General features: G+C 40.7%; 1 protein-coding gene across 3 annotated transcripts; it reads right to left on the bottom strand.

The window, feature by feature from the left end:
* Window positions 1-57,508: 57,508 nt before the first annotated feature.
* On the bottom strand, window positions 57,509-67,984 carry TMEM100 (transmembrane protein 100). Of its 3 annotated transcripts, none has more exons than XR_016022884.1 (3): window positions 64,880-65,264; window positions 58,838-63,393; window positions 57,509-57,868 (listed from the first exon to the last, which is right to left on the bottom strand). XR_016022884.1 is itself a non-coding variant. In XM_088802171.1 (3 exons), the coding sequence occupies exon 3, from the start codon at window positions 63,325-63,327 to the stop codon at window positions 62,923-62,925; it is 405 nt and encodes a 134-aa protein (XP_088658297.1). In that variant the 5' UTR covers window positions 63,328-63,393; window positions 64,880-65,029; window positions 67,846-67,984; the 3' UTR covers window positions 62,344-62,922. The 3 variants fall into 3 exon arrangements, 2 of the variants coding, with proteins under 2 accessions (XP_088658297.1, XP_088658296.1); XM_088802171.1 differs by lacking the exon at window positions 57,509-57,868 and adding an exon at window positions 67,846-67,984 and having other exon boundaries at window positions 62,344-63,393; window positions 64,880-65,029; XM_088802170.1 differs by lacking the exon at window positions 57,509-57,868 and having other exon boundaries at window positions 62,344-63,393; window positions 64,880-65,143.
* Between the last annotated feature and the right edge of the window lie 1,666 nt (window positions 67,985-69,650).

Genomic DNA, 69,650 nt, shown 5'->3' with positions numbered 1-69,650 from the left:
CTGCGGGGATGGGACCTGGATGCATACAGCAGAGAGCTTTGTCCCGGTATTCAAGCCACCGAGGTTTAGAAGGAACACAGAAGTTCTGACCTGCTACATTCAGAAGGTAGAAGTACAAGGAAAGACTAGTAGACAAAAGAATTCAAATTTAGGATGTTGAGCATCTTAGGGTCCTAGTTGGCTGTGAAACATTCGTGAAATCTTTTCTAATTTGCTTGTAGTTAAAAAGGATTAAGTAACACTACATTTGCTAGGTGGCAAGTCAGCTGGTGGAATTTTTATTGTTTATGGCCAGTTAAGGTTGTGATACATAAAGGGAAAGCTACTATCATCTCTGATCACTCAGTGATTCATTTTAATTTCTCAAAAACCAAGACATGTTGTAGCGGCCTATGGAATCTCATAAAATTCCTGTGGGCCTAGGAAGAAAACAGTGCAGACTTATAAAAAGGGGAGCTCAAAAGCATGGCATCTGTAGTCTCTTTTCTTGAATTATAAGTGAGGAATTTTCTGGTGGTATAAAGGAAGCTCTCGAGTGAGTAGAAAAAAATGCTGAAGTCTTTGAAGAACAAAGATAGGTATGATAAACAGAGGAAAAGAAAGGGGAAGAGGGTGAAGAGCTCTAAGGCTAAATATTGAAAATCAGAAATTCAATGAAACATATCTCTTGACAAGTTCAAGGTGACGAGGGAAGAGAACTATCAGGCAAGACAAAAGGTTCTGCCCTAAAGACACATTCCAGAGTGTCCAAGAGGTGACAAGGAGAAAGGGTGATGCTCTACTTTAAAAGAATGGAGAAAAATCGTGCCAAGAAATAATCTGATAACCTAGAGTCTTTCTTCTTGCCAGAATAGTCTGAGGCAATAAAGGGGGCAAATGGAAGGATAAGGAGGAGTCATCAAAGACTAAACTTGATTAAGGGCAGAGTTCACAGTTGCAGATGTGAAATCCATGACCTGATTGTCGATGAAGAGACTCCCTGGGAATGGTGCCCTTCGGAGGATGGTTAGAACAGATTTTGACTGCAGAATTCAATGGTCTAAAGCAGGAGAGCTTGACAAGCTCGATGTCACAGGAAGATGAAGGATGATATTTAAAGGGAAAGGGGGATATGCTCGTATATTGTTATCAGCTTCCTACTGCTGTAAGAAATGATCACACACTTAGTAGCTTAAAACAACACAAATTTATCTTACAGTTTCAGAGGGCGGAAATCCAAAATGGGTCTCACTGGGATAAACTCAAAGTGCTATCCAGAGAGGAGAATCTGCTTTCCTGCCCTTTCCAGCTTATTGGAGGCTTCCACATTCTTTGGCGCTTTACCCTTTACCACTCTGGTCTCTGCTTCAATCACCCTATCTGTTTCTCTGACTCTGACCTTCCTGCTTTCCTTTTATAAGGATCATTGTTATTACCGTCCAATGGAGTAATTACAGTCCAATCCAGAGTAATCTCCCCATCTCAAGATCCTTAATCACGCCTGCAAAGTCCCCTTTGCCATCTAAGGTATTATATTCACAGGCTCAGGGATTAAGATGTGCACATCTTTGGGAGAAGCTCATTATTCTGTCTACCCCAGTTTCTTACTGCTGCTGCACCAAATTGCCACACATGTCCTGATTCAAAACAATACAAATTTAATGTATTACAGTTCTCAAGGTCAGAAATACAAAATGGGCCTCCCTGGGCTAAAATCAGCGTGTTGGCAGGGATGCATTCCCTTCTGGAGACTCCAGGGGAGAATCGGTTTCCTTGCCTTCTCCAGCTACTAGAGGCCGCCTGCACTCCTTGGCTTGTAGCCCCCTTTTATCTGGAAAGCCAGCAATGTTTGGTCCAGTCTTTCTCACATCACATCTCTGACACGGACTCGTCTATATCCCTCTTCCATGTAGAAGGACACTTGTGATTACATTGGGTCCACCCAGATAATCCAGGATGATCTCCCATCTCAGAGTCAACTGATTAGCAGCCTTAATTCTGTGAGCAACTTTAATTTTCCCTTGCCATGTAACCTAACATGTTCACAGGGTCTGGGGATTAGGGCAGGGACGTATTTGGGGGAAGGGAGTGGGCATTATTCTGTCAAGCACCTATACTATCCCACCTGGATGTCAAACCAAGCCAATAGACTCCATCACCTCCATTTTAAAGGTAAGGCAGCAGCTTCAGCACAAAGACCTTACCCAAGGGCACAGCTATTCTCACAAGCAAACCTGGAATTGAACTCAGTCTCTGTGACTCCAAAGCATGGCTCTTTCCACTGCAATACCAAGAACAGTGAATCCTGGATCTGACTGAAAATGTGTAGCATCTACCTGAGGCTGAAAGACTGGTTTAAAGAAGATGCATCCTAAGGAACAACGCAGGAATATTCCCAAAAGATCAAGACAAGACTGTTTGACTGAGGAATTTCTGAGAAACCAAGGAGCATGTCAAAGGAGACAGGGGAAAGAAATAATAAGGAAAAAAAATTGTTTTCATGGATAAAATTTAAAACCAGGCAGAGGACTTGGTATTTCATGGACTATTGAGATTTTCTTGCTTTTTTTTTTTTTTTAATTAAAATAGCTTTTTTATTTTTCAATTACAGTTGACATATAAATTATATTAGTTTCAGATGTACAACATAGTGGTTACATGTTTATATAATTTATGAAGTAATCCACTTGATTAGTCTAGTACTATACATAGTAATTACAATATTATTGACTATATTCCCTATGCTGTACTTTACATGCCCATGACTCTTTTGTAACTACCCATTTGTATGTCTTACTTCCTTCACCTTTTTCACCCATCCTCCCAACGCCCTCCTATCTGGTAACCATTAAAATGTTCTCTGTATCTATGAGTCTGTTCCTGTTATGTTTAGTCGTTTATTTTTTAGATTCCCCATATCCAAAGAAAACCAAAACACTACTTGTAAGGGACATGTGTATCCATATATTCACTGCAGCATTATTTACAGTAGCCAAGATATGGAGGCAACCTGGTTGTCCATCAATGGATGAATGGATAAAGAAGAAATGGTACATATATACAATGGGATATTGCTCAGCCAAAGAAGAATGATATCTTGCCATCTGCAACAACATAGATGGATATAGAGATTTTATTTTGATGATGTCATAAGCTAATGTGAATTCAGAGAAAAATTTTGTGATCTATATCTGTAAAATTCCTAAGCTTTGGGTTTCCTTGCTTTGGTAGTGACTGGCTGCTGTGTTTTATTTGATGTTCATGGTTTAAACATATTTTATTATGTCTACAAGAAGTCCCAATTCCTTTTTGAAACAAAGGTATGAATGGATAAACCAACCAAGATATAATTTGGAGAGAGACTATGAATATAAATTGAAATTCTGTCACTAGTGCTTCTGTGCTTGATAACCAGGAAAAGAAACTGAAGCCACAAAGGACAAGAGAGAAAGTTTGCCAGTAATCTTTAGATATATCAGACCACAAAGAAGTGGTTTGTAAATAAAGGACAGGGATGAAAGATACACCGGTTTTTCTCAGCGACTGCATATGTAGTCTGACAGTTAAGTTTGCGAACTTATTGCAATGATGTTGCTAACCTTTTATGATATCAGGGATTATTCATTATGAATTTGTACCAACTGGACAAACAGTTCACCAAGTTGACTATTTGGAAGGGCTGAAAAGGCTGCGTGAAAAAGTTAGACGACCTGAACTTTTTGCCGACAATTCATGGCTCTTGCATCACGACAATGCACCAGCTCACATGACACTGTCTGTGAGGGAGTTTTTAGCCAGTAAACAAATAAGTGTATTGGAACACCCTCCATACTCACCTGATCTAGCTCCCAATGACTTCTTTCTTTACCCGAAGATAAAGGAAATATTGAAAGAAAGACATTTTGATGACATTCAGGACACCAAGGGTAATATGACAGCTCTGATGGCCATTCCAGAAAAAGAGTTCCAGAATTGCTTTGAAGAGTGGAGTAGGCCCTGGCATCAATGCATAGCTTCCCAAGGGGAGTACTTTGAAGGTGACCATAGTGATATTTAGCAAGGAGGTGTGTAGCACTTTTCCTAGGATGAGTTCACGAACTTAATTGTCAGACTTTGTATGTGCATGTAACCTTTCTGGTAGAATCCAGAGAACTTAGGATGTAAACTCTATGAGGACAAAGTTATTGCCCATTTTGTTCATCCCTGAGTGCTCAAGGTCTAAAGAACAAACATTAATTGGATGGACAAAGGTGATTTAAAAATGCAAACAATCAGAGAAATGCAAATAAAAACCACAATGAGATACCACCTCACCCCAGTTAGAATGGCTATCATCAACAAGACAAATAGTAACAAGTGTTGGAGAGGCTGTGGAGAAAACGGAACATTCACACACTCTCCGTGGCAGACTGGCGCAGCCGTTATGGAAGGCAGTGTGGAGGTTCCTCAGAAAATTAAGAATAGAATTGCCATATGACCCAGCAATCCCTCTCCTGGGTATTTACCAAAAAAATCTGAAAACATTTATTCATAAAGATATATGTGCTCCAATGTTCATTGCAGCTTTATTTATGGTGGCCAAGACGTGGAAACCAAAATGTCCTTCGATAGATGATTGGATAAAGAAGATGTGGTATATATACACAACATAATATTATTCTGCCATGAGAAAAGATGAAATAGTACCATTTGCGACAACATGGATGATCTTGAGATCATTATGCCGACTGAAATAAGTCAGACAGAAAAACAGTCGAGAACCATATTATTTCACTGATATGTGGTATATAAAACTGAAAACAACAAAAGAACAAGACAAGCAAATGAAGAAACAAAAACTCATAGACACAGACAGTAGTTTAATGGTTACCTGAGGGTAAGGAGGGAGCGGGGTGGTAGATGAGGGTAAAGGGGATTCAATACATGGTGATAGAAAGAGAACTGACTCTGGGTAGTGAACATACAATGTGATATAAAAATAATGTATTACAGAATTGTACGTCTGAAATCTATATAACTTTACTAACAATTGTCACCCCAATAAACTTTAATTAAAAAATAAAAATGCGGGGGGGGGATAAAAAAATAAAAATGCAAACACACAAGGAATTATAAAAAGAGAAAGACAATAGAAATAAACTTTAAGAGTATAGATGCAAAAAAAAAAAATGTTTTAATTGGGGAGAAAGACAATAAAGGAAGCAGAAGAAAACCAGCTGCTCAGAGGTTTAAAAATTATTGCTGGAGAAAAGATCAAGTTTGATTATATTGTTCTGTTGCCACATTCTTGGGTGGGATCTTTCCTTAGGGCCCTAACTGACAGGAACATAGCCTGGTGTGCTGTCAACACATGGTCATGTTCACTCCAACAAGGGCATGGAAAATAGACAAATTTGAAGTTTGACATCACTATAAAAAGACTTGGAATATTTCCTGCAGGGGCAGTTGGGAGCTCTGTGCTGCAAAGGAGGGGCCATACTTCCGAGGTGGGAATGCCTGTGGGAAAGGAGACTTCCTCTGAAGAATGAAGGCTTTTCAAGGGTAAAGCTAGCAGGTGGAGAGAAATATGGAGGGAGCCGAGCAGAGAGTGCCCCAAGAGCAAGTACCAAACGTTGTCTTCACTTGTATATTTGAGATGTGTGTCCCCGCGTCAAAACTTTGATAAGAAACAACCAGAGAGGATCAAATGGGAGGATGTCTAAATACAGCATGTCCTCGAATAGCATCGTTTTGTTGCAACGTTGACAAGATGCCATAGGAACTTAACTCTTGTTTATGTCAATTAGCTTATGGGAAAATTGATTTTGTTTGACATCGTTTCGCTCCAAGTGGCAGGGCATATTGATGCCATTAAGTGAGGACTTGCTGTAAATGCTGTGGAAACCATGAGTTTTACATGAATATAAATCACTTCCACTTGTGGGCTCTCAATCAGTATTTGCTGATTGGAGATGGGCTGACACAAAATTTGGGGATGTACAGCAAAGCCCTAGGCAGTGGCATTGATAATATCTAAGAATCTGTGTGTGTGTGTGTGTGTGTGTGTGTGTGTGTGTGTGTGTGTGTGTGAATTTTGTGTGTGAGTTTTAAGGCTACCAAAAAAAACCTAAAAGGAAACCAAGCATGAAAAGCACAATGAAAACAATATTAAGCTTCTAATAGACTGAGAAAGGGAGGGAATTCAATGTTAAGATCGTTACCGTTGTGTAAGATTGTCCAGGTTGTATGACCTGTGGCAAGTCATTTATTCTTTAAAGCCTCAGTTTCTTTCTCTGTAAAATGATGCAAAAAGGACCTACCTCACAAAGTAGAGTGCTGTAGCAAGTGCCCTGGCTGGCACATTTCACGTGCTCACCAAACCACAGCTGGCACTGTTGTTCACCCATGGCTAACCCAAGCATTGTGGAGGCTGGCTTGCCAACCAGCGAAGAGTCTTGGGGCCAGTTTTTATGGCCACATTTTATAGGAACTCTTGGAAACCATTGTTAAAGTTGTTCAGTTGGAAAATTATATATTTTTGGAGTCTCAAAAATGAAAGGTCCTGTTGGATAGTAGCAGCTAGTGGAAACCCGAAGCTGACACTGGGTGGTTTTTCACAAATTCACTCGGGTGACTTTCTTCTCTGTCCTGCCTGTTTTGTTGTTGCTGCTGCATCAAGAGAAAGGCTTGGAGGACATCTGAGATGCACGCAAGATTTAACCCTGTGAAATTTTATGCAAATTGCTATCCAAAATGCATTCTTCTGAGAAGGTTTCTAACTGAGAGAAGTTTCTGGTTTTCCTAAAATATTAAGAAACACTTATTCAGAGAATGAGTCAACACAGATGGATCCTGGGATTCAAATGATGTTTTAAAAATTTACTTCTTGTTGATTTTTTTCTTACAAACCTAGGTAAGAAACAAAATGAATGATGCCGCATCAGTCTTTTGGCATCCATTGGCCTCTATGTTCTTTATTCATCAAAATTATTTAAGGATTTGATCATGCAATTTACATTAGCAAGAGTAACTAATTTCCAGTAATGGCAAATATAATTTTGTTCTCCTGAGAGAATAAAAGAGAAAATAGAAATATGATATCGCAAAGGACTACAAGACCAAGCTGGTGGTTTTTCATGCCTATGGTCACTGCTGTGGGTTTATACGCCATCACTGAAAGTATTAACAGTACGAGTTGTTTACCTATAACATGTTCGGCTTGGTAAATTATCCATGCTGCTCAAGCACTAAATTCTTAGCTGTATACTTTGCTATTTTTCTACCTAGTGGTTATGCATATAATACTTACGAGTATGCTATGGTGAATATGCTTCGAAGAAATGAATTATTGTCACTGCCTATTATCTAAAAAGCAGGAATTTAAAAAACAAAACAAGAATTCATCAATTTTTGAAACATTCTGCATAAAAAAACATGATCATTATTTTTATTTTTGTAGATATTTTTATGAAATATAGAAAGTCAATTTCCAAATGGGTAATTTGAGTAATTTAAGTAAAATAAGCTGAGTCATAGTATTTCCCTAACCTAATTTAGTCACACATTTATTCAATTTGTTTTATTTGTATTGAGGGCTCCTATGTCCTGGACCAAAGATAAAATAGTGAACAAACAGGAGAGGGAAGAGAATCTGCTCTAGTTATTTCCCTTCACCTGCCATTGAACGCAATTGCCACGCCAAAAAAATTATTATTCAGAGTTGTTAAACTTCATGTAACTAGAATGTAATTAGAAACATTGATGCATAACTCAGGACTGATTTTCAAAGAAAGTGTCCCTGAGTTTATACTAAAAAGAAACGGCACAAAAAAACTGAAGTCTTCTATGGGAATTGTAAAATTTATGGCTTGTTTTTAAGCCAAGGGCTGGGAGAACATTTCTAAATAAACACTTCTTTCATCTAGATGAAGAGAAGTAACAGAAAATGAAGTCAACAAACTTCCCATGACTTCACTGCACCCCATTATGTGAACTTCTGCGACCAAGTCGGACACACCTTCACATTTCCTCCCCAGCAATCTAGAAAGCCTACAACACGTTACCTTGAGGAACTCTTTAGAGTATTGATAGAAATATTACTCTCAGGCTGAGGTCAAGAAATTTCTGGGCACCACTATGGAGAATGACCTGGGCTGGACCTCACCCTTTGTATTTTATCCAGATTAAAAAATAATGACTATCCATGACTAATTTGCTTTCCCTCCTTCCCTCCCTGCCTTACTCTTTCCTTCCTTCACTATAAGCTCCTTGTAGGGACAATCCAGTCTACGTTTTTCATCATAATATCTTAGCACCTAGAACGCCTCACATGTTGACATTCAATATGATTGAGTGAATGAATGAGTACATGAATTCAGGAATTGTGTGTGGAGAGCTTACCATGCATAAAGGATGGTGCTAGGCCCTAGGGTTGGGGTGAAAAGGAAAGTGAATTCAAAGATAAAGTAACAGTCCTGTGTTAGTGCATGTTGGTGTGCTTAGGTTTAGCTAGCATTTGATCTGGGCACACGGCCTCTATGAATCAGAAGTGCCAGGTTTGCCCTCCCTTCTACCATGTTCTACTTGTGTGCGCTTAAGGAAATTATTGAAATCTACTTGAGCCTCACTTCCTTGTTTCTAAAATGGAATAACACCTTCCTGTCCTATCAGGGTTGCTGTAAGGATCGATTGAATGTGTGTGAATCCCTCTGTAAACATTAAGCAATTAAGCTATTTTCTCCTAAATAGGAAATACTACATAATAAAAACACAAATAATTATAAAAGCAAAATAATTATAGTCTGAGAGAAGTTCAGCTAAGATGTCATACATGGCTCACCCTGTAAAAATTAGAATAGCACTGTAAACTCACTTCACAATGTTCACTTTTATAGATGAGAAAACGGATTCAGAAAAGTTAAGTGACTTGCCCAAGGTCATACAGCTAATAAGTAGCTAAGATTGCCTCTTTCCTTGAAGTCTGTCTATTCCACATTCAGGTCAGTCAATTAGCATAGAAACATTCTTCTTGCCAAACATCGCCTTCTTGCCATTTTCCTACCATTTCATTTTTCTGATATCCCTCTGAGTTCAAACTTAGATCGCACATAAAAGTATATCTTTTCTACATTTACTTAAATGATCTCAAGAGGGTCATCAGGCATAAGGCAGAAGAGACATAATCTTTTTTGTCTATTAGTAAAATAATGGTCACATTGTAGAAAAGCTTGGCATCATTGGTTCATAGGGGAAAGGTGTGGACTTTTTGTTCAAACAAATAGGCAGACAGTCAGGTTCAAATAAATGGCAGCAAGGGGGCTGTCCTCTGTCTTTAGCTCCCACTCAGGACATTTTGTCAGAACAAAGATGTCGGGTTCCCTCACGAGCAATACATCCTTGGAGGAGGAAAGCAAAGATGAAGCATGTCCATCAATGTAAGTTCAGCACATTGTCAACAAGTAATACGGCTTGTTTTCCAACGTTACGCTTATGACCTGGACCAGGGTCCACCCCCCGGAGTGTGGATGATGCAGCTGGAAGGATAGGACACGGCCCCTGAAGACTGTTGGCTACTTTCTGGAGCCTCTCAAGTTTAAAAGAGAACATGTACGTGTGCCTAAGGAGGGTGGGGGACGGAGTCCTGGAAATGACAGCGGAAACGTATTGGCACTTGCTCCCGGTGGTTCTAGCTTAGTGCCTTTGCATGCGTGTTCCATACATCCTACAGCTATAGTCTCTCTTCCTTTTCTTTCAAATTCTCTGAAGTCCTGACATGCCTCTGACAATTGGTTCTTTCAGCTACTGTTTGTTGGTTTGTCTCCTCATCCCCTCAGGCTTCAGGAAGGTTTATGATGACCTTTTTCTAAGGGGACTCACCCACCCCCAGTTGACTGTGTGCTGTCATCTTGTCTTTCCTCAGCCATTTCCTAGGCAGACAGTCCTCCAGCCTGGATACAATGTGTGCATTTTATCACCCTACTTGATGCTCCTTTTTTTTTTCCTTTTTTTTCCCCCTCCTCTCCTCCTCCCCCCATACTTCCTCTCCCCCCTCCCTTCTCTTTCCACCCCCTTCATGCTCCTTCTTGATGTCTTAGCTGCAGCTCCGGAATATTCCAGAACAGAGACTACCTATTGCCAGTCTTCACCATGTAACCTTGGGAAACTTATTACTCTTTCAGTGCTGCTGTTTCCTCATGAGTAACACAGTGAGAGTCATAGCACTGACCTCATAGAGGCAGTGGGGAGAGGGAAAGGGATTGGGAGTATGAATCTGAAACCAGACTGGGGGTTCAAATCCCAGCTCTGTCATTTCCTGCTACAGGGTCTCAAGGAAGATACTTCATCTCTGCAAGTCTTCGTTAGTTTTTTTCTCTTATTCAAATGGAGATCATCACAGTGTTACAGGAAAAGAGGGTCCCTGGCTTCATGTAGGAAAGAATGCAAATGTGAGCCGATATAGAGTTCAAAGTAAGTTTATTTAGCAGAGAATAAGTAAGAAAACAAAGGCCAGCCCACAGACAGAGTAGTGGTCTCTAATCACCAGTGGAAGAGACTCTCTCCATCGCCCAGGCTAGGGTTTATATGGGTTTTCTGATTCTGTGGAAAATATTTTGGTATGGGGGAGGGGGAAGGAGGATAGAGGAACAATGGTAAGTTTATCTTTAACTTCTGTAAGATGTGAGAAGAGGGGCAGGTTGGTTTTTAATGCTTGTAAAGCACAACCTGTGTTTACTTTGCTGTGGGCTTAACCACAGGGTGGTCCTAATGGAATCTCTAGTCTTTCAATAGTTCCCTCTGTGTGACAGATTAACAACGGCCTGAGTTCTGTGCAGTGGGGCACGTAGGCAGCAGGCTTGGAATCCAACCTCCTAGTTCCTTCTTCTGTAAAAAATAGTCCTCACGCCCCTTCCCTATATTAATAGTACCTACCTCCTAGAACTAAGGTGATGATTAAATGAGATATCGACCAAATGCTTAGCACAGCGCTTGGCAGCCAGTATGAAGTGATCAGTAAGTGATGATGATGATGATGATGATGATGATGATGATGAAAATGAAAAGCAGCCCCCACCTCATGTTGGTTCTGTTGGTTCGCCATTCTCCTCCCTGTCCTTTTACCTAAAAGAAGCCACTGTCCTTTTACCTAAAAAGAAGGGAAGGAGAATAACAATACTTTCCCCAGTAACAAGAATGATGAAGAACAGTGATGAGTAGGAATGCACTTGATGACAAGAAGAAACACACAAACCCATGGAAATTTTAGTCTCAATATGTCCTCCTGAGAGGAGAATCAGTGCTGCTCTAGGGTCCATGGGGTTCAGAGCAGAAGTTGGCCTTCGATTCTTCAATCAATTTTTCAAGTTACACAATTCAAGCACAACACACCTCCCCCCAGAGACCAATCACTGTCATCTGACACATTTATAACACACTTCCTTCAAACAAAATGCTCATTGAATGTTGTACAATAAACCATTTCCTAATCCTGGGGCTAAACAACAGAGACCCACAGGCTCCATCTCCATTTCAATGAGCTGAATGCTATTTTTTTTCACAGCCTAACCAACTCAGCTTCCCATCTCATTCCCAAAGGATTAACTCTTTCTGCTCAAAGGAACACAAATTCTTTTTGAACTAGCAGAAGTACCACGTTTCCCCGAAAATAAGACCTAGCCGGACCATCAGCTCTAATGCGTTTTTTGGAGCAAAAATTAATATAAGACCCGGTATTATATATTATATTACATTTATATTATATTATATTATATTATATTATATTATATTATATTATACTATACTATACTATATTATATTACATTTACATTACATTACATTACATTACATTATATTATATTACATTGCATTATATTTATTATATTATACTGGGTCTTATAGTAAAATAAGATGGGCTATTATATTGTATTATATAAGAGGCGGTCTTACAGTAAAATAAGACCAGGTCTTATGTTAATTTTTGCTCCAAAAAATGCATTCGAGTGGATGGTCTGGCTAGGTCTTATTTTCGGGGAAACACGGTATCCTCATTCTAAGTCTGCAAACAGTAGGGTAACACAGATCATTTGAGTTCTCTTTGGAGCTTGGTTCCTCTTTATTCTCGAATCAAATCATCTACATCTGGACTCACCGTTTGTTCAGAAGCAGGGTGACCAGGACTCCAGAGGGTATACCCACCTCAACATTTTCCCAGGACTGTGGCATCTCTGCCCTGCTGGTGTTCAGGGTTTTGGGTTTACCTAAAAGCTTCAAGGATGTAATATCCATGAGTCCTGAATATTACTCTCTTCAGAAGTTCTTTTAACAAGCTCCCCTTGGTGCTTGTTGCCAGTGAGGCTGGTCCTGCTGACTCCGGAGTCTCAATATTGACACCAGGGAACTAACTGCCTTCTCCTCCCTGCCTTGTCTGCTTGACAGTATTGGTCAGGAGTCACAAGACCTAGGCTTGAATCCTGATGAAGAGATGTGCTCGCTGTACGTGCGTGGGCAGGTAAGCCTAGGCTCTTTGAGCTTCCATTCCCTTATGTGCAGAATGGGGTCTCATTTCCCTACATGGCTGTTGTGAAGGTTAAATGGGATAATGAAGGCAGAAGTTGCTTTTTTCAACAAATGGTACGTGAGATGGTCTCAAGCAATATTAATTGAAATTAGGTGCTTATCTATTCCTCAAAATATGACTTGCATACCCTCCAGTTCCTTCTAGTCTTGGCCTTGGCTACCTAACCCTTCTTGGTTGTTATTTGGACCCCTTTCAAGTGGATACACCAACCTTTGCATTTGTTGCCTGGAAAATAATTTTTAGAATGTCTTTAACATTCTAAGTCTGTGACAATTAAAATAAGTGTGATGCATTTCTCAAAACTTCAAAGTTCTACTGGAAAAATCCAAATGTAAATGACACATCTGGTTCTCATGGCCCATGCAGTATTTGCATCATTGTCAAATAAAGATAATGGGGAGCCTCATGTAGACACAGCCCACTTGTCTTCTGTTCTCTTGTTGTTAGAAATTAGAGAATAGGATGAATAAAATGACAAGAGTATAATGAAAATCTTTTCTGAAGTCATACTAAGTTTTGTTTCACTGTAAGTTGAATCATTAGACTGTTTTGAGCAAATGCTTTTTAATTTTTCCCATGTGCATGGCACTGTTTTCAATTCTATAGGAAGTTAAAAAAACAAAAAACAACAACAACAACAACAACAAAAAAAATGTTGTAAATTCTGCTCAGAAAGGTAAAATAAATCCTGTCTCAAACCTTATCTTTTTATACAGCTTCTTAACTATGGATGGCAAATCCCGAGGCTGGATTTTCTAACTAGAATTATGATTACCAAACTCTTGGTCTGAGTATTAATTTAAAATCAATTAAAATTCAATGAATATTTGTTAAATGCGTTCTACTACTAGCCATGGATTATCAATGATAAAGTGCAGTCCCAGCCCTTTAGAAGCTTTTAGTTTAATTGGGGGAGGCAGACAAGCAACTGGATAATTATAATGCAATGTGATCAGTGCAAATGTCAGTCCTATAAAGAAGGAATTGAAAACACACACATACACGCACGCGCGCGCACACACACACACACACAAGCTTAGGTGGATTTTTCAGTCTTAGCTCTAATGCCAGCTTCCTACTCTGAACTCCCCCAGCATCTGACCTTCTAGGATGGCCCTTTTCCATTTTGCATCCTCTACAAGTATTTGTAGAATGAATGAACAATTTCCTTACCGTTTCCAAACACAGGAAGCCCGTGTCTATAGCTGAATAGTTACTGCTGGATATCTGATCCTGCATACTATTAGCCAAGCTGCTAGCTGAGTGATAAAGTCCCTGGGAACCCCACCCCTGAGAACTCATATCTTTGCATGACCCTGAAAGGGATAGGAATTTAATCAAATGAGTAAATAATCAAAAAAAGAAAAAAGAACCCACCACCAGAACTTTAAATATGGCTGACCTGGCCACACATTATAGGGCAGGGAGGGTTATTACAGGAAAGCCAACTGTGGCTAAAGGATCTTTGCAAATATCCATCTAAGAACACCCTGCTGCTCCTTCCCTTGGCCCTGGTCCCCTGTGCTTCTCCAACCACTGTGTTTATTCTGGTTTCTCTCTGCTTCTGACCCTTCTCTGGTTTGGAGACCTGTCCTATCATCCTCTCTGATCTTCGCTTCCACCTTTATTCTCTGTTCTTTGTATCCCATTGATGTCAGTTTTACCTATAGCTTCAAGTAAAGGTCCCCCCTACAAGGTGACATCTTCTCTGAGATACATTCACAGGCTAGGTGGAGCTCCCTGTTTCCGATTAGGGAGGAAGAATTTGGACAAGTAAATGAGAATGGGATTGAGATGTCTGAGACCCAGCTGTGCCATTTACCAACTATGTAATCTTAGATAAGTGACATTACCTTTCTGTGTCTATATCCCCATCTGTAAAAATAGAAGTAATACCTACCTCAGGTGGTTATGAAGATCAAAATTGAATGTATGTATAAGTGCCTGGGACAAAGACGATATTTAACAAATCACAGTTCTTTGCCCTGTCACCTCTCCCAGCTGTGGCCTCTGTTTCCTCCCAGGCACTGATGTCAATGTGACATTCCTCCTACTGCAGAAGGATTAGGGAGGACCCTTCCTCAGGAATTCCAGACTCACCTAACTTTGGTGCTTCTTCCTGCTGTTCAAATATTGTTTCCTGTTTGCTCTCTTGGTTCATCTCAGGAACACTGGACTATATTTCTAAATCTAACACATGCAATTATTTTGCAGCTAACTCATTGATAGCTGAACAGGACACAAGTTCATGTGTTGATAATACCCGTAATACCAAATGAATCAGGATATTCAGCAAAAATGGACTTGTGATGTGTCATGTTATTTCCAATGGTATAAAACAGGGGTATCCTGGCTATCTTATTTTTAACATGTACCTTAAGGATTTTATATTGCCTTTGTGTATACATAAGACTACTTACATGAACTAAGCTGTGAGATTATTTTTGCCTCAGTAACCTGGAGCTAAGTGGCTCCTTATCCAGAGCCTCACTCTGTTGCCCTCTTGAAGAGGGAATGTTAACCCCTTGCCCTTGTTGACATGTCAGCAGTATAGGTGCACCAAAAAAGAGGAATAATTTAACAGATTCCTAAAGACCAAGAATGCATCCCAACACATGGGATTGAAAGAATACGCCAAAGGTAGCCCAAGTTTTCAACAGTTTGACTTTTACCCTCTACCCTCCAGAATGGGGGATAAATAAATATCCTTGCTCCTTACCTATTCTGGAGGATTGAGAAGGCAAATGGGACACTTGTCACCTCATGTATAAGGGTTCTCCAGAGAAAGAAAACCAGTAGAATTTTTGTGTATACACATCCTGTGTATGTACATACATGGATTGGAGTATTGAAGGATCAGGTTCTTAGGGGGAATAAATCTATTTGGAGAATTGTAAGGTTGAGATTCCTCCAAAAAGGCAGTGAATATAGGAGTTCAGAATGCTAGGGGAGGATCAAGACAGCTAGCTTATCTTGGATGGTAGACCAGGAAGTTGCATGTATGTAAAGTTACATATTCTACAGGTGGTCTTTTGGGGAGTTTTATGATTAAAGTGGGTGTTTGATTTCACCTGATTAAAACCTTTTTCATCCTAAAGTGATTGTAGTCATGCTGTGTCGCTTAGAGTGCGGGATTAGGATTTTCCATCTGCTTGTAACTCCCAGATTACTCTTTTAGTATGCCTGTGAGTATTCCTTCAACTCACTTCCTAGGAAGGGAGGGAAGGGGGGCCTTCTCTTTCACAGGATCCTCACCAAGTACAAAGAGATGTCAGTCTTACTCTAAAATCAGCTGGTTATTAAGATAAATAATTCTGCCCTTAACTGGTCTAATGAGCTGTCATGAAACACAGTCCTAAACTAAGCTCAGAAATTCTGTATTTATTATTTATCATGAAGTGTTTTTTTCATATTCTTCTGTGCATCACATCTTTCCCGAACATGCTGTCAACCTCCAATTCAAGTGATTCCTAATTTCCCTGAAAGACATCACTTCCCAAAATAGAGGGTGCCTGTTTCCCTTTGTACCATCTGGTGAGGAAAGAGCATGGGGATCAAACTCCTGGAGTTTTTAGCTAAAGAAATCCATGCTCATCATGCCATCCATCTTCACCATTATTTGTCTTTCCTCTATACCTCCAGCTCCTATTTTCTGACTATCTCCTCACTCATTGAATTTAGGCATCTGGCTCACTTTCTTTCTGCCCAAAGTGCTGCCATCATTCTGCATGATCCCAATATCTTACTTAGCCTCCTTATTTGCATATTTCCCTAAGACACTCGGTGGTGTGTCAGGGCTTACCTAAAGCTGCTAGGAAAAAAGAGGAAAAAAATATATACCTGGAATGGAAATTTTATTTGAACATTTTGGATGCAGAGTATACCCATTATACTAAACACAGGCAGAGTATGAAGTAGAATGCAACTATACGGAGATTTTAAAGGCAGAATAATAGAGATGGGCCACTTAAAAGACTATGCTCTCTGACCCCCAAGGCTGAGTATTTATTGCTCTTTGTCTTTAAGTTTTCTTTGGTGGAAAAGTGCTACCCTAGATTCTCAGTTCCTTGAATGCCACCAGTGCCCATGTCCACACTCTGTGACTCACGTTGTCATCCAGAACTTGTTCATCTGTAAAGTTTCATGTCCAAATGTCATAGTCTCTCATGTAAACTTTGCCAATTTGATTGCAGGAAAAAAAGAAAAGGTATCTTGTTTAAATTCACATTTGTTTTGATTCCTAATGTGATGGACTTTTTTTCTTTCATGTTTGTTGGTCATTTTTATTTTTTCTTGCTTATTTTCCTACTGAGGTGTCCATTTCTTGTTTATCAGGACTTTCAGCAGAAAACAGTTTTATTTACCTTTTTATTAGTTTGTTTTCATGTCATTTAAAAAATTATCAGATTGTTTTAAATTCAGCTTGCTAAACTTCAAAACAGTATTTTAAAAATTACTCAATCTAATTGAGTTTAGATTCAGGAGCATTTTTTAAAAACCCGTTACTTTAACAGTGAACTGTGTTTTATTTTGTAAGTAAGTAGGTCTTGTCTGGCAGTTTACCTGTGGCTAGTTCTGAACCATTTTCCTGTCTCTGATAGTTGTAAACATTATCTAGTGGCTCATTAAGAATGTTTTAGTTATTTTCATTAATATTTATGTTGAAAATCTCACATCCCTGAGAGAAGTTTTTTTCCTGAGGACAGATTCTTTTTGTACATGACTAACAAAATGAAATATCTAGTTAATAATATATATAGTTTCACTCCAAACCTTGTTGGAACTAGCAGGAACTTGGGGGGAAAAAAACCCAAGTAAATAACTCCAAAATAGACCCTCAGACCCAAAACACATAGGCAGCAACTACTGCCGATTTTACCAGATGTCAAGGTAGCATGTCGCGTTGGACTTTAATTTTTAGGTCTACTATCTAGGACCTCAATACTAGGGCCCTATCTGTGTTCTCACTGAGGAGGGAATGCTTAACTCCTCTTGTGCTTTACAGTTTATTTGAGGCTTACAAAAGCAGTTCTTAATATAAACAGTTCTTTCAGTTTTGTTTTGTTTTACTACTCATAGAATCCCTCTTCACGGGGAAAGCATCCAAATTACAGGCATGGAGCTGTACTCATAAACCCCAGTCCCCATTGGACACTGGGACTTTGTTTCTGGTACAGCCCATCTGTCTGCCTCCCTCCATGCTTTCCCAGGGGTCATGTCAGGCCCTCAAGCAAATAGATCCATGGTGGGCCCCACCGAGGGAGTCTGCCCACCATTCACAGATGTGTCAGAATCCAGAGGTGGTCAGTGGCTTGGGCAGGCATTCCTGCTCACCGGTATTGTATATTCAAGAACCAGTGGGCAATGTGGTAAGAATCAGGAAGAATAGCCGTGACTTAGTCTCTAGAGCTATTTTTTGCTCATGCAGCCCCAGGCATTTCTGGTTGAATGCTGCCACTCACAGCACTCACACAAGATCTGGAAGCCATTTAGAGTTCAAAAGCACCCACAGATTTCAGCAAAGCAAACCTGGGGCATCCTCTCTGGATACACAAAGGACATTAACCTTCACATCTGTTGAAGAGGCGTGGAGGCCTTTTGGTGAAGTTTCTGGCTGAAAAGTCACTGAAGAAAATCCATGCCTGTCATGTTTTCTCCAAGCTCAAACCCAGCTGGGTTTGGGTCAGGACCGGGAAGCGCCCTGAGTACCATTTATAGTGTCCAGAAATGGGTCTTTCGAAGGTCAACAAATAAGGGTACCATCTCCACCTTCTTTTCAGCGTTCAGATGGCAAAGTCTTGGCCCTCATGAATGCTCAGCACGCAAATGGGATCCCGGGATGCAATGAACCCAGAGGCTGTTTTTGCTCCTTGGAGCACACAGCCGATTTCATGTGATGCTCAGATTTGGAGTTCCTGAACCAAGGATAAAAAAGAACCACTCAGTTGTAGCTCTAGTACTAGTAATGCTCCTTCCATCACTTCCTTCCCTTTGTTTTTCTCCTCTGTGTGCCATCTCCTCCCTTCCTCTTACCCTTTTTCCTTCCCCACTTCCCATCTGCGGCTCCTCCCATCCCCCTTTCCTCTCCTTTCCTTTCCCTTTTCTCTCACTCTTGCTCTTGATCCTCTTAGAGCTGAACTTTAGCTGAGGTTGGCACAAGCCAATTGAATCTAGACTCTCTCCTCCTTCTTGATCAGGGTCCAGTGGTGCTCGTGACTGGAGGATTCATGAGTCTGAGCCCTAAGACATTTCTTCTAGCAACCTCGCTAACAACTCATCTCTCCATAGAGAAGCTGAGCACAAACCACTGGGAGACCCACTAGGGGTCACTGGAGTGGGCATGAGAAGAGGGAGGGCGTGGAGCCTGTAGAGAGTCAGGCAGCCTGGGATCTAATTCTTACTTTCTACTGCTGAGTCCTTGGGCAGGCCACCTGCCCTCTCTGTGCCTCAGAGTTCTAGCTGCAAAAATGAAGGTACTGGACTCAAAGGGCTTTTCCAGTTCCTTCACTTTTTGGTCTCCTTTGTTATAGCATCGCCATAAAACTGTAGGCATTATCCCCTCACAACAAATGTTATCCTCCTTGATTAATGAAAAGGTTTATAATGCAAGTAGCTCTTGAAAAAAATTTCCGAGGAGAGAGCGGGGAGCAATTTTTGTTCGAGTCTCACCCTGGGACCATGGATGGCTGGTCCCACTCAGTCCTCTTCCCAGCCTCCCACAGTCTCTGGCTCCCACCTCAGTAGCCCGTTTCTCACTGACACCACCCACCGGCTCGGGGAAACAGTGAGCTCCTTCTGTCTCCAGTGTGTGCGTAAGGGGGAAGAAAAAAATCTTCTTTTAGAAACGCAGATTTGGGGGTTAAAAACTGAATGTTCACTGGAAAACAAACAACACCAAAAGCAAGTATTTCTGAATACAGGCTTCTGAATGTCCCTGGGAGCCAAGTTTGGATAAGCTAAACTCTCGATCTAGGTTGTTTTGGGGGCTAGATTTAATGAGATCTTCAAACGCTCTCAGAAGTCTCCAACAATTTTTATAGAACTAAATTCCAGTGTTACCGCAAGAGTTCTGAAAGTCCCCAAAGCTGGCTGTGAGAGGGAATTTGACTGACCTGTGTTTACTGAAAGGGATTCATCCATGGGGGAGGGGCAACCAGAGCAGATCAAAGATAATCCTCATTCTGCTGAAAATATTCTTTTACTACCTACTGTTTCCCCCAGGCCACAGCTCTGGTCCCCATCCCTGAGTTCCCTGTAGGAGAGAAATGAACATCAGCCTCTGTTCTGTGACCAGTGGAGCCTCTGGAAATGGAAAACCAAATTCAGTAATTTATGTGGGGGGAAGAATCACTGGTCGGTTGATTTATTTTCTTGTCATCAGACTTGATTTTTGTGCTTGTTCCCACTGCCCTGGCACAAGCCAGACCTACATGAGGGGGGTCGGTGACAGCCTTGGCCTTCACTCCACTTCCGTGGTGAGGGGCTGGCAAGAGCTGTGGGGACAGAGGCAGGGCTCAGAGATGAAACAAGAGGAAAAAACTACATACCTGGAATGGAAATTTTATTTGAAGATTTTGGATGCAAAAGTATACCCATTAAAGTAAACACAGGCAGAGTATGAAGTAGAATGCAACTATATGGTGATTTTAAAGGCAAAATAGTAGAGATGGGCCACTTAAAAGACTATACTCTCTGACCCCCAAGGCTGAGTGTCCAGAAATGTGTCTTTCAAAGGTCAAGAAATAAAGGCACCATCTCCACCTTCTCAGCATTCGGATGGTAAAGGCTTGGCCCTCCTAATGCTCAGCACGCAAATGGGTCCCCGGGATGCAATGAACCCAGAGTCTGTTTTTGCTCCTTGGAGCACACAGCCGATTTCATGTGATGCTCAGATTTGGAGTTCCTGAACCACTCGGAGAAAAGAGAATAAAAAGTTAAGGTGAATGACTTGTACTAGAAAACGCATTGTTGTTTCTAGCGAGGAAGGCTTTCTCTGAAGGAGTGAATGAGGCTAGAAAATAGATTCCTTTTTCTCTCAGTGGTGAAATGAGCCAGTCTAGTCTTTTCATTCTAAAGTATTTCAATTTCAAATTCTTTAGTTGGTTATGCCTAGAGAGCATTGGTGACAGACACCTCTGAGATTCATACCCCTTTACAAATTCTACTCTTCATAAATTACTATATGAGAGGATTCACGGAGATAGCCTTTATCTTTGTCATTCTGCCTGGAAATCCTTGGGAAGCAACAGGGTTGTCTCCCTGTTTCTCTTTGAAAGCTTTGTAATAATCATGACCCCTCCCCAAACCACTGGAGTTATGTCAGTCAACCCTGCTTTCCTTTCATTAGTGGGGAGAAAAAGGCGAAGGGACTTTTTATGACTGGAAGCTCTAGAACAGTGTTAGAAATGAGACACCGTCAAAAGCTGTGACATTCTGGTACTAGCCTGACTTTGAACCTCAGGAATGTGGAAGAGTGCTAGACATAAATGTTCTAATTTCGGCATTCCATTTGGAAATTCCCATGAACAGCCCACAGTGCATAATTTCTAGTATAAAATGGAAACTAAAGTGACGGTGTAGAAAGTCCTTGGGTGCTAGTGTGTACAAGGATGCCAACTATTATTAGGAAAACCAATGCTGGGAACATTAGGGATGCAACAAGGTCCCCTCATGTCACATTTCTTTGATCACCTTTGCTGCTATTTGAGTAACTTCCTGCCGTTGCTGTCACCCAGCCCATGAAGGGTTCATTCTTCAAAGGTGATGCTTCTGGGAACATTGCAGTGGCCCTGAGTGACTCCTCCCTGGTGTGTTCTGGGCCAGATGGTCAGATGGCCACTTTACTACAGTGTGTGGAAATACCAGGCTATAACTACTCCATGAGTAATGACATGCCTGGACATATTGCTCACCTCAGCTCCGGTTGCTGGAGCAATAGTTTCACCATCACCATCCATTTCAACTTCCTATTTCACACTGTCAATCACCTCCTCCAGTAACCTTCCTTTCCTCTCAAGCTAGAAATTTCTCTCATGCTCTTCCCCCACCCTCAGCTGTCACAGACAAACAAGAGTCTTTCTAGATTCCTCTCCACTTCTGAATGCTGTGTCCCCTAAACACAGGTCTCCCCTAAATGCAATTATTCTTGACTTGGTGGCCTCTCTGGGTTATGCCTCCCAAATTCCCAGACCTAGATGTTTCCTTTTGAGGTATAGAACCCAGGGGAGAATGTCTAAGAAATACACCCCAAGCTTTTCTTTCTTTCAACTATCACGCTTCTCTATCAGAGACTTTTGTACGTTTTTGCCCACAATTTTTCCAAATCTTCATATTTTTTTTTTTACCTATCACACAAGTCACCAGCCTATATGAATGACAGAGTTCATATTTCCATAGATAAGAATACAAATATGTATATATATAAAACCTAATCCCATTCCAATTAAAATAGGTACAGCCATATATATACACTCATACACACACACATATATATGATATATGTGTAAGAGCACGGTGGAAAGTTCACTAACTTAATTGTCCGACCTTGTGTGTGTGTGTGTGAGTGTGTATACCATATATACACATACATAATACACACACACACACACACACACACACACACACATACACACACGGTGCCAAAAATGTATACAGACTTTAAGAAAGGAAAAAAAATCTATTAAAATTGTAATACTCAATATATACTGATACCAAAGATGAACACAAGTCACATTTGACTTCTGCAATTACAAGAGGTGCTCAAAGTGGTTACCATCAGTGTTATTTTAATACATTTTTTTCCTTTCCGGAAATGTGTATACTTTTTTTGGCACCCTCTGTATATATGCTACAAACCACCTGCCGCTGATAAAATAGTGTTATGACAGCTCAGAACTGGAAAGAGCCATGGCCACTACAAGTCCAGAGGACTGTAACCTTTTTGCAATTCACTGACCCAGTTGAAGCTGTTGAAAACTACAACCCATCTTGTTAGAAAAGTAAACATATATGTGTTTGCATATAATGCCAGAGGCCCACAGATGTCCTGAAGCCCGGCCACAGCCTCTAGGTTAAGGACACCTAATCAGGCCCCATCTCTGGCCCCATCTCTTCCCTTCTCTCACACTTCATTTTACAGAGAGGAAACCAAGGTGCAAGTGGAGAAATGTCACAGCAAGCATGAGACAGAGCTGTAACTGGGACTAAGGTCTCCTGACACTTAGTCCATTGCTTGCTTTAGATGGCATGGCCATGGGGACACCCTTTGTTTAATATTACTCTATACTTAATAAAGAAGTGAGATCGTTGTGCAAATAAGCAGGGTAGTGAATCTTCTTGCACAGTATTCTAGGGGAAATTGGGCCACAGGATTGTTGGATGATATATGCCTATTAATCTGTGTATTAGTCAGGGATCACCAGAGAACCAGAACCAATAGAATGTGCATATAGAGAGAGATTTATGTTGAGGGTTGGCTCACACTATTATGGAGTCCAGCAAATCCCAAATCGACAGAGTGGACAGGCTGGAGATCCAGGGAAGAGCCAGTGTTGCAGTTCAAGGCTGAAAGCTGTGTGCTGCAGAATTCCTTCTTGCTCAGAGAAGGTCAGTTCTTGTTATATTATGGCCTTCAACTGATTGGACGTGGCCCACCCATATTATGGCGGGAGCTCAATCTGCTTTATTCAAAGTTCACTGATTTAAATGTTTATTTCATCCAAAAGAAAAAAAAAAAAAAAACACCCTCAAAGTTGACACACAAAATTAACCATTACAGTCAGTCTTGTCTAGCTCTTTCTATCAGCTTCTTCAGATTTAAGTCACAACCCATTGGAAAGTGAACCTAAAAGAGAGAATTTTCTGGAATGAGAAGATACATTATTATTGTCCTTGGATGATAGAACCAGAAATGTGTAATTTCTGATACCATCAACTAACTCACTAATAAACTCTGTGTATGTTGTAGCAAGGTTATACTAGAACCAGCAATTTAAAACACAAATGACATTAAATTTGAAAAGTGTCCAGAATTTTAGTGTCCTAAACTTCTTCTCTTTAAGAGTCATTCATTCTTTAGATAACATATATGGGCACCTACTATTGACCAGGAATTTTATTAGCAATTGAGGAAATGTAACAGTTCTTATGTCAAAGAAACTTACGATTTAATGGGAAGAAAAGACAAGAAAAATTCTCTCCAGCTTTCCCTCCAGTTAATGCTCTAAAAAGGTTTGCACAGTGGGCTAAAAGAAGCACATTCTCGAGGATAACTCCCCTATGACAATCCATTCCCTCTTCATGTTTATTGCCAAGCCTTGTTTCCAAGATAGGGAGGCAAGCATCCCACTGGCTGCCTTGCTCAACTTTCCTTAGCTCACTTCATCACAAGTTCTCTAACTCCAGAATCCAGTTTCCCTACAGTTGTTTTACCAGAATAAAATTATTTCAGTATTTTCCAGGTGCAATGTAGACTGGGGAATGAGGAGTTTGGGTCCAGAGTATAATTTATCACTTTATCTGGGGAGGGAAGCCACATGGACTGATTTGGGTCCCAAGAAGCATAGCCTTTGCTATCTGCATAAATAGAAGCTCCTCTAAGGCAGGCAGCTGGGTATGTGATGGATTTTTAAAATAAAAGTCACTGTGTTGTACTGTTATGTTAGCAATTATCACAGAGGAAGTTAGTCTGGGATTAGGACCAGATTTTCCAAAGCTAGACTTGTAAACACGTTGGAAGTAGACTTTCCGGTTGGTGATAGAAAGATTGACATTTAACAGCAGCCTTTTGTGCAGCAACAACAGGTCTGATTATTCTAAAGGTTGACCATGCGTGCAGGTTGATTAGATTATCGTTTCATGGGTGTTTCAATTTCTGGTTCACTGAGAGCTAGCTTTGAATCAGGGGTCCAGAATTTTCACTTCTGATATCTCTGTGCTATGCTGGCCCTGTGGTCACTGTCGCTGCTGAGAAGGTTCTATATTTGTTAACACTTAAAATTAAAGACAAATAGTGTAGCATGAAACCCATTGTATTTTTGTTCCAGAATAATTTGTTCTCCAGTTCAGAATTTAAAAGTCAAGCAATGGGTGTATTCACTGAATATTGGGAATAAGACAGTGCATGCTTATTATTTTTTAAACTCAAAACAGAATGAACCAAACCTTATTCTGTTGAAGAAAATCGTCTCTTCATTTCAAATAAGATCTAATATCTGGAACAGATTAAAATGGTAAGAAGCTTAATGTTGTTTACTTTTGAGGCAACAAAATAAAACATTATTGGAAAACAACCCTGTTACCCAGAGAGAGAGAAAGGGGAAAGATGTCCAACTAGGTCAACCCCAAAGAATATTTTGACCTAACCTTATTAACTTGTTCTGGATCATAAAAGGAGAGCTGAAAAATCATTTATAAAAATATTTACCGTGGTAGTCTTACTTAGGTAAGCATTGGATATTATTCAGTGCATTATAAAAGAAACATTTGGATGTCATTTTGTTCCAAACTGGCTGATTATCTACAAAACCAGATTTAAGACACATTCTGGAAGGGTTTAGCAATGTACAAACATTGGCTACCATTAGTCAATTCTTTCAAAATATTGTTGGAATAGACGTACAGACAAATGGTGAAGCATAAGGTTTAAGATGAAGTAGGAACCTATTTGAAGACAGTCAGTGTCCTAGTGTAAACGATATTATTCCTAATTGTATTTTGAAAGTCACTGAAATTAATAATAATTTCAAAGCCCGATGGACATGCCGTTTTGCTGGGTGACATAAGCAATAACATAGGCCACGATTTGTGATCATGTTGAAATAAGGCTCAGTGATGATTATATTGGCAACTCATCCTTGGGAGTCTCTTATTGCTACAAGAAACAAGAAAAGGGATGATGCAAGAATGAGAAATGTTTTCATTAGCAGTGAGTCTCATTAAAGTCTATGAAGTGACTGGATTTCTCAACAACAGGACACTGAAAGACATCTCAGTGACCCTGGCTATTGTGATTTAGCAGCTCAAATATTTTCATGGGTATGAGTCAACAAATGAGCAAAATAGGGTTTCTAGAAAAATACTAAATTGCTAGTAGATATATACTTATATATAAGAACATGATATACTTTCTATAAATCCTGATAGTATATAAATTTGGACCTGTTCTACAGATTTCCATGCTTGTATCTTTAACTTTTTAAAATCTCATTGACTCCTTCCCTCAATTTATCAATATGTTTCATTATGGTGTTTTTTTTGAGTTTCCTTTAATATAGTTTATCTTTCTACTGTGTTTCCCCAAAAATAAGACCTAGCCGGACAACCAGCTCTAATGCATCTTTTGGAGCAAAAATTAATATAAGACCCGATCTTGTTTTACTATAATATAAGACTGAGTCATAATAGAATAGAATAGAATAGAATAGAATAGAATAGAATAGAATAGAATAGAATAGAATAGAATAGAATAATATAATATAGTATAATGTAATGTAATATTACACAATACAATATAATATAATACCAGGTCTTATATTAATTTTTGCTTCAAAAGACGCATTAGAGCTCATTGTTCTGCTAGGTCTTATTTTCAGGGAAACACGGTAGCTATTATTTTTTATATTTCTATTAAATGTCTAAAATATTAGTATATGTTCATTATACGTATTTCCTTATCTATATCATTTTGAATTCACTAAAATTATCTCACAATAATTGTTCTTGCTTACATCATCAATGACTTCTTAATTTCCAAATGCCAAAATCAGTTATCTCTAAGGCATTAATACTACCGGAGACTCCTCTTTTAAAATCTTTTCCTCCTTTGAAACTTGGAGAAGATTTCCTTCTGGCTCTCCTCTTATCTCTGGGTCTCTTCCTCTTTCTTAGATGTTAGTATTCCAAAAGTTTCCATCCTAGTCTTCTCCTTAGTCACTGTGAACACTCTCGCTCCTCCCACAGCTTCAGCAAATACCTGTTGTCAGCCTGTGATTCCCAGAATTCAACAACCATTCATAGTTTCAATGATCATTCATTGAGCAACTTTTATGTGCTCGACACTGGGGATATAAAGAAGACAAGGTATCCGACTTCAAGGATCTTAACGTTTAGAGTGGAAACAAACACGGGTACTCTCTTTATAGAGGGATAAATGGAATTATGCTGAAAGAACTATTTGAAAACAGGCAATCACCTCCCTCTAGCTTCCATCTCCCTTTTGAACTTGACGTGCATATTCCCAACATCTGTAACTGGATATTTTTCAGTCACCACAAATTCGACATGCTGAGGTGAAAATAATCTATACCTCTATCCCACACTTGCTCTAAACCCTCATCTTGCGCTGATATTCCTTATCTTGGTTAACAATAAACCATATATGCAGTTGTCTAGGCTCAGGTTACCATGACCTTTTTCTTCTATTTCCTCTTTTTCACCCTTTACATTCAAATGGTCACCCCCTAAACCTCCCTCAAATTGTGTTTTTCTTTCTCCTTTCCATAACCCCTGTCTTTCCCTTATTTTAATCTCTCTTCCTCTCTCCATTTTTCAGTCTTCTAAATGGTCTCTTTGCCCCTGAAATCTTCCCTTCCAATCCAAATTATCATTAGAAATGCATTTTACACCTTAGGACTGTTTTCCATTTCATCCATCCAGCCATGCAGTCACCTCAAAAAATTTGTGGAGTTCCTGTTAGGTACCATCTACTGTACTAGGTACTGAGGATATAAATGTGTATAGAGTCAATTCCTAGTCTTAGGAAATGCATGGTCTAATAAGGGTAGAAAGTCATTTAAACAAATAATTGCAATACTCTGGAAAGAAATGATAAAACAGGGAGAATACAAAATGTACAAAAAATATAGGGGTTTCCATTCTGATTTTTCAAATGTTTTACAATGACCCATCATTGCTTTTGTAATTAGAAAAGTAACACACTCACACAGTGAAAGCTCATGATGGCATGGGGAGTTCTTGCAAGAACTCTCCATTAGAATTCTTTGGAAATAGGAAATACATGATATCTGAATGTAAAATAGCTACCTTGATATCAAATAAAATAAAAATTTCCCAGTGTAAATTTTTACTTAGCTCCTATATAAGACTATATATCTTAATACGGCAAATGCAATTGCTTTGTGGGTCGTATCCTGGTATGGGAGAAAAAACCCAGGACGTGAACTGGCCCCCGCTCCCGCTCCATCTCAGCCTCATATTGCCCCTCTGCTCTCACCCTGTGCCCTCAGCCACCCAGCTTCTTTTCCTCTTGGGTACTTCTGTGCTGCTTTTGGCCTCAAGGCCTTTGCACATACTGTTCCCTCTGCCCAAAACACTCTTCCCATGCATTACTGTTAACTTATTCATACTTTAGGTCAGCGGTTCTCAAGTGTGTGTGTGTGTGTGTGTGTGTGTGTGTGTGTGTGTGAAGAGATTATGTCTCCTGGGGACATTTGGTAATCTCTGGAGACATTTTTGGTTGTCACACTGGAAGGGGTGTTGCTATTGACATCTAGTGGGTAGAAACCAGGGATGCTGCTAAATATCCTACAATGCACAGGGCAGTCCTCACAACAAAAAATTATTTGGCCCCAAATGCTGAATGTGCTGAAATGGAGAAATTCTTCTCGAGGTCTCAGCTCAGGGAAGATTTGTTTGACAAAATCATGGCTCCCTGTTATTTTCTCTCAAAATACTTTGAAAGCATTCACCTCTTTTTGTAATAATGTATTATATGAGGGCAGGGACCATGTCTGTTTTGCTTGCCATTTTATCACCGGTATCTCTTTCAGAGTTTAGTCCAATGAATATTTGTTTGGAGGAAGGAAGAAGAGAAGGGGCAGGGGGAAAGCAAAGGAAATAAGACAGGAGGAAAGATCTGGATTTTCTGAGCCCTGAATCTGTTGTTTATTTGCTGATACAGTTAGTCAAAGATTTTTTTCTCATCTGTGGAACAGAAATGATAATTTATTCTCTGCTTCCATGGCTTGGGTTGTATGAGGAAAAAACGTGCTTCTCTCTGTGGTCAGGCCTAGAAAGCATGTGGAATGATGGTGAGAGGACGCAGCAATTTGGGCAAAGGCAGATGAGGAGAGAAAGGAGTAGAAGAGAGTGAAAGGATAGCATGGCTTCAGTCATAACAGAGAAGAGGCAACAGTGCCCCAGGGGTTAGCTATTGATAGACCTGAATGACCTACACAGCTGGGCAGCCTTGGCCAAGGTCCTGGTGAGTGCCATCTACGAAGAAGTGGGTGAAAGTAGAAAACAGATACAGCTAACGAAGGAGGAAGAAGAAGCACCAGGGGAAAATATGGAAAACACCCCTGGAAGACTTTCTATAAGAATTCCGGCTTTAAGAGAATCATTTAGTAGCTAAGGAAAGAGAATGGGTGGCTTCTACAAGGAGAGAGCTCTCACAGGACTCCTTCGAAAGGTAGCGAACTTTTAACAAGATGGAGAACACGAGATTAACTGGCATTCCTGTCTGGGGAAGGTGCGCTGATCTGATGAGTCATCTGCCCGTGAGAGAAGCAGTGGAGTGAGGTCAGGATAGGGAGGCTTAGAACGGACCTTCCAGTGGGGAGCAGGTAGGGGCGCAGCCATGTGTTGGGAGCATGGGAGGTGGGAGGCAGCAAAGCAGGCAAGCGCTGGTTGAAGAGTTGGCAAAGAATGGCAATGTGATCACTCTTTGGTGACATTCCCATGTTTTGCATAAAGTTGTTAAATATCACACCATTCTTATGATTGGATTTCCTGTGGAGAAGAGAAGAAGGACCAAAGTTTCAGATATGAGTGTGGCATGGTGCAGCCCTGATGAGGCTGCAGGAGCTCAGGAGAGGAAGCAGAGAGAGGCTAAGGAAATTACAAACGAAACTGCGGAGAGCTTTGTGGGTTCTCAGGAGTATGTCCGGTCTGAATCCTCAACCTCTGGGGCCTGGGCGTGCAGGCTGACTTTGGGATGCAGACGGATATTGAGTGAAAAATTACATAGTGAGGATACCAATGTTCAATTACACTGTAACCCAACCCATAGATATAATATGGGACCTTTAATGAACTCCAGATCTGAAAGAAAACTGGATTTGTTTTCGTGAAAAAGGGCCTAGAAGTGCTGGAAATAATTTATGGTGACCCCACCAACAAGCTAAGGTGAAAAAAAAAAATCCATTTCTTTCCTCTCAAACAATAAAGCATCACAAAAAGGAGACATTTGACTTAGTTGAAAAGACTGCTATGTAGTTACAGATTAATTCAAAGCAGTTGAAGATACAGACCGGGCAGAATACCATAATGGTTAAGATCTGTTTGCATAAAATTGCATGAGTGTGCGTCTGTGTTGTGTTTTTGTGCCTCTGCACTGATGCATAGAAAGATACAGAGGAGGTTGTTCCCCAAAATGTTAACATCGGTCATCTTTGTGTGATGCTATGTGTATTTTGGTGATATCTATATTCTGCTTTATATTAATTTTCAATCGTAACATGCTTTACTTTTATAATAAAAAGCAATAAAGCTACTGTTTTAATTTTGAAAAGGAAGAGTCCTCTCCCTCTCAATATATATTAGACACCCATTATCTATGTATGTCATTTACAATAGTCCTACTGTATAATATTCAATGTTTATAAATATAAGGCATTGCGTATTACATTCAACATTTGAAATACAAGGCAAACCATTAACCATGCCATGAGACGGATGCAAACAAAGAGCCCAAGGATTTGAGCGAGATGAGAGGTCAATTCCAGCTGGCAATTGTCTTACCCTCTCTCAGGAATCCTACATAGGGACACCAAAACCAAACCCCCAATGTGAAGGAGATTAATATATATTCAGAAACAATTATTCCAGGAACTATAAGATGTTATACACATGTTATTCATTTACTATTTACAAGAAATTAATGCAATAGATGTTTTTCATCTCTATTTTATAAACGAGGAAACTAAAGTTGAAATAAGGGAATTCACTTGGCCGGCTTCATGCCACAGTAGGGAGCAAAGTCAGAGATGGAGCCCAGGACGTCCTGCCTTCATTACTCTGGTCCTCTCACACACATCTCAAGTGGCTCATCTTTAAGGGGCCTTAGCATATAATAAAAAGGAACTCAGTTTATGACAAACATAAATGAGGTATATGCAAATCAGTCACGGTGCCCATGGGAAACAGATGACACATTCAGTCAGGTCATTGAGAGTTGAATCAAGGAAGCATTTACAAATTCATAGGCAAGAGTAGCAAACCATTCATAAGGAATGAATGGCAGAGTACTCAGGTTAATAAGACAGGTGTGCTATTCGCCCCTAAGCCCAAAAGGGAAGAGGAAGGAAGGGAGTGGTCATCAAGACCTAAAGCAGGGAGCTATGTGACAGGGCCACCTGACAGTTGAAGGATGCTGTCAACCCACAGTGGCTCTGCAGGTGGGGAACCAGGGGAATGAATGTGCTGACCCCACCTTCCACCCAACCTCTCATCTCTTGCTGTGCTCTCCGTTAGCCAAAGTTGACTGGAAGTCTGGGGGCGAGGTAGACCTTGGCGCATGCTGGCAAATAAGAGAATGAGAAACAGGAAACAATTGACCGTGTCATCATGCAACCGTGGTTGAGATGCTCTGGTGTGATACTGCTGCTGTTTTTTACAGACAACAATGAATCTTCAAGTTAGGCTGATAGGTTGAGTCTGTTGAGTCCCAGGACAGCATCGCACACAACTTTCTATTCCTGCGTGAGGCCTAGTACGTTAGCAGGCTCTCAGTGCGTATTTACTGAAGGAACTTGAGTTAATAAAGGAATCACACCACCTGATAGGTATGAACCTAAAACGTTTTAGAAATATAATTGTCATCTGGGGGCCGGGGTGGGGGTCTTCTCCCAAGTTTCTCAGATTTTCAGATTCACAGTGAGACTAGAAACCGGATAAGGGCCTGAAAAAAATAGAGCCGGATAACTAAGAGAACTTGTGAGGGGCTCTTAAAATGATCTCTCAGGTGTAGCCATGGAGTTTTGATTTAAACTCAGTTTCTTAAAATGAGAATACATTTTGGGGGGCACCCTCTGTGTAGTGAGCATCACAATAACTTCCTCCCTAGGTTGTAATGATAAAAGTGAGTGAATGGATGTCAGTTTTGCAAACCCTCAAATGTAACCACAGTCATTCAGTTACTCACTAATAAGTGCACAATATTCACTGACAGCCAACGCTACCCTCCTCCACTTAGGCTTTGGAGACCAGCCCCTCTTGAAGGATTTTGGTCTTAAAAGTTCTCTTTTTTCTATGTCCTCCTTCCCCCACCCCAAGTAAACCTTTTATTTTAGAATGGTTTTTAAATGAACAAAAAAAATTGGGGAAATAGTACAAAATTCCCATATACCCCACAGCCCACCTTATCAATTTTTCTGGCTCTTACGGACCCTGCCCATCAGTGTACAGACATTTTGTTGTGCCTCCTACCTGAAGACATCATTTCCCTTCACATCCCATTTGATTATCATTCCATTTTGCTCTTCCACTTCACAGCAGAACTACTCAGTTACGTATCTCTACTAAAGGTCTTCTCTCTAAGCCACCTTTGTCCCCATGACTCCACTGACTTAAGTTTGTATGAGTCACGCAATCTTCCTCATGTGTTGCGTAGTCCTGTGGTCGTGTCTCTGTCTTCATCTTATTATTCCACCTATTGTCAGCATTTAACTCATCTCTCCCTCCTTGTTGGAAACCTCTCTGTCCTCGGCTTCTGTGTGCCGCACGCCCTCTTATTTCACGGGTTGTCCTTCTTCAGTCTCTTTTCCCAGCTACTCCTTCTCTGTGTGCTCTTTGAAGACTGGCATGCTGCTGGGTATGGTCAAAAGCTTTCTGACCGCCCCCTCCCATCCACCCCCATCTGTATTCAATGCCCAGGAGATCTTATCCACTTTCATTGTTTAGCCACCTTGTACGCAGTGATTCCCACATTGGTCTTCATCTCTGCCTTGGGAATTGGAATTGCATCTTAACTTGCTGAGTTCACATCTGCACTTGGGTGTTAGGGAATTGTATTGCCAGGCTCCAGGGACTGGTTGGAGATGAAGGTAATGAAGAAATAGGAAGAGCTAAGACTGGCTTTGGGTCTGAGCAACTGGGTGATTGGGGTTGTCATTTATTGAGAGGAAATGTAGGAGTAGGACATTTTGTTCTGTTTAGAAGAAAAAGCCTGAAGGCAATTTTGGATCACTTGCCATATAGGTGACCTATGAGATATTCAGGTGGGATAGTCAATAGGCAGCTGAATTCATAGGGTGGGATCTCAAAAAGGAGCTAGATTTTAAAAAAATAACTGGGGAGTTGTCAACAAAAAAAAATAATAAAATCACAAAGAGTGGAAAATATGTCTTACGAGTATGAGAGGTGAACCGTGGAATCCAACAACCCAGATAGAGTCATTTTATATTATTTAGACAAGGCATTTTTAATTCTGTGGATTTGTTTTCTTTAACTTCCAAGTTTCTTCCTTTGGGAAAAAAATCCAAAAAGGAAAAAAAAAAGAAAAAAACCCAAAGCAAACAAAAACAAAAATTCTGACACCACCTTCTTTTTAAATATTGTCTTTAAATAAGCTTATTTTGCCTAGTCCTTTCAACATCAAATCAGATCATCATTCCCCCCTCAAGGGAAGGAGGCAGGCATGGAAGTTGAATTCTAACAAAATGAGCCAATGTATTTCCCTTCCACTTATGTGAATCTTGTTTCATCCCAGTTGTGATTGATACCTCTGATAAAAGAAACAAACATCTGTGACTGATTTAAACAGGCTTGTGCAACATATACTCTATCATGATCAAACTTTTTGTTTTCTTTTACCTTCGTGTTGTTTACAAAGGAGCTTTCCCCTTGTGGCTTTTTTCCTTGAGAAAATGGAGGGATGCACATGGACTTTGAGACAATAAAGGCCTAGCTTTCCCTCTTGGTTCTGCATCTTTCCACTGAGTAACTTTTAGTCTCTTTTCTCAGACGTGATGTAACAGTTGCCTTGGGCGGGGTGGGGGGGTGGGGGGGTGGGCTGTGACATTCAAAGGTGCCTGATATGAGGTGGGAGATAGTGGTGGCAGGCAAGCTTCGTGAGTTGCCTGCCCAATGTCTAAGTTCTCCTTTCTTTCCAACAGAACCAGTTTTGGTCAGGGTGGCAATGAGTCCAACTGTTAGGTTGAACCCTGGGAAATTGCCTCTTTGTTAAAAATGCTCAAATGTTGGCAACTTCATGTGGTTCACTCTAAAGCAAACAAACAAACAAAATCTTCCTGCTTTTCTTACTGCTAGGGGTGGCATGGAGTTTTTCTGGTCAATGAGATGTTGGAGGAGGTGTATGTGGAAGCACCCTTTTCTTAATAAACAGGTGAAGCTCATTTTATTCTTCCAGGAATATGGAAGAGCAACTGTTGACATATTACAACTGCAAGGGATGAAAGTGGTACGCTAGAGATGGTAGAGCAGAAAGCTAGAAGGAGCTGTGGTAAGTGGAATTTCTTGACAAATCTCTTACTGGTTTACGTCACAGCTTATTTGGGTTTTCTCCTGCCTGCAGCTGATAGAAATCCTTTCTGATACTGTGCTCACTAACTGTTAGTTTCTCTTCACCTTTGTCCCAATAATCATCCTTTTTTTTTTTTTTTTTTTTTTTAAATTCCAAGGTTACTGGGTCCCTGAGATAGGTCTTCTGAATTCAGAAGTTAAGTCCAAGATACTAGATGGGACAATTTCAGCGTGCAGCAGTTCTTAGATGAAATGACCTCCTCCTCATGACTCTATTATTTATATTTTTTACTGTATATTTATTACTATAGTCACTATTATTTCTTGAGCACATACCATGTGCCAGGCATCGTGCTACGCCCTTTGTATACAAGGTCTCATTTAATCCTCAAAACAAGTCTATAGGAAAGTAATGTCAATCAATACCCACATTTGCTAGAGACAAAAACAAGGAAGAGAGCTTAAGCAATGTGTTCAAATCACATGGCTTCTAACAGGCTGAAACTAGACTAGAATTCATGTCTCTTCTTAGCCTCTGTGCCACACTGTCTGGGTTCATGCTTTGTGCTGTGACCCAGCCTGCTAAGGGCTCCTCTCCCTGAAGAACTGCTCACTTTATTTCTCTCTCCTGCCTTTCTCTAACAACACTGTCCAACAGAACTTTCTGCACTGACAGAAATGCTCTATATCTGGCCCCTTCCAGACAGTAGTTATTAGCCACAGGTGGTCATTTAAGACTTGGAATGCTGCCAGTGCATCTAAGGAATGGAATTTTTTTTAACAAAAATTATGAAATTATTTAGGGATACTTTTTAAAATTTAATTTGATTCAATTTTAATCCAGTGTTTTGAGATACCATTGATGTAACATTTTATTAGTTTTAGGTATGTAACATAATGATTGGACATAAGTATATATTGCAAAATGATCACCACAGTAAGTTTAATGAGCATCCATCACCTCACATAGTGACAAAAATTTTTTCTTGTGGTAAGAACTTTTCAGATCTACTTGTTTAGCAACTTTCAAATATACAATATAGTAGAGTTAACTAGACTCAACAGGCTGTACATTACATCCCCAGAATTTATTTTATAACTGGAAGTTTGTACTTTTTGACCACATTTCCCTATTTTCCCTGCCCCTCACCCCCACCTCTGGCAACCACAATTTGTTTTGTTTCTGTGAGTTAATTTTTTTTTTTAATTTCACATATAAGTGAGATTATACAGTGTGTTTTTCTCTGTCTGACTTATTTTACTTAACATAATGCCCTCAAGGTCCATCCATGTTGTACCAAATGGCAGGATTTTCTTCTTTTTTATGGCCAGATAATATTCCATTTTGTGTGTGTGTATGTATGTATGCACATGTATACCGGGGGTGCCCAAAAATGTATACAAGTGGACACTTTGGTCAGCGTTGCTCAAGCCGTAGTTCGCCGTAATCAGAAGTGTCTGGACGCTGATGGTAACCACTTTGAGCACCTCTCATAATTGCAGAAGCCAAACATGAGTTGTATTGACCTTTTGTTATTGGTATATATTGAGTATTACAATTTTAATACAGTTTTTCCTTTCTTAAAATGTGTATACTTTTTTTTTGGCAGCCTCTGTGTGTGTGTGTGTGTGTATAAAATATTTTATCGATTCATATGTCCACAGACACTTAGGTTGTTTCCATGTCATGGCTATTGTGATTAATGCTGCAGTGAACATGGGGGTTCAAATATCTCTTCAAGTTAGTGATTTCATTTCCTTCAGATAAATACTCAGAAGTGGAATGGCTGGATCATATAGTAGTTGTATTTTTAAATTGTTTGAGGCCTCTCCATACTGTTTTCCATAGTGGCTGCATGAATTTACATTCCTACTGACAGTGTTCAGAGGGCCCCTTTTCTCCACATCTGTGCCATCTCTTGTCATTTTGAATTTAAAAATGTTATTTAAGTTTAAGTCACTTAAATTGAATAGTCACTAATGGCAAGTGGCTGCCATATTGGACAGCACTGCTTTCGAAGACCACACCCAGGTGGAGGCCCTTAGGTGTCTGGTCCTGGTGACCTTGCACTTGGCAGCCTGATGCTTGTCCCCCACTGACCTTTTCTGTGGTACTGACTAGAAGGAATCAAGCTTTTCGGCAGCACCCACATCATTTTTCAAGCTCAGTGCTCTAACAAGGATAGCATCTGGCTTCAGTGTGTCACACGTGACGCTTTTATCGCAGAGGTAAAATATCAAAGTTGCTGTGAAATAATGGTGATAAACATGTGACATTTTGGTGGGTTCCCAAAGGGTTATGAGAGACCGTCATTTCTGGAGGTGAGTGATTTATCTGGGAATCTTTGATATTAAAAAGTGCAATGACATGAAGTGAAAATCATAAAACTCCTAACTTTTTTATGTTGCAAAGCTAAAATATCACCTATAACTCTCCTGCTTTCAGCCTGGGTATTAACCTCTCCTTTATTTCATAATTGGTTTCCGGATGGTTTCTAACACTACCAGTTGGATCTCAGTATCAGGAAGCAATTGATCTAGTCAGTGGAATTTCTTAAGAAAACTATCTATTTATAGTAAAGTAGCTGGGACAGCTACATGGCTATTTACAAACTTCCTTCAAGTGATCAAATTGAATGGGATCAGAGAGCAGAAATGGTGATTGCTATTTTATCTCCCTAATTTGGGACAGGAATTTACAGCTGTTTGATGGAGTGAACCAAAAAGAGTACAAGGTAAGGAATTAGGAAACCTGGTTTTCTACTGAACTGCTGTTGGGCAAGTAATTTATCCTGTGACAACTTCAGTCTCATCATATGTAAAAACTGGGATAATGAAGACAGTCTTTCAAACTTCAAAAGTTTGAATATGATGGTGGATGGTGCAGTACCAACATGGTGCTTTGGATGAGCTATGAAATACTGAGAGGTTCCAGAAACTGTTGCAGTGGGTAGAGTAAGTAGACAGACTAAGATGAGAAGGAGGAGAAGAAAGATGGTGAGGGCTTGTGTGACCATAAAGCAGTGGATTTGGGAAAGTTAGATTTGGGAAGAGATAAGCCACAAGAGTAAGTGGCTTACTTACTGTTATAGTTAATAGCACAGCTTTGGAAGTTTAGACACAAAGATTCCTGAAGTTTTTGCTTGCGTGTCTTTGACAAGGGATATCATGCCAGATGTGAATGGGATGTTTGAAGAAAGGAAAAGAACGATCACGCTGGAAAACAATGTGGAGGAGGATACATGAAAGGAGAAGTAAGAGAGGTCACAAAAGGAAAAGCTAAGAAAAGAGAATTATAATACTGTTATCTTCCATAAGGATCTTCTCTCACAGTTCTGGACATACAGTAGTTCAGGCCACACCCTTCACAGTCCGGTCTGGATTATTGCAATAAATTTCCAACGCGTGCCCTTCCCTTCAAACTTGCCCTTTCTAATTCATTTTGCACATGCAGCCAAAGTGATTTTCCTAAAACAGAAACCTGAGGATCCTGTCATCCCCTTGCTTAAAACCCTTCATCAGCATTCCCATGGATCCTATGAATAAAGTCTAGATTCGTTAGTGTGGCTTTCCAAGATCGTTGTGCCCTGACTCTTTCATATCCTTCTGGCAGTGGTTGGCAAACTTTTTCTATTTTAAACGGCCAGATTGTAAATATTTTCTGCTCTGAAGTCAAACGGTCTCTGTGGCAACTACTGACCTCTGCCATCATAGCAGGAAAACAGCCCCAGGAATATGCAGCCCCAGACAATATGTAAATGAATGGGGATGGCTGTGTTCCAATGAAACTTTACTTAGAAAAACAGGCGGCCCTCCTGTGGGCTCCGCCCTATCCTCTCAAGATCTCTCACCCCACCCCTTAACTTTCTGCTCTCGACACCCACTGAATTACTCGCAATTCCCTATCCGTATTCTGCTCTCTGTCAATACTGTGTTTTTGCACCCACTTTTGGCTCCTTCTAGATCCCCTTCTCACATCTCTTTGTCCAGTTCACCTCCACTCATCCTCATGGTCCAGTTTAAACCCCCTCGCCCTCTCTCACACCAACACTGTGTTCCCACTTATCGAACCGTGATTGACCTGTCTGTACACGTTTCTCATGCCTCACTAGACTGTAGGCGATTGGAGGGCAGGAACTATGTGTTACTCATTTATGTAATAACCGAAGTGCTCCTGGCCATTCATAGGCACAAAAATCCATTTATTATTATAAGGATTGGATACCCAAGGTATCTCCTGCTCGACTGCCTCGCGACACAATAAATGTGTGGTTCTGACTCTGACGATGCATCGACTTTGGAAGAATAGCGGCCATATTTTCAATAATTCCAGTTCCCAGATAAGGAGTTTGATATAGAGCCCCAGGAAGGAGAAACTGAACTTAATTTGGGGCCCATTTCAGAAGAAAAGAGGGCAGCAGTACTGACAGCATCATGTGACTTTATGAAAGACCCCAAGTCACTTAGAGAGGTACCGAGAGGGATGCACATGGTAAATTCAGCAGATGGATTTCAGATTTGGACTGAAAAATACATGAGCAGTCGCATAGTGACACAGAGAGGATACACCTGCCGTGTTGTTTCCATTAGGGACAGAGACGTTTTAGCTGGTAGAACTGACAGCCAGAGGCACGCCAAGTAAATAATCTGCGTAGAAAGGGTAAGAATGGAAAACATCTATGACGTGGAGAACAAGGCCTTGGCAGGGCTTTCTGTGGAAGGAGATTATGAATAACTGCCTTGATGAATGTGAAAATCACCCAGGAGATTGTCCAAAGAAGAGGTGGAGGAGGGGGAGCCAACATTTTGTTGGACGACTGTGTGCCAGGCACTGTATCTTACCACTAATAATCTTTATAAAAACGTATGAAGCATGTCCCAATTTTATGGGTGATAAAAACGAGGCTCAGATGGCTTAAACAACCTTTATCGGGTCACAAATCTCTGTTCTTTCCAATGCACTAGCAGGTGCACAGTATCCAGTGTCAAGCATTCAAGAGGGGAATTAAGAGAACTGAGCTAGTAATGCCTGCCCAGCTGAATAGAGAGCATCTATCTTGACGTGAAAAAGAAAGAAAAGACAGGAGACTGAAAGTCCATACTTGCTTTCTACATTTTTTTTGTTCACCAGCAGTAATTCCCTTTCCTGTTCATGCTCCTCTTGACAGCCCTCCAATTCACTGTTGGAGAATCACCCATTCCCACTGTATGTGATCGTAATGGGATTATACGTGTAGAAGTCATTCCCTTCCTTTCTTGCATGGAAGCTGAAGGGGTCCCTGGAGGCTATTTCTCAATCTTCCATGATACCAAGGCTTGGCCAATAAGACTCTGTCTTTTAGGATTTTAAGTCTTGAGTGGATAGACAGAAGGCTGAGAAAATGGCTGGATTTCATTCATTCCCAAAGCACCTTGATAGTTCCTCTCCTGTTTCCATATCTGGTTGGCTAGCCTCCCCTCTTATTCTCTGACTCAATGTAATCAGAAATCTAGTAGAAAGGAAACACTGAATCTCAGATAAATCAATCAGAGGTAGTAGAAATCAAGTAGAACAGTGTGAGGAAAAGAATTAAGAAGCAGCACTAAAGCATTAATTAAAATTATATGGAGATGGGGACAAGTCCAACTTCAAGTAAGGATCTGTTAATCAAATAACATGTTATAAGAAATGAAAGCAAAGGCACTGAGAAAGTGAATGTAATTTTAGTGTAACATACAAGGCTGGCTATAAAAAGGAACACCGAATACATGAAAAAAGAAATGGAGTTAAAAAGAAGTGGAATATCGGAGCCTTCACACTCAAGTGGTAAAAGAAACTATGTAGCATGGTGGGAGAAGAGATGTGTATAAAGCCCTACCATCTATATTTGAAAGGTGAATCAAAGCTAAAGAATTCATTCAAAGCTTTATGATCCTGGTAATAAAATGGGAAAACTCATGTCCTATTTAAATGTACACAATATTATATGTCAATTATATCTCAATAAAAGAAAACAACAGTATGCCACAGAAAGAGAAGGAAAAAGGGTGTTGTTAAGAATATAGACTCTGTTGTATACTACGAGGAAGGTGATGGAAAGGTATTTCAAGTGTATGTGGGAAAAGAGGGTTAAAGTCAGAAGTAAGCAATGAGTAATTTCTGAAGTTAAGTGTTTAAAAATAACGTGTAAGAGAGACCAAATTGAAAGGTATTTTTTATTCAATTTTCCAATAGACTGGAATCTACTTACCAAAAAACAAAAAGAAAAAAAAGCAGAATTGACAGGATTTATGTAACATTTATAGAATAAAGTTGGTGACATATAAAAAGATCTTGCCACTCTCATCAAGCAAACTTTTGATAATTAAGAAAGGAATGTTAAATTATGAGCAAAGAATGGTCAAGAGAAGTAAAATTTTGCTCCCCTAAGTCACCAGATTGTAAATGGAGCACATTTAAACTAAAATAAAATGAGGTTCTGAAAGGAAAATGTGAAGGCCAAAGCTTTGAAGAATAACAGAAACATGATCATTTTCTGATGGTATTTGAATTACTGAACTATGAGAAATTCATCATTAACCAGTTTACTAGCTTAAGGTCTGAGACAAGTTTCAGATGGACAGTGAGGAAAAACCAGGTAGGCAGGTAGACAGGTAGGCAGACAGATAGACAGATAGATAAACAGTTCCTCTTTCAGGGAGAGAAAATAGGGTACAATCAATAGGAGATCTGTAAAGAGGTTCTGTAACATAAATGTTAACGAACATATCACCTAAAATGCAGCTATAGGTCATAGACAAAGCTAGCAGTATTTCCAAGTAAATGACACTCCATAAAGAGTCAAAGGAATATTCACTTGTTTAGAGCAATGAGAATGTGAAAGCAGAGAGAACTAACGCAAACAATCCTGTGTTATAAAAAATAAAAAATATGATTGATTGAAATAACACCATCAGCAAATAGTACCAGCTAGAATTTAACATAATTTAAAGATGAATGAAAAACAAAAAGGCAAAGTACTTATACAAATACTACAGAAAAAGATGTGGGGGAGAAAGAATTCTTCCAGTGAATCGATAAAGCCCATCTGATGAGGGCAGTGCACGTATAACCTCTCTACCGAAAAACCAGAAAAGGACTTTACAGAAAGGAATGAAATTAAAGACCAAAATAAATGTAAGCACAGAAGGTAATCATGAACTGGATGACTCAGTATTGTGACAGCTTCTCCCCAAATTAACCTATAGATTCCATACAAGTCTGATTAGCATTCCAACATGTATTTCTGAGGAACTGACACGCTTATTCAAAAATATATTTGAAAATGCAGAAGGCCAAGAAGAACTACGGCTTTAAGAAGAACAAAATTGGAGGACTTGCACTACCATGCATGGACGCTTATTATAAACCTATAGGAATTTAAAAAGTGTGATATTGGAACAAGGATAGAAAATTATGAACAGAAAAAAAAAATCTAGAAATTGACCCACATATGACATGCATAGTCACCTAATTCATGACAAAGATGCCAATGCAATGTTGTGGGGAAAGGGTTGTTACTTGAGTAAGTCCAGTAGGATCCTTCCAGGCATCCCGCCTGCCTCTCCTGTCATACTTTTGAGACTTGGATGGTTCCTATCTTTGAGGAAGCCCATCCACACCCATAAACAGACACTTTATGGTCTTTCCTGAAATGACCCTGACTTGGTGGGGTTCCCTGTCTCCTGCTGGGTCTCTAACTGAGAAACATGAGGCAGGTCCTTCGGAACCCTCACAGCCATAGTCCTTTCTCCTGCTTTTAGGTAGAAACGTCCTTTCAACAGCTTCGCCTGATGCTTTCCTATCCTCTTCTAATGATTTTTAGGGAAAGAGATTCAATTTCTTCTCTCAATAATGTATCCGGCGTTAAACCATCCTTTGCTGATAGGGATTTATACGCAGTGAAAATCCATCTCTGTTTTCCTTTCATGCTCGTCACTGAGATACTAGGATGTCACTATCAAGAAAAGACCTTGGACACCATCAAATCCAGAGGTTTCCAAGAGTGTGTTTCTGTTTATGCCCAGATACATTTTCTTTACATTTCAAAGGGACAAATGGAAATTATTCATTCATCTAGGATAGGACCCCATGAGTTAGTCTGTTGTTTGCAATGTATTTAGTGGACAAAATCTTTCCAAACACATGTCCCATATGAAAAATTTGGGGACTATCCAATCGTGCTTAACCTCTTTCTTTTACTATGTAGCTCAGAGAGTTTATAGCTTATCCAAATGCACCCAGTTAGCTTGTTGCATAACTTGGAAAACAGCCCTGGTTTCCTTGTTCCTAATTAGTCCGCTTTCCATGACACAGTCCTCCTTCTTAAATGAAAATTTCCTGCCCCCGTATAGCTTTATATCCACGTTTCCTTGGGATAAATCTCTGAAAAGCAAACTGCCAGGTAAACATAGCCTTGTTACTCAGTGTGGTCTGAGAACCCGCTGCATGGGTATCGCCTGGGAACTTGTCAGACATGTAGACTCTCAGCCCCCACCCCAACCAACAGCATTGTAAGATCTCCTGGTGAATCATATACACACTGGAATTTGAGAGACTCTGGCCTGTGGTCTCGTTAATTTCAAATCTATGAGCCACCTGTAGGTGGTCCTTCCCCAGCATCCAGATGTACAAGGAAATGCCTGTTGTCCCCCACCTTTGTCACCTGCAGTGTGACGAAGGCTCACAAGGAGGAGGAACTGTCTGAAATCCCTTTCTCCCCCAAACAGAAGGTCGATGCTGCTTTAATATGACCTCACCAGCCACCTAAGAGCTCTTTGCTTCTAAGGTATTTCCAACTTGCCCAGTGTTGGTTGTCTTCATGCGTTACAGCTCCTTGAGAACCCATGTTTCTTCCACCTCATTGCCTGAAACCTGCTCATGGAAAATAGGAAATGAAAATTGACCGAGATAGGGGTGGGGAGGGGGGAAAACCCAGCTGGACAAAGGGAAATCATTTGGAAATTAAAAACAAAACAAACTATGAATCCAGGAGTCTGGGAGTTGAAAAGGGAAGTTTTATGTAATTCTAGCCAGTTGATGTCATTGGAGCCAGCTCTCTGACCGACTGGAGAGGCCAAGGGGAGGGGGGGATGTGGAGGTGGGAAGGACTCAGACATTATCGTTGGGATCTGAGGCCCAGCATTCTGTGTTCAGGATGAGGTCAGGGAGGACAAAGACACGTCTGAGCAAGAGCCAGGGCCCTCTCCCTGCAGAGATGATGCTGCAATCCCGAAGAGGGGCCTCCAGTAGTTTTAAAAACTCCATATCTTTTCTGGGCCTCCCCCGCCCTCAACCAGTCTTTCTGTGGCCTCCCAAGCCCATCCGTGTGGCGGTGAGGCTTCCAGGCTTCTAGCTCATCTGTGTTCAGGAATGGGAGGGTCGGGGCCACTGACACACACCGGTATCCTGCAGCCTATTATTTCCTGCCTGCCCTGGCTCCCCTCCAACGCCCAGCATGACAGGTGGATGAAATTCACGAGAGAGCGCCACAATGGGCCAGTTTTCCAGGAATGCTGTTGCTAACTAGACTCACAGACCAAGCCACCCCGCACCACCCCAGGCTGAATGGAGAGCCAGCTGAATGGGGCAGAGTTGGTTTTTTTTTTTTTTTTTTTTTTTTTCCCCCTGTCTCCAGTCTGGATCCTGTGATTGTTTCAGCTGGTATAAGCCACGCCCTACTCAGGCTCCAGGGTTCCAAGTGCTTCCTCAGGCCTCTGTTCCCAAACCCATGACCCACAATTGAGGACTGGAAGGAAGGACAAGTGCCATTGGGATAGAAAAGACAGGCTAGCTAGAGTGGGGCGTATCCGCATGAGGAGCTTCCCCTGCATGGTGTTAAATTGTTTTGGTCTCTTGCTTTGTTCTATAAAAACAGTCGTATTTCACCTTAAGTTCCGCCTTGGTTTCTCCTACTTTGTAATTCCCCCTTTTACTATAATAACCGTTCGGAAAATTTTAAATCACTTATAAAGACTTCTGGGAATACTACTCTGGAGGTAGAACCTTCCCATTTTCCTCCCTGTCAATTGAGATTTTTGTTACAGTAATGGCATGACCCTAAGAACAGTAGTTGAAGCATTCGTGGCGGAAGTAAATCTGAGACCAAAGGTCTTTTCCAAGAGATACCGGAGGGAGAGCATGTTGAAAGAGATTTGGATATTTGGATATAGGAGGAATTACAAAAGAAAAAGAAAGAGGAAGAAAACTTCCCATGACACTGCTACCCTCAAGAAGCTTCTCATTTACTCAAGAAGATAAACATATGAGTACACACGACTCACTGTTTCCAACTGACGTCATCATTTGCCCATCCTGCCTTGGCCCAACTTGCTTTCTCTGCTGTACCCCATCCTTATGGATGGCACCACCCTCCATCCAGTTTGCAAGCCAGCAACTTGGGTACCAAGTTTAATTTTCCTCTTCCTCACCCTCTAAAAATAATCAGTCTCAAAGCCCTATTGGTTCTATCCCCCCAAATACTTGTAATAATTTTATTCGCTACTGCTGCAGAGAAAGACACTGGAGAAGACATGCAATGGGGACGCCACTGGATTTTGCAAGATGAAGAGTTTTAATGATTTACGAGGGAGCACTTTCAGTATGCAGATTACAAGGAGTTAAGCAGGTGTGAGTGAGGAAGACGAGATGGCCAATGCATCTGTGAAGTATCTGGGATTGATGTTATTCAATACATGCTCAAATTAAAAAGGAAAATGTCCAAATCATGCCCCTCTTAATGAGTGAAATGAACACGAACTCTTCCCATTCCACTGTTCTATTTCATAATTTATTTCTTCCCCCTTTAAAAAAAATTCTACCTTCCAGAGAAGTAATTATAAAAGTCATGGTAATAGTAATTTGTGAAAATGTTAGCCTTTCTCGCTGTCAGAGCCTGCACAGCAAAATTCCACCCTGAATGCAGAACTAAAATAGAAGTTTAAGAACCTCCGGGATTCTGAGATGGTAAATAACTTTTTGCCTGAACCCTATGCCTCATTTTGTCTTGTGAATACCAGCCTTCATATATTTATGAATTATTTCTAGTTTCCCAGCTTACTTTCTGTCAACTAAGCCAGTCACCTGACTATTTGTGCGGCCTTGGCCTATTTTTATTCTTGGCGTTTTTATTAAGTTATTTTCTCCCATCTCTCCATCAGTCTATAATTACTATCAACTTCCAGATTCAGGTAAAATATGATTTTAAAACGTATAAAGAATCTAGCAGCCAGAGTATTTAGGTTTGAGTATTGGCTACACCACATACTGGTTGTATGAACTTGGAGACAGACATACTGTCACATGCTCAGGTTCCTCACCTAGCTAGGAAACAGGGAGAATGATATCACCTTGCTAAGGATTGACGCAAGGGCTACCTAAGAGTTATAGTTATATGAAAGTGCCTGGCTCATAGCAGAGATTTAATAAATGCTAGTTTCTTTAGATACCTTCCCTAAAGTCCGCTACTTTTTTTACTTTAAACTTGCATTTCAAATTTCCTGCAGCCATCTCTACACATAAGTACCTCACACTTAAAGTACCTAGACTAATGGAACTCATAATTTCCCTTAATATTTTTGTTAACAATACCATTAGTCTATCATTTATCACATTTTTCTACCCGGCCCTTGTTCCACCTTCCACTGAAATCTGACAGAGATCATAAGATAATTTCAAGGTATCCCAGGTAGGAGCAGAAGCACTTGGGTCTAAATAAGAAATAACAGGTGCAGAGAGCAGCAATCCACTTAGCAAAACTCCTTGGAGATTTTCTAACCCTGGCTGCCCATCTCCCCTTCACCTTCCCCACCCCCCCACCCCCTCTGGTCTGCAATGCTTGGCTCCCTATCCAGACTTAGGGTCTGCGTTTATCTTTGGTGTATGAGTATCCAACTCAACTTTTCTAGACTGTGGTTTAATGACTCATCTGTGGAACCTCAACTATTGCAAATACTCATGAACTGCTCTCCGTTTCTGCAGTGTCTTCCTGTCTATCCAGCCTACCAAAAGGAGTCACCTTAATGATCCAAATAATTATTTTAATAATGTCACTCCTCTACAGATAAACCTCAACAGATCTCCCTTTGGCGACAGCACAAATACTAAATTATTTTTGCCCGGAAATTATGTGAGGGGCTGTACAACTTGGTTCCTACATACCTACATTTCTAGACTTATCTCTGACCATTCCCCTAGAAGAATTATTTGCTTTAATGTCAATCTAATTTATTTACTCTCTGAGTATTAAAGTGTACTTTTCTTTTTGGATATCCAAAAATTCAACTACTTACCTTCTTATTTAGGGAGACTCCTCCCATTATATTATTCCTAATAGGAGAAGAGTCGAATGCGTCACCTCTCCCTTCCTTGCTTCCGTGGTATGAGCATTGACTTAGGCTTAGCCAGTCAGAATCTCCCACTCAGGATGAGGACTACTGAGTGAATGATGGAAAGATAATGGAGCAGTTGGAATTCATTTACAAAGATGGCAGTGGCATCGTCTGGGTCCTCTGGCAGTGGCAGCAGTATCGTGGCTAGATTGCTTTTGCCAAAAGATGATTGGGCTTCTTGCTTCTGGGCTCTTGGGCGCACACTTGCTTCCTACCTTTTTCTAAGCCTGGTCTTCCAGCTTTCTGACAGTTGTGTGAGCCACTGATACTATTCCAATACATTTCCCGTGTCCTTCTTACAGACAGAGATGGTTTCTGTTGCTTTCAACCCCCGGAGTCCTAACTTACATAGCCCTAAAAAGACCTTGTTGTTTTCGCCATTGACTCTTCACTATGCTAATTCTCTGTGTCGAATGCGTCTCTTACTTCTCTCTGCTTTTCCATAGCCAGCTCCTGTCTGACCTTTCTTGATCATCCTAGCGTTTTATAAGTATACCCTCTGAGCCAGATCCTGGACTAGGAGTAACCAGAGACCAAATATACAAATATACAGCTCCTCTGCTCATTTGAAATGTCCTGCACAGGGAAAGATAAATATATAAAGAACAATTACATTTCAAAATGATAAAAGCCAAGATGGAGACATGCACTGTGCTCATCAGGGGATGAAGGGAAAAGGTCCTACCGGTGGTAAGCTCTGATGGAGAGGGAGCCTGTCAGGGAGGGAGGGCAGTACAGGCGAGTAAGGCGGGGCAGTGGCAAAGTGAAAGAACATGGCAGTACTGAACAGTGGCTGAAATCCTGTGTGACTGCAACATGGGATGGGAAGGGAAAGAGAGTGCTGGGAAATGACACTGGGGAAGTGTTTCCTATCTGGCAAGTTCAGTGATGTGGGCTAACTCCTCTGGGTCACAGTCTTCAAACCTTTTTGATAGTGCGTTCCGTCAGAAATGAGCTTCCCCCAAATACATGTTCAGTTGTGCATAAGTCTTGTACAGGGTTATGAGGGATTCATATATGATGTATTAATTCTATTAATTTCATATTTAAGTTGAAAAGTAACAATAAATACAACACTAATAGGGTTGTTCCACACTCCAAAGGATTTGTCTTGCTTGGCCTCAATCTGGTGTCATTAGAAGAGTTTACTAGAGGTCAAGGCAGATTTGCTTGTTTGTTAGACGGTTTTACCAGCAGCATTGAGAAAAGACTGGAGCAAAATCCTTGAGTTCTAATGTGTGTTAAATTTGCCTGGATTGCTTTAAAAATAAAGAACCAGGGTTCCCAGTGAGTTAATGGAACTGAGCAATGTTCATCAATCGCTACTAATATTATAAAAAAGTAACCAGACATTTAGTGCCCCCAGATGGAAGTGTTCGATACTTCATATCACCTATAAAGTGTTCTTGTCAAAAATATAAATCTGAATCTGATCAAGGCTTTACATTTAAATGATAATAAAAATTACGAATAATTATATGATTATTAATAAGTAAGTAATACAACACAAATAAATAAAATATATAATATGTTGTAAAATGAATTATTTTATAACATTGTTATATAAATTACGGAAATACAGGGTGAAAAGAAATGTTAACTGATATCACAAGGATATAACCAAGAAAATACAGGTTGTGGGAAATTCTACAACTTTATTTAACAAATAAGAAGTGGGAGGTGTTTGTAGTGGAATGAGTGATAGAAGAGGAAAAAAAGAAACAAAAGTATCAGCCAATTGCAATGTGGGGAAGTTACTTTGGTTTTTGATTTAAAAAATTATGAGACAGCATGGGAAATTCAAATACTGACTAGATACTTGATATAAAGGAAATATTGCTAATTTTTAATCTATAATAATTATATTTAGATTTTTTTAAGTCTATCATTTAGAGATACACATTGAAATACTTACAGATGAAAGGATCTGATATGTGGTACTTGCTTCAGTGAATCAAGTAAGATTGGCCATGGGTTGATAATTATTAAAGCTGGGTGATAAGTACATGGTAAATCATTCTATTTTGTTTTTACTTTTGAATATACTTGAAATTTTCCTAATAACATTGTACTTTAAATTCCAGTCCCTGGCTTTTACCCTGTGAAGATTCTGATGCTATAGATCTAAGGATGTACTCAGAAATCTCAATTTTTAACAAGTGCCCCAGGGAATTTGGATCAGGGCTCCTAGACCATAATTTGAGAAAATTAGACTAGACAGTGCAGTGATGTGAAGGGAAGATCAAGTAAGAGAAATTGGCAGTGTCTTTAATGGAGTACATGCCCAAGATAAATATTTCCCAATTTTAGTTAATGATTGTTTACAAATAATTGCCCCCAATCTTAACAGTGTTTGTGTATAATAATCACTCGGGGTGTGATTACTGGCACTATTTCCTGATGTGGGCCTTTTTTTCCTATTAGATTTTTGAGTCCTCTAATGCTTGCCTCAGAATGAAGGCGAATTCCCTGATTAGATAATCATCCTTGCAAATGCTTTCTTCTGAATCACAATGGTAGGAGAGATGTTGCCAGGCCTTCCAGGAAGGGAGAGACACCCAGTTGTGACCCATTAAATTGGCATCAGCTCTCACTCCACCCCTTCCAGGAGGAAAGGCTCTTATAACCCTGGGAAGGGGAGGGAGCAGAGAGGTGACCTATCCATCCCTGTGCTGTCAGGTCACATCACATCTCACACGCTCTCCACCTCATTTCTCTTTTCACTTTTGAGACTTTTTCAACTGGAAAATGCCCTAGGCACTGGGGTATGTAATGGAGACGGGGCTGGCTGCGTCATAAGGCAAACTAACTGCAAATGGGAAGGTCCTGTCAGAGCCACTCTGAACATGTCTCCCTTTCCAGCAGTTAACCTGCCAGTGACCCTCCCAGCAAAGTCAACACAAAACATTGTGGCTGGCTGAGCCTCCCTGGGACTGCAAGTAGGCTTTCCATCTAGGCAAAACTCTGCTATCTTGCCAGCAACAGAGAAACAGTCTTCCAGAGGACTCTTCCTTATCGTGAGCAGTTGCAGCCTTCACACCTGTCTGGCATCAGCTCACCTCAGAGTAGGTAGGTGGAGTGGCTGCCTTCCATCCCTCCCCAGTACACTGTCACCTTGCTTCTCCTGCACAAGCCAGGGAAACCTCAATGTCCCCCACTGATAAGGCAATGAGACTACAATAACCAGAGATGGGCACTGCTCACATCCTGATTTTATAGACAGAGACCTTCAAGTTTAAGGTCTCAGGGACTTACCCAAGATCGCTCGGCTCTGGGTAAGAGCTAGAATCAGATCGTCTTGCTTCAAGTTTTGTGCATTCAACTCCCTCCGAGAGTCTTTGCTATCTGCCTTGATGCAACCAACTTGCCTTTAAAATCCTATCCGGCTCATCCTCTGCAAAGATAACCTACCTGCCCACCAACATGGGCTGTGTGCATTTCCCTGAATACACACCCCCTTGTTCTCATATAGTTCCTATTTCTTTCTCTTTTCCTTCATCCTGAAGTGCTGTCTTCTCAACCCCAATTCTCCTAATTAAAACCCTGCTCCAGTTTCAGATCCTTTTAGGATTCATCCCCTCACTCTCTTCAAAGGGACATTTCCTTCCTTTGTATCTCCATCACAGTCTGATAAAAATTATAACTTTTTTGGTCACTCACATTTGTTTCCTTTTCTTGTATTTTTCTTATTGTGGCATGATGGCCGTATGTATACTTGCCTTAAGATCCTGTCACATTGCCAACTCTTTGATCCCAGTGACCATTTATTATTCAACTTTTTATTTCCTCTAGCATTTACAACAATGCTTTGTATATACTAGGAGCTTAAAAAAAAATCTACTGAATTGAATGTATGCAATCCTGAAATATATATATAGAACATACTTTTCGTTTATCAAGATGTAATTAAATGTAGAAGGGAAGTTAGATGCTGCAAAGAATTAACCCTCTGATGAATCCTTACATACTTAAAACAAGAACTCCTTAAGCACCGTCTTAATTTATGTCTTTGCTAAATCTGTATTTGCATACACTGAGCACGTTGAAAATGAATTGCCACTGTGTTTTGAATGTCTGGTTCAAAACATTCTCCATGTTATGTAGATGAAGGAGGAGAGACTAGAAGACAGAGCTACAGAGATGCCTGGGAAAGTAAGTACAGTCAGATGTTCACCCCAAACTTCCTTGCTCTTTTGTGATTCCGGATTGGATTGAGTGTGTGAGGAGGGAAAGGGCAGCCCTCTGGGGAGATTAATAATAAGGTCTGAAGGATGAAGATCAAAGAGCAGCTTTGGCTGCAGACCATGTAGTAACCGGCAGTGGCTCTCTGATCTCCGTGTGCCTCCGTACCCCCTGTAATCTCACACTGCATTTTGCACCCATTCTTGGGGTCAGCACTCTTCTCAATTACACTCCTCCCTGGTGTCTCCAAAGTCCCACCTTCTGCAACACTATAGGTTGCTGTTTTCCTTCATATAACCCACTGCCTGGCCATCAGACAACAGCACCAAGAAAAGTTTTACAAGACCAATATGAAACCAATTTTCAGTCAGGATGAAAGTTCAGGGACAGTTTGTTTAAACTTTTCTTAAGGTATATATCCAAAATGAATGATCCTCATTGGTCTTCTGTAGTATTTAACTTCACCAACCTATAGCCATGTCATAAACCTTATACAAATTTGCCTTTTAAATCATCTGTTGCATGTTGTCTGGAATTTTTCCCAAAATAACCTGGTGGTAAAGAGGAGTTGGGGGGAGGGTATAAATGAACCACAAGTGTCCTTGAGTCAATAATTGTTGAAGCTGGGTGAGAGGTCTCTGGGGATTCATTATACCATTCTCTCTTGCTTTAGAATATGTTTGAAATTTTCCTTATTAATTTTTTATTTTTAAAAAAGTCAATTTGGTCTTCAAATCCTGCCCCCACAGAATTCTGGACTGGTTCATTTTTCTGTTTCAGAAGATAGGATTCACTTGGTCGGGTCATCTGCTTCCTCTGCCTTTGTTATTAATCCAGCTTGTCTCATCTTCTTTTCTTGACCTAGCCTGGTAGAGCAGGGGTCCGTCTGCTGGATGAATCTCAAGTACTATCCACAGAGTGGCCCAAGAATCTTGGGTTGTGCCAACCTGAATGCTCAGACTCCTTTTGTAACCATTTAAAAATATGCCATGGTCGCGGGAGTTCCAAGCGGGGTTTTATTTTCACTGGGGATTTCAAATACTGCCGCTGGGCTGCAAATAGAAACTAGGACGGTGGCTTGTTTGCAAAAGTCACTGTATTCTTTTTCCCTTTCTTCATTTCTTCTCTCTCTCTCCTTTTTCCTCAATTGGAAAAGCATCGATTGGTGGGCAGTTCTCAATGTGAGGATACAAAACTCTCTGCTGTTGAGTATTTCCAGGATAGCAATAAGCAAAGCTGTTTAGAGGACTATGAATGGCACAGTAAATTGGCACCCTGTTCCCCCTTTTTGGCCTGGGAAGACCAAACTATATTGTTGGTCTGGGCAGCAAAGATGCTCAAAATCTAACTGTGAGACCCTGTATGAAAAGGTGACATTCAAGTTGTACTTCACAGGTGTTTGGGGCACTAGCAAATCAAACGGGGAATTTCTTAAATGATATAAGCAGACAGACTTGCCATTTGATCCACAGCAGAGTTTGCCCTGCACAAACCATGTCCAAAATATGATTCCGCTCTGTGGGCAGTTCCTTACAGCATCAGTCAGGGGCAGGTGTCCCTTGAAAGCTGCTCTCACGAACGTCTCCTGAGGTGTTGCCTTTCTCTACAGCTTGTCTGGTTCCACGAGGCTAAAGAGACTCCTTGAACAACCAAGAAAGGCAAAGTAAAGAAAAAGAGCAGTCCAAGTGGTTAGAACCCTGAGCTGTGGAGGAAGAAGGCCAAAGAGGCTGGATTTACAACTGTCAATCACCCCTCTCATTTTGCACAGGAAAGACATTTCTTTAATCCACCTGTTCAATTATTTATCATGCTATGTGTTTCCTCTTAATTGTCACTCAGGCAAAGCCTTTATGTTGTAAGGGGACACCCTAGAATTTTTTAATGACCTTAGGCAAAGTGATTGACACTAGATCCTGGAGTCAGATGTTCCTAGTGACGCAACTTGTCCTCCCAGTAGCAGAAAAGCTTCCTGCCATGATTAAGTTAGAACTGTGAAAGTGCGAAAATGTGTTGTCAGCCTTCTTCTGATGCAAGCACTTTTATTATAGAGTCTAGTGAAGCAACACAAATCTTGCCTCTAAATATCCCTTTTCTCTCTGGACTAGCCTCTCTATACAGAAAGGCAACCTGTGCCGGACTCTTGAAATACCAGTGGTCACTGTCACGCCTTCTCCAAACTTACAATTTTTCTGATTCTGCCCCTTCCCCCTTTTTCTATTCCTTTTTCTGGCTTCATACAACAATGTGGTCACAATTGGTTTATGACAGGCAGGCTGCCGGTCTCCGAACTCTCATTAACTACCCCTGTCAAGCAAAACAAGAAGTAACCTATGCTGTTTTTGAACTTGACATGGAAAATCATCCGTGTTTGCTTTTCTCGATAGGAGGCTGAGGTGGAACGAAAGTATAATTCTAATTATTTTTGGAAATGGCCTACACGTCCCCATAAAAATGCTTGAAGACCTGAGAGCAGTGGGTGTCAGATCCGCTGTGACTCAATACTCGGTGATCTATTCCATGTTAGAAGAACACAAAGGGCTATCTCTACACCCCATGCTTGGAATATCTCTACTACTCTTCAGGGTTCCTCAGCAAAGAGACTTTTGGGATGTGGCTGCCTCCTGAGTAAATAGTCACAGTTATTACTGATTCATTAACTTACCAATGTTGTAATACAACTAATGCAAGGAGACCAAAACACACGCAATGCTATGAACTATAGAAATTTGTGATTAACTTAGAAAGGCAGGGGAAACCAATAGAAAATGTGTTGCACTCCTAGTGCTTTTGCACTTGTAACTCTAATAGGTTTTTATTCCAAGTTACCATAGGCATTTTGTTCCCATGCAATCTTAATACCAGAGGTGCTGAAATCACTCCCAGTATATGTGGTTAAAACGTAGATGGGAAATCGACCCTTTAGGCTTTTAGTGCTTTTGTACGCATATGCCTGAACTACCTTAGCCAGACTTATTTTAATGCCATCACAAAACGTTTCTTTGTATTGCTTGCATTTCTATTACCTAGATGTGCTCAACGCAATGTAGGTGCTCTGTAAATTCTGGGGAAGTGAGTGAGTAAGTGATTGGAATGAGTGGAGAGGAACCCACTCTCAGAAGGGAGGTGTCCTGCATCAACAATTCCCTGACATTGCTGGATCCCAGAATCAATGTTAGCTCTTTATTTTTATTTGTAGTGTTTCTCCAGTACAACATTATTTCCACCCTCTTCATTCTATGTCCTTTTAAAGTTAATTATTGCTCATTAGAATAGTTCAAATAATATAGAATCTAAAAAAAGTCTCCTTTTCCTTAAAATAACACCCCAATGAAGTAAATGCTTTTAATGATTAACCATATAGTCTTCCATAATTTTTCTTTGTTTGAACAACCTCAAATACAATTCTAACTTATTTTATAAGAGTGATACTACGTGTATTAATTGATATATTAGTTGAAAACTTGCTTTTTCACATACTGTAATGCAGTTACCCTTCCAAATTAATATTAGTACATCCCAATCTGTCGCATTCATTTTATTAGCTACATACTATATGAAAGATAGATGTACTATAATTCATTCAAAGTTTGTTTTGTATATGTGTGTGCTAATGCTGGACATGCTGAAATAAATATTCTTGTAGTTCTGTTACATCTATGACTTTTAGATAAGTTTTTAGAAATGAAATAAATCGGAATAATACAAATTTATTCAACAATAAGGTTGGAGCATACACATTTAAGTTTTAATAAAATATGGCCATATTACCTGATTCCTCTCCCTTACCAACACGATATTATTCAATCTTCTACTTTATTGTGAATCTATTGAGAAATAAAAAAGGTATCATTGTGGTTAATAATTTGCATTTCTTGGGACATTTTGTTTGTTTTTGTTTCTAAATATGGATCCTGTGTCCCACTTTGGGTCTGGATCTACTGAACCAGAATCTCTGGGGTCAGCCCCTGAGAATTCTGGTCTTTATAGAGCTTCTAGGTGAGTCTTGTGTAGTCAGCATTTGAATAGGTCACTGAACAAGACTGTCTCTTGAACGAGACATAAGCTCTATTGAAATGTAAGCTTCCATTATTTTAAACAGAACAAAACTACTCTTCAAAGCAATAAGAGCTGGTTAGAAAAAAATGTGCATTGTATAATTATGTTATATTTTCTACATGACTTAAAACTATCCACTTTATTTCAGAAGTGGGTGAAAATCTCCATTTACTGCCTTCAGTTTTTTGGTTTTGTTTTTTTAAATGTCTGTGTCCAATCAGGAAGAAAAATAAAGCACAGCTATAGGTGTAACCAAATTCGAGACGTGTGGAAACATCCTTAGGTGTGTGGCCAGGGAGCACAGAACCTGAAAGGAGGGCATTCTGTAGGAACTTAAAGGGCCAGGTTAGTGAGGCAGTGGCAACATGGAATGGAAAGACAGAAGACCTGGACCTGGTGTGAGTCTTATTTCTGTCATGTATGAGCTGTTTGATTACAAACAAACCATTTAACATATCAAGACTCCGTTTCTTCATCTAAAAATGAAGATAATATTTCATAGAGCTTCTGAAAGGAGTTAGTAAGGCGATGTAGGTGAAAATGCTATGTCTACATCAAAGCACCATGCAGATGCTAACCAACCGGCCCTCTGTTAGTGAGATTGATAGCATTGGGGTTATGTCTGCGATGTGTACATTTAGATATAGATACACTGAGCAGAAACCACTTCTGGCTGAGAAAACAAAACACTCTTGTGTACCTGCATTTGGAAGGGATATGTTCCTGTCATATATGGCCGAATGCAAATTTCTGTGTCAACTCATTTTCTCTCAGTCTTTACAATTTCACTCATGAAATAAACTGCTGTTTTTCTACTAATATCCCATTTTAACTGATGTTTTTGGGTGGCTTCTGTAGTTTTATATGTCACACATATTCACCCAAAGCATATGTCAGCTATGCTTTAAAATAAACTTTTAGATAATGGTACTACCTAATGTACTGGGGACCAGTCATGGACATAAAGCACTTTATATCTATTAAGTCAATTAATACTGCATCCCTATGTGATGTACCATTACCATTCCCGTTTTTTTGATGAGGAAACTGAGACATGGAGAAGTTGGCTTGTGCATAGACACACAGCTGGTAAGTAAAGCTGAATTTCAAGTCCTGGTAGTTTGTCTCCAGAGTTCATGCTTTTAACCACAGTGCTCCCCTGTCCTCAAGAAAGATAGTTATTGTTATGGTCAGAAGGAGGAAGATTTTAGTTATGAGAATCTTTTTCATTCATGATCGCTGTAGTGCTCGTAGATTGAAGTCAGGTGATTCTGCTTGATTAGAACCTGAACATTTGACTCGGAGTCGTAATTTTGAGCCCTATGAGTACTGGAGTAACTAAGCCTCTTTGCTTGGACAGAATTTTGCAGTTGATAACAAGTTATTTCATTTTTGCCTCACAACAATCGAGTGAGGTGGAAAGGCCGAAGGCTAGCTTTCTTCATGGCCTTTCGGCATTGACTCATGGTGTTCCCTCCGGCACTATCCCTGATTGTGCCTCCTCTTTACTCCCCTTACATGACTAACTCCTCTATATGTCCTGGTCTTATCAAGTCACCACCTGCAGGAAGCCTTCTTTGATTGCCCCTGAAGTGTGGTACGTTTTCCTGCTATGCACTTCTGTCACACCCTGCCTCCAGTTTCGGGCAGAGACTGGCTGATATTCTGAGTCTTGTATTTCCCACAGAGAAAACTCCAGGAAGCTGAGTGTGGGAGTATCAGCTTTGGTGGCAGAAGATGTGGCCAGGGTCCTGAGTCAGTCCCATGTTCACTAACAGGAGTGTCTTGATATATGTAAGATGCTACAAACATGTGGAGGTTATGATAAGAAGACCTGGCTTCAGATGGCAAATGATTCAGTAGTCATCTATGCTTTTAGTCCTGGTTTATCAAAACTGTTACTCACTGTAGCTTCAGCTTGAATTCTTGACCCTGTGTTGCTCAGCTTCTGCTTGAGACATTTATTCAAGAATCAGGTCTTGAAAGTTTATGGTGTACCAGGGAATATAGGATAATGGTTAAGCGAGTGGGTTCAAGAGTTCGAACTCGGAGCCTACTCTACTAGCTGTGTCATCTCAATTAGTCGGCTTTGTCTGTGGCTCAATTAAATTACCTGTAAAATGAAGATAATAACAGTACCTACTGCACTGAGTTGTTGGGAGAATCAAATGAGATTCATTCGTGCAAAACTCAGAGCATAATGTTTGGAACACAGTGCTGTTGTTAGCAGTGTGAGCGCAACTCCCCGTCTCTAGTCTGGTTTCCTGGTCTCCAGAACACTTCCCTGAGAATGTATCTTTTGCTGCTTTGCTTCTTCAAAGCCCAAATCAGAATCTTATTTTTCCACTCTAATTTGTTCTCCCATCTCTAGCCTGCTCTGCCCTGTCACAGCCCAGTTCTGGGGCTGCATCCCCTTTCTTAAATATATCCTTTAAAAGCAAGTGTTACACCGACCAGAATGACTCAAATGGAAAAGACAGAAAATATTTTTTAAAGCGATGTAGATATTTAATGCATCCAGCTCTTTCATGTCGTACAACCATGTTTGAAAACTGTCTGGCAGTAAAGCTGAACACATACCAATCCTTTAATCCAGGAATTCTACTCCGAGGTCTATACTCAATAGAAATGTGTATGTGTGTACCCCAAAAATCACGGAGAAGAAATTTCACAATAGCACCATATTAGTTATCTATTACGGAATAACAAATTACTACAAAACTTAGCACCTTAAAACAACACACATTCATTATTTCACAGTTTTTGTGGGTCAGGCACCTGCGACTGACCTAGCTGGGTAAAGGGCCAATTTATCCATTAGGTACAGTATGTGCAGCCCACATACCTGTCAGTACAATTTCCTTCATGCAATAAGTGAAGCACATCCTCCCCCTGCCCCAGTAGAGAAAGGGTCCATGGAGACAAACGTGCCTGGGGCCCATAAAATTCATATAATGAGGCTCTGGCTGGCTACTTCTGGCTTTGGGTTTCCTAATGAGGGTCCAGCCAAGCTGTCAGCTGGGGACACAGTCCTCAGAAGACTCTACTGTGAGAGGATCCACTTCCACGTTCATTCAGGTGCTTGCTGGAAGGTCTCAGCTCCTCTCTGGCTGCTGGCTGGATGCCTCAGTTCCTTACCATGCAGGCCTCTCCATGGCTGCCTGCATGTCCTCAGGATATGGCAGAAGGCTTCCCCAGAGCAGAGAGAGAGAGAGAGAGAGAGAGAGAGAGAGAGAGAGAGAGACCACGGTTAAAGCCTCAGTGACTTTATAACCTAGTCTTGGAAGTGACGTACCATCACTTCTGCCGTTTTCTACTTGTCACAGAAACCAACCCTGGGATGATGCAGGAGGAGTGTGACTACCAAGAGGCAGGGGTCATTGGGGGCCATTTGGGGTGCTGGCTACCACAAGAACTATCTTTAATAGTTAGAAACTAGAGACTATCCAAATGTCTATCACCAGTAGAAAGGATAAATAAATGATGGTGTATTTCTACAATGGAATTCTACACAGTAATGAGAACGAACCATTTATAATTCCATGCAACGTGGCGGTAACTCCCAAACAGCATGTTGCATGGAAGAAGCCAGGCCCAAAGAATACATACCATATAATTCCACTGACATAAAATTTAAAAATAATAGGCAATCCTACCTAGTGTTAGAGGTGAAGAGTGTGGCTCCCCTGGAAAGAGCGCTACTAGAAGTGGATTCAAGGGGGGCTTTTGGTTTCGTCATCTGGGTGTTAGTTCCACAGGTTTGTTTGTGAATTTGATTGAGCTGTACACTTTTCTTTATGTATTATACGTTAAAAAGAATCTTTCAAAAGTAGGTGATAGAATACCTTTATTGTCTCCCATTCCTAAAGAGACATTCTGTAAATGATATTGGTTATAATTAAGCATATATCTCAGATAACTATAATATTCATCCTGGCTGTAGGTCTCACTTGCTTTATTTAACCTTGATTTAACAAGTCACTTACCCTCTCTGAACTGTGGTTTGCTTCTGTGCAGAGCTGGGTAGACCCTCGCACTTCTAGCCACCACGAGTGGTGGGGAATTTCGGGGAATATCAGGTACAGTCGAGGAGTATTGTACACAAGATTAAGTACTAGAGTCAGGGAGTATTGTAAAAATCAAATATAAACAAATTACTCTTGAAATTTCTTAGATAAGCTTTAAATCACTGGGATGTCCTTGGAAGTTCAAAAGCTTGGAACCAGAAATTTACTTCTTTTGTTTCTCTTTAGATTCTGCCCTGGTCTTCCTCCCGGTGAGACAGTGTAGGACAAGTCTGGCCTAATGGCAGTGGGTGTGGGGGAAAGGATTTCTCCCTCTTCTGGTCTTCTTGTCGTTGTTGTTGAGGGCACCTATTAAATATTAAATGCACCTTTACAATGACGCCCATGTATGTGAAAACCCTGAAAATTATACCAATATTAAGGAAATGTAAGTTATGACTCATCTTTGGAACAGGTGCTTTCCCTATATTATCTTGGGTCTAGAAAGCCTTGTGGATAATGTCAAGGTTAAACAAAGTGACTGATTAAAGCTATTTAACCCACACAGGGGGCTGCTTGATGCTAAAAGACAGATTGGGAGAATATGAGGAGAGAAAGAAGCTGAAGTCAGTATTAGATATTATTACAAAGAGCAATTTTACAATTATATAGTACTTTATAGTTTACAAAATCATTTTTTTAAACTTTCCTTTTTTTTTTTTTTTAATTTTAAGTGTGTTTTTCCAGGATCCATCAGCTCCAAGTCAAATAGTTGTTTCAATCTAGTTGTGGAGGGCGCAGCTCACAGTGGCCCATGTGGGGATCGAACCAGGAACCTTGTTGTTAAGAATACCACGTTCTAACCAACTGAGCTAACCGGCTGCCCCCAAAATCATTTTTTTAGAAATTAACTTTATTTTAAAGATGAGGCTTAACTTCTCAAGATCACCTGACTAGTTTAACAGGAGAGCTAAGATTCATAACCAGGTCTTCCAAATTTAAAACCATAATACTTCCCAGGAGACCAGTATCTGTCTATCTCAGTCTCTCTTGTAGTGTGTGTGTGATGTGTGGAGGGACAGGGGGGTTTACAAAGAGGTAAGTTTGAGGATGTAGTGACCTGGCTCTCCTGGGTTTATCTTCCGGCCACTTGCACGATCTACCTGAGCTTGGCCACCTACTCTAGGCAAGACTCCCTAGACAGTGAGGTAGGAAGAGCAGTTACCTGGGTCGCTGTGGTTCTCACCTGGGCAGAGACCTGCTGCACAGGATGAGGTTAAAAACTGTTCCTGTGCATTCTGTGGTGTGTGGAGTTTAGGGAAAATCCTGCTGGGTGATACGGCTAGTTTCTGATGCTCCAGGATGGGGCCAAGTTATCTTTTTCATACGTATATGCCTGCATCATGCTTACACACGCATTTAACATCTGCTTATCACTATATCATAAAAACATTTGTAAAGACAAATCTTGTCTAATAAAGACATACGTTATGAGATACTTGCGATATTATAATTCAAGTCTAGGTTGGGCTAGGACCATTTCTGTGAATAGGACTATCTGTTTGGAGGGGTGTTTTCTCTCTAATGTGACTGAAGTCTCCCTTGACAGGGCAAGTCCTTCCCATACTTTCAAGGAGAACCCAGAAATAGCCACGGTGAAGTGGCTTAGGGAGGAGGGTAAGGGTGAGCTCGATGGAGAATCTTCTCTGAGTCCTCACATCCAGGAGAAATATTTCTATCTCCAGATATGATCCCACAGCAGTCATTACAATTTAAGTCATTCCACGGTGTTTCTTTTGGGGCTCAGGTAGCAGCATGAGGCCCTCTGGTGGCCTGAAATAATTCATGCGTTCACTTTTCAGGCGTTTTGAAGGGCAGGTATGGCTGGAGAAGTACAAGGGTAGGAAATATTCAGCTAAACCTGGTGCTTTTACAACGGAAGTCTCCCAGAGTAGGATGACCTATTTTGGGAGAGTTGAGAACCAAAGTATTTTCTTTTAAGAGATTAAAACAAATGGACTGTAATTCTGGATAAACCACTCACTTTCTGATTTTTCATTCTTTAGTTCATTTCACAAATACTTATTGAGTACCTACTCTGTGCAAGACATTTTATTACGCATCACACGGGGGTAAAAAGACATAGAGACACATCATGCACATCTAAGGAGCTTTGGAAGAGGATAAAACACTCATGCCACCAACATGCTAGAAAATGAAAGTTGCCATCAGAGATAAGTAAAGACTCTTGAAGGAACAGTTACTTTCAGACAAAGGGGAAGGCTTTTAGGAAGAGGTTACATTTAAGCTGGCGCTCTAATGAGAAGCCTGCTTTAGATATATTGAGACAGAGAGGTAAAAGACGGCATTCTGGAGGAGGAAAAACAGAAGTATGAAAAGATATGGAGGCAGGAAAACGGAAGTCTGACCCAGGCGTGGTGAATAGTCTAGTCTGGTGAACTCAGAAGGAGTTTTTGGGTTGGAGTGAGAGTGAAAGCTGGATACATCTGTTTGGGTCAGACCATGGAGAACCTTGAACACTTGCCTGAGAACTTCCTTCATCAAGCCGTGAGGAGCCTTTGAATCTTTTAGCAGAGTAGAGGCATCAAAGCACAGACTCCCTCCCATTGAAATAAACACAATGCCCTACTCTTGTATTTTGTCCAGAGGAGTGTTGATCTCTGTGTGTTTAAGATATTGTGGTGGATTCTACTGTATCCAGATTTTTACCATCTGATCTTCAAAGCCAGGAGAAACGAGGCGATTAAGGCATCTCCCCTTAAGAAAACTACCTGAGCACCGGGGAACAATCAGTGCCAGAGGCACCTGCCATACTTAATTAAATTCCTTGATAGAATGCCTTTCATCGAAAGTGCTAGGCTAGGCTTGTTTTGTTTTGCTTTGTTTCTCCAAGATACAAAGGTGGCTTCGAACCTCATTCTCTTTCTACTCAAGTTAAATGTGGTTTAAAGTACATGGACCAGGAATGTTTCTGGCTAGTGTTATGGGGTAGAGTCCTAGCTGTATGTGGACTAATGCGATGTCCGCAGAATTGAAGCAATAACCTTACTCGAGTTTTATTAGAACTTAGTTGAGCAGCCTGAGAATCTACACAATGCCGGGCATATACTTGGTGCTCAAAAATATGTTAAGCAAATAGTTCACGACTGAGTCAATAAACATGTAAGATGCATTTAAGAGCACGTTATAAAATTCCTGAGCCCAGGCATTGATTTCCTACTTGTAATAATGGAGGAATCTTTTAGAATATCGTAAACATTATTAGCAGTACTCTTTAGAAGTCATGAAAAAAAATTATGTGATAAAATAAAAATCTTCTGCTTAAGTTAGGAATAAGCAACATGCCCAACTGAGAGAAATACAATTGAGACATTGCAGATGAGTCATGGTAAGAGGGGCAATTAGTACTGAATAAAAATAACTACGACAGAAGCAGCCATTTAAGAAGTTTCAGCAGCAATGAGTATGTATTATTTCGAATGAAATGTACATTAAACTTTTATGTAAAAACATCAAAAGTGCTATATTAGATCATTTTAATATTAATTTAACCCCCTCCTCCATGTCAACTAGCTACGCCTTTTACCTACTTTTTTTCACTTCTGACACATCATTATCATCATCTAAAATTGTCCAATGTTAAAACATAAAAAATATTAGTTTATTCTTCAAGAAAAAGTACCACCAGTTATGAGTTATTAAAACTGAAAAATAAAACAGATGCCAGAGTATCAGCTTATTGACAAAAGAAATTATCATAGAATTTCATAGAAATATGCAAAGTCCAAGGCAATTTAGACTCTTAGCAGAACATTTTTATGATACAACTTCTTAGCCGTGTGGGTTATTTCTCTTGGAGGCAGGTCACGGGTATGCCAGAACTTGATTATTTTCTCATCTTTTCTTGGCTACTTTCCAAGGTGAACTAAATGTTGTCTAATGCTGCACACCTCCCATGACCCCTCAAGTGTTTAGTGTAGAGAAAAAGCTGATGTTTCAGTCTTAGAAATAGCCCTTAAGGTTAAGTTTGTCATTAAAAAAGATATGTCATTCCTCACAAATGACATCCCCCCCGCCCCCCCATCCACCTTCCCATCATCAATCCACCCCCATTCCTCTAGTCTGCTCCAAGGCCAAGTTCGTTCTCTCCCACACTAGTTCTCGGTGAACTGGCCAACCCAGGGAGAGGCCACATATCCCATTTGGTCTCATTTAGTCCTAAGCAAACAAGCTTCTCTGATTTGCCACAAGAGCCGTCTGACTTTCCCGTCTCTTGGCTTTCTTGCTCCGCTGTCTCACCTTCCAGCACAAGGCGCTGGAGGCTAACAAAAAAAGTCCTGATGACAGAAGGACCAGGCCTAAGATGGAGATGATGGAGCCGTGGGAATTGAAGCTGTAAGCCACTGCAGTGACCACTATCCCGGTGATGAGGACCACCACAGCAAAGGGGATGATGCAGCGGTAGCAGGAAAGCTCAGCGCCCCCGGTAGCGGCCATCAGCTGAATCTCACTGACCAGGGGGACCGTGGTGACCACAACTTCGCTCTTGGGGTTCTTCTCCATTGTCCCTGGCTTGGAAGACTTTGGGGTCCCAAGGGTCTCCTTGACGGGCTCTTCAGTCATTTTTGCAGTGGCGTTTTTTTAGCTGAGTTCACAGACTAGACCTGGGAGGCCTCACCAGGGTGGAAACTGTGGAGGAGAAGATAGGAGATGTCAGCAAAATGCCTCAGAGTGAGCCCTGCAAGAAGAAGTAAAGAGCTGGGGAATTACCACTGGCTTGTTTTCCAGGAGGCACAGATGCATGTGAAAAATCAACCGTAATTTCTTTTTCTAATCATTTGCACTGGGCAAAAAGCAAGATAAAGCAGAGAACTATAAAGAAAGGGAAGATATGAAAAGCAGGAAGCACTTCACAGTGTTTAATACACCCTGGTGGTCTACACATGATTTATTAGATATTCCACTTTGTCTATTGCTTCTTTTTCCTCCAAGCACACAGAAAAGCCTCCATCCTCAGCTAAAACGGCCCCATTCAAGAGAAGACTGCATTCTAAACAATATTTCGCACAGTTCGTTCCACAATTCTTAGCAACTTAGACTCTGCCAATGTTTCCGGGCATAACACGCATTCTTTCCAAACTATCACCCATTCACTGCCCACCAAATCAATGTCAAGACCAGAGGCCAGCATACGAATGCTGTTTGTCTACATCAACTTGACAGTCAACAAGTCTTTATTGTGTATCTACGAGACACAGTGCGACACGCATCCTGGGACCGTGGGGTGGACGCAGTTCAGCAAAAATTCGGTGACAATTAGGATAGGATGTGTGGATCTAAAATGTGGCAATATCCTCCTATCCATTTGAAAGGAATGAAGAAAGAAAAATTAAGAAAAAAAAAATTCAACAACTTTGTAGGATATAATTTTATGATTTTTTTTTAAATCAATGATTAGAGTAATTAGCTGTCAATTCACAAATATTCCGTTCAAGTCAACAAGGAATTTTAATATTATGTGTACCATGACACGTTGAAAATAATCATCATGCTAGATTTTCAGTAAAGTTTTACCCGTTCATGTTTTTTCCCCCAAGCCCTTGTGTAAAAGACTTGATACTATGCACCTTTCTAAATGGTTTGAACCTGAACATTTCTGGACAAAATCTGAGACTCTTGTTCAAAAGCATCTGGTTGAAATGCTATCTAGGAGAAATCAGTGAAAACTCTTGTCTGCCACTCAGACCTGTTAAGTCATTCTCTTTTGTCCTCGAGAAGCGATCTAGAAGTTAAGCGATCAAGCAGTTGTAGTTACCAGAAGAGTTTAAAGGAAGATACTTAAGTCTATTTCAATGAGATTAATACTTTGAAAGTGTTAGGCATCCACTGAAACCAAATGCAAGCCCAAACCAAACTTCATAAGTTCTTTCCTGCCTTGGGAGGTCAAAAATGTCACTCCCTGTGCAATGAAGCTAAACAGTAGAGGTGCCTATTTCCATGTAATTTTTAGTCACCAAATTAACCACTGCTATCTAATGATACCCTAAATACTGGCTCGGCCAGTAAAAAGATATTAGAGATTATGTCTGAAAGAAAAGAAAAAACTCTTCACCCCAAAGCTGAGACTTAAGCTAATCTAAAAATGAAGTTCTGTCCCCAAACTATGTACTCGTACCTCAGAGAGAAGAAGCAATCCATTACCAGGGAAACCACGCGTCTTGGGAGGGAAGAAACTGCAGGGCTTCAGCTTCTCCCGGTCAACTTCTGGGAAAAGAGCCTGCCACAGCACGTTTGTCAATAAAAATGACAGGACGGGGAATCTCCTCTGGGGAAAAGAAAAGATACAAAAATACTGAGCTATATGGTTGGTTTTAGATCCTGGAGTTCTTTTTTTCACTCTACCTCTGTTCCTAAATGACGCTTGTCTTTCCCTCTCTGTCTTTTTATTTCCTCCCCCTCTGATTGCCCCTCCCTGTCTTTTTTTTTTTTTTTTTTCCCTTCGTTCTTTTCCTTGCCAGCAGATTCCGAGTTTTGGCTTCCCCCAACTCTGCTCAGTGACATGATAAGTCAGAATCATTCTAGAATCCCCAGAGACTGGAGCCAGCTTTTACTTTTATTTCTCTTGCAGCATTCACTAAGTAGACTGCTTTGCATTACTCATTTTTTCCCCAGCCAACCACCAGATCTTCCTCCCTCCCATCAGGCAGTTTCATAGAAAATCCCCGAGTCAGCTTTGCAGACCCAGCTGAGGGGACAGAGCCGAAGGGACAGACACTCTAGGGTGGCAGGAACAGCTGTGAAGTCATCAGGCAGCTGAATTTAGTCTCTAAGCCAGCAAAAATCTATGTTCCTAGGTTTCCCTAGTGTGCTTTATTTATATGTATGTGCTGGCCATTTGAAGCTTAAACCTCCCCTCACTTGACGGTAATTCACTTAGGAACGTGGTGGGAAATACAAATGTTTGTGGTTAAGAGGGAAAGCCAGTCATCTTGATTTAAACTCAATTACTTACTATTTGGGCTAGGAGTTAACTTTGGCAATGTCGAAATAATCATCATCGTCATCATCGCTGTCATTCATAGAGTGCCCACTATGGGCACGGCACGTGCAATATGGATGCATTAACATTAATTCTCACTAATTTACACATGAGGTCATAACTGAGTTTATAGAGTTTATAAATGAGGCCCAGAGAGGTTAAATAATTTGACAAAGTTCACACAGCAAGAGAACCCCTTACTTTGAGCCCCAGTCTTTAATAGGCACAAAAAATCATGTGGTGAGAGTCTATTAAATGTAGACTCTCATTCAGGAGGTTTGTAACACGCTCCTGGCTGAATGCTGATTTGCTTCTCATTGGCCTACTTTAAGGAGCAAGGTATTTTAAACATTCAAACACACACGGTTTGACATGTCACCCTCTCAAACAATAAAGTTAAAAGGTCTATTTTCTAATCCCTCTCCCCAAATGGCATTATAGGTTTATAGTTCATCAGGCAAGCTATTTGAAATTTTAAAGCCCCAGATTGTCTTTCTGAAAGGAGACAAAAGAGATAATACTGGGAGACTATTATAAACTGGTCCCTATACTTCTACAGCTAAAAGTTAACCCGTCCTCTACTTTTTAACCTAGACAAGTTTTAATAATGTCTCTTTAATTGATACAGCGAATCTACAAATGTAAATCAAATCTCAGGAGAGATTTGTTTTCCTTCTTTTTCTCAGGTTGTTAGATTTCTCTAACTGGTGGCAGAGGCCTTGGATGTTCTCAGGCATCTCACCTCTGTTCTACGATAGCCGATAGCCGCTCTTTCCAGCTTTGTCAGTAACAGTATCTTGATGATTCTGTCATAAAAGGGAGAGGGACCAGAGCTTTTTCTTTTCTTTTTTTTTTAATAGAATGGAAGCCAAAGAGAGGGCTTCTTCATTTTGAAAACTAAAGTTGAAAAGTCCCTGAGGCATGGCTAAGTGGGGGAAGCCCAGCCCGCTGAGAAGGAGTACCTGGCCGGCCTCAGTTGCCACCACCCTCATACTTTTAAAAGGGGGGGCATAAGGAGACACAGCCATCATCCAGGAAGACTGCTGTCACTTGGTGTTGATGACAAGGTATACGTAGAAGCAGGACATGTCAGCATTTGCCAACATTGCCCTGGGAAGATGGTGACATTGGGCGTCACGAGCTACATAACTTGGAGGTTCTTGAGAATCTCCTTATAAGAGCAGCAGTTCTCCCACCTGTGAACTGTGGCCTTTGGGGGGAATTCCTCTCTACTTCCCAGCACGGGCCACTGTTCCCCCCAACATAGTTTGATAACCCCACTGAAGGTTGGAATGTCACCTTCTCCTGTGGAAGATCATGTTCCCGCATTACCAAAGTCAAAGGTACATGAATCAACCTTCTTCCGGAGAGAATCCAGAGGCACCTTTTCCCACAGCGAGCCCTTGACTGACTGACAGGGAGTGAGTGTATCCGTCCTGGGAGCCTGGGCAGGTCTGTTATTACTTCTAATACCAAAGCTTTCTTCAGCCGCTCAGGCTTGAAGTCTCACAGTCACCCTAACTCTTCTCCACAGAGGGTGCCTCTGCCTAGATCCACAGATGCACATCTCCAGACTCTAAGTCACTATTTGGTGATTTATGTTGGTAAACACCAAGAAGTAGAAAACTGTGATAAAGAAGAAATTGCATCTGAAGAATCGACACCTATCATGACACCCAGAGACACATGCAGTTTTAACTGACTTTTACCTCTTCCAATTGAAATTCAAAGAGAATTCATAGTGATCAACGCCTGGATATCTTGGAATGCTTTTTTCTTTTTTTTTTTTCTTCTTCCACTCTGTGCCTGGAAGATCTGAAACGCCCCTGGGGATTCTTTAAGGGACACCTGCCCCCAAATGCAAACTCTCATCCACAAGGCAACCAGCCTTCTTTCTGCAAGCCTTCTTTCAGAAGGGAAAGGAAATCTTTCTGGTTCTTTTTTAAAACACATGGCTCCAGGAGAGTCTTTTAAATTTGGAAAACTTTTAAGGAAGCTTCCAATGCACAAATTAAATCTATGACCCCTCCTCACTCCACCCCTCCATAGGCATTCAACATTTCTCTCTCAGATCTTTCAAAAAGCAAGGCAAAGATCCTTACCTTCCCCAGCCAGACTCGGACTGAGACAGCTGCCAGCTCTGGCCAACCGCAACCCAGAGAGGGGGATGCAAATCACAGTCCTAGGGACTGTAAACAAAGTACTCAACAGGCTTACGCACAATTAAGGGACCGGAGAAAAATTGGTGAGAGGAAATCCCTCAAATGCTGTACTTTTTTCTAGGATTCCCTCTTTGAGAATGCGATCCATATTTTTTAAAAGGGAACCAAGTGTGAAAAGAATGTCCTCCTTTGTTTTTCTCTCTTTATATCCTCATTCAGCCTTTCATTTTCAAGGTTTTCCCCTATCCAGAGCCCCCCGTCGTGATTCTATCCCTTCTGTAATTCTGTGAACCTGCAGAAAAAATCTTGTAATCCTTGTTCTGTACTTCTAGGTGGGTGTGGGGTTTGGAATGTGTGTGGGGGTGGGGAGTGGGAAGGTAAACTAATCTCTTTCCATATGACATGCAAGTAATAAGACAAGTAAAGGAAGAAAAGGATTAACGGTGAAGATGGCATTTGGGGCCTTGTGTGGACCCTCTCCCTAAAGTCAGAGCAGTGGTCTTATCAGTGCTCTTTATCTGACAATGGCAAGGCATCACGGAAATGATGGCTTACCGGAAAATGACATCTCTGAGGAACGGAGGCCATCTTCCACCAAGGGCACCTTAAACATCAGAGCTAGGAACATTTGCTGTTCCAGACAGAACTCCCCCAAATTTGAAATATCTCATTTTACTTAGCAACAAGACCAGAGACAAAGTTATTTAGGTGAGGGGCTATAGAACGGGAAGAGGACACAAAGAGGAGATTTTGCCTATTTCCCTTCTGTGGAAGCCACAGGTTCGGTCTCAAGGTTCGAAAGGCTTTACATTCTGATTTTGCCGTGGAATGTATGCTGCTGAAGACCTGGAAATGGCTCCTTGGGGAACACTCAAGCTTTGTACTTTGTGAGGAGCAACCCCATGTGCATTTGATTACTCGCCCCATATTTACTTTCAGTTTGCTTTTGCACAGTGTAGTTGACTTGGCTAATTTCCAACAGTCCTGAAGATGCCAGTTCCTGTTCGGCCCTCTGTTCAATCACTGCATGCCTTTGATCTCGGCCATCACCCAGTCCAATTGGATTCAGTGAGATTCGGGAAACTGGCCAGTTTTTCTCCTTTCCAGTGCTTCTTTGAAGGGTGTGTCTGCATTTGTGTTCTGAAATCATGGACATTTGGGAAAGTGATCTGTGCTTGCGTGTTCTTTTTGGATAACAGGTCACATTATTATTGCTTTCCCCACCCCACCCCAAGGCACTTTACTTTGAGATCTAGGATATTAAAGAGAGAGATCTGATAGTAGCAAGAGGAACAATGGCTATGCCTTAGACATAAGTACATATTTTACGACTTTCTGGTCAATTTCCATGTACCAGAAATTCATAAAATCCACGCGGCTATAGAAAGGAAAACATACATCTTCAAGGTGAATATCCTGGTCACAATTCTCTTACCCATTTTGTGCTAAGTCATTATGAAAGATCACATAAATATAAAAAATAGAGTTGCTGAAATCAAACAGACACAGTGAGATCTTAAGAAGGCCTGAGTAAATCATCTCTTATTTCAACAATTGTCATTCTGGCCTCAGATGAAAAGAATTGATTTTCCTGTTTCAAAATCTCAATATATGCCGACACGGCTGTGATCCTGGTACATCCCCTTGTAGCTTGCACGATCTTTTATATTTATGTACATTATATTCTGGAGGCTTAAGATGAGGAAGCCCAAAGGTAAAGAGTTATAGCAAGTTGGGCTGACTCT

This window comes from Rhinolophus sinicus, chromosome 12, assembly GCF_057876585.1.
Source record: "Rhinolophus sinicus isolate RSI-liver-muscle chromosome 12, RSI-T2T, whole genome shotgun sequence".
Classification (NCBI taxonomy): domain Eukaryota; kingdom Metazoa; phylum Chordata; class Mammalia; order Chiroptera; family Rhinolophidae; genus Rhinolophus; species Rhinolophus sinicus.
This window is presented reverse-complemented; position numbering and strand designations above follow the sequence as displayed.

What these genes read in the sequence shown, in the direction of transcription:
- TMEM100 (XM_088802171.1), bottom strand. Translation starts at nt 63,327, where the DNA reads ATGACTGAAGAGCCCGTCAAGGAGACCCTTGGGACCCCAAAGTCTTCC.